This window comes from Lontra canadensis, unplaced genomic scaffold (genome assembly GCF_010015895.1).
Source record: "Lontra canadensis isolate GAN:19392208 unplaced genomic scaffold, GSC_riverotter_1.0 scaffold26, whole genome shotgun sequence".
Taxonomy (NCBI): Eukaryota; Metazoa; Chordata; class Mammalia; order Carnivora; family Mustelidae; genus Lontra; species Lontra canadensis.
Genome location: NW_022631020.1, coordinates 12,262,470 through 12,334,558, shown reverse-complemented (window position 1 = coordinate 12,334,558; position 72,089 = coordinate 12,262,470).

The following is a 72,089-nucleotide window of genomic DNA, read 5'->3' as shown; positions in this document are numbered from 1 at the left end:
AATAATGGAATAAAATTAGCACACATTTTAATACAGATATCAATAAAATGGTTATCACTAGTATCTTTGAGTTGATTAAATTTTAATTAATTATTTTTTTAATTACAAAACATGAAATAAATACTGCAAAATGCTTGGTAACTGTAGACACTATAGAAAATGATGTTTAATTTTTAAAACTAAATTTCAAAGAAAATTATTTTTCCATGCAATGCTTTTTGTTTGTTTCCATGCAATACTTTTTTTTTTTTTTTAAAGATTTTCATTTATTTACTTTAGAGAGAGAAAGAGTACAGATAGGGGGAGCAGCAGGTAGAGGGAGAAGGAGGCTCCCTTCTGAGCAAGGAGCCAGTTGTAGGACTTGATCCCAGGACCCTGGCATCATGACCTGAGCCAAAGTCAGATGCTTAACAGGCTGAGCCACCCAGGTACCCCTCCACGCAATACTTAAAACAGTAGTTCTATATTCAGCACACTTTATAAGTGACAGGCAATAGTGGGATATGCTTTAAAAATTTATGAAAGCATTAGTGATTTTTAAAGTCTTTGAATCTGACGTACCATCAAGATTCCAAAATATTGTCCCCAAAGCTGTGAAACATTGGGAACATTCAGGTGTCCATAATGCTATTATTCTGGGGAGACTACCCTTACTACAAAACAACCTCACTTAACTATCTCTATTCTATATCATACCTGGTCATTCTTCCTCCACCTTAGAAGAAGGCATAAACTTCCATCATCTTAATAAAACTCTCATTGATCCAAACTATGGTTGATCCCTTTGTATTTTGTACATTCCACTTGTGATGTAATCATAACAGGGAATGAGATTATCATTTCTTCTAAAACTATTGTCAGTGCCAATGTCCAAGAGTATAAATAAATGGTCTTAGTAGGTAGACTCAGATTAACATAACTATATATTTTCCTAATATATTATTAAATCAATATGTATTGTTATTCAATGGGAAAGATGGAAATATTTACTTTGATAATTCTTAGGGTAAAGTAAGGAAAGCAGGCAGCTCTTAGTATATTTGTTTTAAATCAAACTCTTCATGTATCCCCACATAACTCTAGATAATTTATGTAACTTTAATAAAGACTATTTGTTCATTTGCAAAGTACTCTTAAAATTTCAATTAGATTCATTTAATATATATTTATTTAGAGCTTTAATGGCTTTTCTGTCCAAATCCTCTCTCCAACTGTATGGATGGTATTTTTTTTTTTCTCAAGGATAGGAGGTCTCTCAAAAATTATAGTTTTCCCCCCATAAGCAAATTTTAATAACCTGTTAATAATTTGTTTTCGTTGTATGGGTGTTTGTTAGTGTGTGTGTATGTGTGTGCATGTGTTAGGACATTCTAAAGATGTGTTTTTCAAAACATAAATATACCCATTTAGAGAAGAACCTCATCGACTATAATAAATGATAGTAGGTAGATGATAGTGATAGATGTTAGATAGTTACAGCAATAGATATAGCTATGGCTGTAAATGTTGATGTAGGTGCAGACATAGATGTATGTGTAGATATTTAAGCTGGGAGTCACCAAAAGAGTGGAAAAAGCTCAGGGTGATTTTATTCTAGAAATATTTTTGTTGCTTAATTTCTTCATTTTTTAATACCTAACTTTTTTGCATGCATTAGGGAAATATTCCACATTTATAACTCTGGTGTAAGAAGTAGTTTACCTTAACAATCTTTGGCGTTAAAAATGAATTTAGGGGTCCCTGGGTGGCTCAGTTGGTTAAGCCTCAGCCTTTGGCTAAGGTCATGATCCCAGGGTCCTGGGATCGAGTCCCACATTGAGCTCCCTGCTCAACAGAAGAGTGTTTTTCCTGCTCCCTCTGTCCTTCAGCCCTGCTTGTTCTTTTTTTCTCTCTCTCAAATAAATAAAAATCTTTAAAAAATGAATATACAGAATGTTATACAGAAAAAATGTTCTGTAAAACATTTAACTCCGAAAAAAACCCATGTTAAGACTAACATAAGACTTTCAGTCAAAAGTTACAAAATGCAACTAAGTATAAGGATTTTATAATAACACTTACTTTTATTTGCCATTAGACATGACCAAAAGCAGAATTAACATGTACTGCCCCATATATTTCAAGGTTTAAACATATACAAAAGACTTTCAAATTAGTTTGAAACAAATCATAGGAAGATAGTTATCTCTATCACCCAAAAACATGGTAAGAAAGTCTTAATCTTTTTCCTATATGTTTCAACTTCATGTAAAATACATTTTTCTGGAATGTGGGGAGAAAAACTTTTCTCACTCAGTGGTAGATTCAGATACCTTCCTTTACTCCAAGGAGGAAGAATTGAAGTGAAGAGAATAGGAAGCTTGACACTGAAACTGAGAGACAGGGATCTCTGAAGTTGAGAAATTTGGGTGGCATAATGTCTCCATGTATTAACTTCAGAATAATCCAGCCTACATAAGGGTAGTTATTCTGTGGAAGCAGAATGTATGCTTCCACAAAGGAAAAAGGTATGCTAGAAAATGAAGACTTCTAAGAGGAATAGTTTTATTTTCTACATTAAATTATGAAGATAGATCATCAAACTAGTTCTTGGTATACACTTAAGCAGCTATGAACTGAATTAATTGAAAATAATATTCTAATATAACCCATCATCTCAACTAAATTTAATCCATCACAAAACTATTTTTCTTACCACACACAAACACTCTCTCTCACACTCACGTAAACATACATATACACAAACACCCATCTCTGGTAAAATTCAATCCATCTGGTGACTGTTCACATCTACAGAGGAACCTATATATAAGCACAAATAGATATAAAATTCTAAGGAATATGGAACATCATTGGGAAATGGAAAAATCTCATATTTGGGAGAATAGACTGTAATTTATTTGTTAGCAAATAAATTATAAATGCTACTATCTAAGGTGTTTAAAAATCTTGTTTGAAAGTATGCCATCACATTCAAAATTTAAGATCTTAAAGATTAATATATTGTTAAATATAGATCTAATTTAGTAAGATGTACTTTGTAATTATTGAATTAAAATTTGTACATAGTGTTAATTCATTTTTCAAAAAAAGGTACTTATGCATGTAAAACACTTTTAAAAGGTATTAATATGATTACGTCTATCTGGGTAGATTTGGTTGGTGATTTTATTTTAAGTTTGCTCATCTGATGTTTTTTATTACACAGAAAATATTATCTTACATTTTCTTGAGGGAAAAGTATGCCTGGTTTTGATTATAGTTAATCAAATCAAATTCAAAATTTAAAAATATTGCCATAAGATACTACTTAGGTGCAATACTTGACAAACCTTTTCTTTATCTTACAGCCTACTGTTCAGATGACTTCATAACCATGTCTAAGAAAGAGTAAGTTTATTATTATTAACACATTTATTTTATGTCAGTATAAGCCTGTTTGTTAGTATGATATTTTTTAATTTGCCAGGTATTAAAGAAATCTTAATAGACATATGTGTAACCCACTGACAATTATGCAGATTTGTATCCAGAATGCTATCTTCAAATACTTTTATTTTTCTATTAAATTTTAAGCTGCCCACAAGAGTCAGTTGAAATGCATTTAGTAATTCAGTATTAACTATATTGTCAATTTCCTATCTTTTCAATTTCATCATTTGCTTAGAATAAACGACTCTTTTACTAACAGCCATAAGAAAAATATTTCTCTTTTAAATAGTATGAGAATACTCATTTTTCTATTAATTTATTTATCTAAATTTAGTTATTAACTTTATAAAGTGTCAGTATATTTTATAAACACTCTAGACTTACAAGTTTGACATTAACTCAATTTTATCCATAAACTGGATGGGGAAATATTTTGTTACAGTCACTCTTCTTGTAACCACTTATTTGATAGAAGGGAAAAAAGTAGCCCTCTTTCTTCTAAGAAAATAAAAAAGGAAATATTAAGTAGTGCTTTTCTGCTTACGTATTGTGTATACCATGGTTTATCAACTTTAGCACTATTGAGATTTTGGGTCAGATAGTTTTTTGTTGTGAGGGTTGCTCTGTTCATTGTTGGATTGAGCAGTATTCCTGGCCTCTACCCACTAGATAAAGTCAAAACCCCTTATGACAATCAGAAATGTCTCCAGACAATTCCTGTGTTCCCTGGGGACAAAATAATTCCTTTAGCTTGGGAACCTCCTCAGTCTACAGTAAATATAAGACTTTGTTAATAAAAATACTGTAATGTAATTATCCCGCTGTTATATATTACTGGATTCTGTACATATTCAATAACCCAGATTCTGAACAAATATAAAATAAAATAAGCAAGAATGGCATAGAGTATAGTCTGGGAACAGTTGTCTGATTCTTTTCTTCCCTTTGAAACTATCAAAGTAAATGAAAAAAAAGTGAAAGGGGGAAATTGAAAGTAGGTTTTATTCCCTGGAGAATTTTTATACTATGCTAAAAAACAGGGAGAAATTGTATACTTCCTAAATTCTGTCATTTTGAGTCTTTAATATTTTCATGGTATATCAATTAGACATAGATTTTTCCCCTGAATTTTGAATAATTTTTATTAATTTTCATTAATTTAGTTTAATAAGCTGGAGTAGTTGATGCTTCCAAATGCATAAGACATCTTTTTGGTTGGAATGTCAAATCCCTTGGAGTATTAAGAAGTTATTAATGCTTTATCATAATGTATTATTCTCAAATTCTTTTTGAAAGTTATTAAACAGATTTAAATGGTGACCATAACTTAAGAGGGAGAATGCCTGGTAAATATATTGCCTATACTTTTAAGAATCCTATTGTTCTGTACTTTGATCAACATGATGGAAGATAGGAATAATGATAAATAGAACATAGGTTCTCCAATGCTGACAAAAGCCTTTGATTACTTCCAGATTCAGACTTTTTATTCTGGGGAATTGACACACATCTTATCCACTATGTTGATTCCTCTAGTCAAAGAAGAGTAAATTTGCAATAAAATGAATCAGGATAAAAATTCTCTCTCTCTCTGGTCCTCTCTCTATATATGTATATCAATATACATATACATATGTTTATATACAAATATACATACAAATATCAATATGTTATATAAGTATATATTTATATACATATATATGAATATACACATATATGAAGATAGTAAATTAGCAATTAGTGATATGATAATTATGAAGTCTCTACTAGAAATGATGTAAGTGCCTAACTGCATACAACTTTTAGGTCCTGGCTCATGATACTGTAGAGTTTCTTCCTTTTGCATCTTTCATTTTAATGCCTAGAATTCTAGCAAGAGATTTTAAACATGGATCACCTTCCAAAATATTTCCCTTGTAATCTATGCTACTCTCCCAAATATTTTCTAGATAAACTTTTTATTATTTGTATATTTTATTGAGCCTTACCTTAGATAATACTCTTTTTTTTTTTAAGATTTTATTTATTTATTTGACAGAGAGAGATCACAGGTAGACAGAGAGAGATCACAGGTAGGCAGAGAGGCAGGCAGAGAGAGAGAGGGAAGCAGGTCCCCCCCTGAGCAGAGAACTCGATGCGGGACTTGATCCCAGGACGCTGAGATCATGACCTGAGCTGAAGGCAGCGGCTTAACCCATTGAGCCACCCAGGCGCCCCACCTTAGATAATATTCTAAGAACATTTATAAGAACAAAACTATTCAAATCCCAACATTCATAAATTAAGCAGCAGGTACCATACTAACCCTTTATAATAGATATAAAAAATGGAGAGTAGAGAACATAAGCAAATTCATCAAGTTCACATGCATAATTAGATTAATTGGTAGAGCCTGCATTTGAAGCTCTGGAATATCCCCCATAGAACTTAACTTCCAGAATTCTCCCAGAAGGCAGTGTGTAGACTTATTCTTCATTGTGAGATACTGAGAATAAAAGGAATTAGTAAAGTAAATTAGTAAAGTAAATTAGTAAAGCTATGTGGATAGGAATGTCTTCCTCTATATCTGATTTATATAGTTTGCTGATTTTTTAAAAAGATTTTATTTATTTATTTGAGAGAGAGAGTTCAGGAAGGGTCAGCAGGCAAGAGAGAAGCATCAATTCCATATACTGAAGGAGTCCCAGTTTTTCAAGAAGATATTAATAATAATATATAATAATATATATGAATATATATAATAAATATGATTACTATCAAAAAGCATTGAAAACGCTGAATAAACTATATCTTTGTTCATTTAGGATGCTATAAAAAATACCACAGGTTGAGTAGGTTATTAATAATGGAAATTTATTTCTCACAGTTCTAGAGGCTGGGATCCTTTCCAGCATGGGTAGATGAGGCCCCTCTGCAGGGTATCACACTTCTATAGTGTAACAGAAGTGTCAAGGAGCTCTCTCTGACCTCTTTTCTAAGGGCAGTGGTCGATTTCTTGAAGGTCCCATTCTTATGACTTAATCACCTCCCAAAGGTCCCACTTCCTAATAGCATCACATTGGGTATTAGGATTTCAATGTAAGAAATTTGGAGGGACATAAACATTCAGTCTATAGCAATGTAGCTTTGTAGGTTCTGCTCTACATGAACAGGAAACCTGTGTTTGCTTTACTGATGAAAGTAATAAAACATTATGGAGAAACTTGTTAGAAGTGGCCAAAAAGATGGTACAAAGGAAATCCCTCAGGAAATGGACCATGACTTGTTATTATACTGGGAAGAAGGGAACTAAGAGAAAAGTTGAGGCTCTGTCATGGTCTCAGAAGAGCAGCCATGGCACAAACCTTTTCATGGTAAGAATTCTAAGTTTCTGTGTAAGATACAGCATTTTCTGATAACTGTAGATATTTGGAGGTGCTCTGAATTCTAGGGAAAAGCCAGAGACAAAAAGAAATTACAAAGCTTTTGTGCAGATGTATGTTTTCAATTATTTTGGGTACACAATTTATAGTAGAATTGTTGGGTCATACGGTAACATCATATATAAACTGTTAGTGAATTTCTAAACTGTTTTCTAAAGGATTGCATTATTCTACAGTTCCACCAATACTGTACAAGTGTTCAAATCCTTTGACAATTCATTTTTTTAAATTTTTATTGTTGAAATGCAGGAGTTCCTTATATATTCTAGATACAATTCCCTTATTAGACATAGGGCTTGTAAATATTTTCTCCCATTCTGTAATTTGTCTTTTAAATTTTTTGATATGTCCTTTAAAACATAAAATATTTTAATTTGTATGAAGTTCAGTTGATCTATTTTATATATTTTCTCACTTACACTTTTGGAGTTATAGTTCTAAAAAATCATGTAACCTAAGATCATGAAGATTCATTTCTATGTTTTCTTCAAGAGTTTTAAAGTTTTAGCTCTTACATTAAGGTCTGTGTTCCACTTAACAATAATTTTAGTGTATGTAATTAGGCAGGAATCAAGTTTCATTCTTTTGCATGTAGATATCAAATTGTTCAAACATATTTGATTACAGGACTATACAGTCACCCTTGAACAATGCAGAAGTTAGAGGTGTTGATCAGCAGTTGAAAATCTGGCTATAACTTTTGACTCCTCCCAAATTTAACTACTAGAAGCCTACTGTTGACTGGAAGTTTTACCAGTAACAATAAATTAATACATGTTTTTTATGTTATATGTATCATATACTGTCTTACAATAAATTATGCTAGAAAAATAAAGGAAACATTATTTAAAAATTCACAAGGAACAAAAAATGCATTTGTAGTACTGTAATATACCTACAGAAAAAAGTTCATATTTTTGCATGTGAGTGGACCCACACAGTTCAAACCTGGGTTGTTCAAGTGTCAACTGTACTTTTCACAATGAGTTATGAAGTCAGCCTTGATAAAGTGAATTTACTAAAAATGTAATAGTTTTCAGACTCTCCATTCTAATCCATTGAACTATATGTTGCTTGGTATGCCAGTAGCACCCTCCTCCTAAATAGTGTAGCTTTGTAACATGTTCTAAAATGACAAAGTGTGGAACCTCCATCTTTTTTGTTTTGGTTTGGTTTGGTTTGTTTTAAGATTGTCTATTTTAGCTTTCTTACATTTACATACAGATTTTAGAATCAGCTTAACAATTTCTGCAAAAAAGGCTACTGGGTTTTGATAGTTATATTGGTTCTCTAAAATCATTTAAGAAATATTATAGTCTGAATAATACTAAGTCTTTTAATCTGTGAACATGACTCTCTTAATTTATTTAGGTCTATAATTACAACAGTGATTTGGAGTTTTCAGTGTAGAAATCATATACATCTTTTGTTAAATTTATTTTTTGTTAAATTTATTCTTAGTATTTTAACATGTTTGCTGCTATTATAAGAGGAAATGTTTTCTTAATTTTATTTTCAAAATGTTCATTGCCAGTATATAGAGAAAGAAATGATATTTATATGTTGATATTGTGACTGATGTTGGCAAACTTGCTTACTAATTCTAAACATTTTTCTGTGGATTCTTTAGAATTTTCCATATACATGATTATATCACTTGAAAACAGATATATTTGCTTCCTCCTTTCCAATTTAGATGGGCTTTATTCCTTTATTTTGCCTAATTGCATTGACTAGTACCTTCAGTACAATGCTGAATGAAAGGGGGAGAGTAGACATTTTTGGCTTATTCTTGATACTAGGGGGAAAGCCTTTAGTACATCACCATTAAGTATGATGTTAACTGAATTTTGAGTAGATATTTTTTTATCAGGTTGATGGAAGTCCCTTATGTTTCTAGTTCTTTAATTTTTTTCATAAAAGTTGGTTTGATATTGTCAAATGTTTTTCCTATATACGTTGAGATGATCATATGGTTATTTTTAATTTATTTATATGGCATATTACATTGATTGCATTTCATGTGTTAAACCAATCTTAAAATCCTGGTATAGATAAAATTGGTCATGGTATATAAACATTTGTATATGTTGCTGGATTTGCTTGCTGATAGTTTATTAAGGATTGTTTTTTTCATCTGGTTACAAGTGGTTTTTTTTGTTTGTTTGTTTGTTTGTTTTCTGTAGTCTCCTTGTAATGTCTTTGTCTGGTTTTAGTATCAGAGTAATGATAGCCTCATAGGGCACATTAGGAAATACACTCTTCTGTTCCATTTTTTGGAAAAATTTTATGATGCATTGATAGTATTTATTTTTAAAACATCTTGTCAAATTTACCAACAAAGCAATATAACCCTAGGCTTTTCTTTTGGGAATTTTAAAATTATTAATTTAATATCTTTATTAGTTATAAGTCTATCCTAATATTGTATTTCTTCTTGAGACAGTTTCAGTAGTGTTTATCTTTCTAGGAATGTGTTTATTAAATCCAAGTGATCTCATTTAGTGTCATAAAATCATTCTTTTCCATTTTAAAATTGAACTAGACCACTTTGAAATCAGATTCCATACAAAGCTTGTTGTTCGTTATTGTTTCTGTTATGGTTGATCCTGCTGCTACTGCTCTTTGCCTGTTTAGTGACTTTCCAAGATTAATTCAGGAAGGTTCATATTCTTTTGCATGTGTAGCTAAAAGAGTCTCTCTTCAACTGGCTAGTTTGAGATTTCCCTTGATTGCTTTGAATCAATAAGACTCCCACCTTTGCCAAGAGGCTCTGGGTGTTTAGGAACACTTCAGTGCTCTGGCAGTTTCCATGTCCACTTCATCCCTTTTATTTCTGCCTGAACACTTCAAGGTCCCTCAGAAATGAGAGAGTGGTGCCTCTTCAAGTCTCTCTGGATATGCACACAACCCAACACATGCATGTGACCTTTTATATTCCCAGAAATCTGTCAGAAGTTTTCAAAGCTCCATGTGGACATATCATTCTCCAGATTTTCTTTTTTTTTTTTTCCCTTTTCTTTTCCCCCTTTTTCCCTTTCCTTTTCCTTTTCTTTCCTTTTCTATTATTTTTCTCTTCTTTTCTTTTTCTCTTCCTTTCCTTTTTCTTTTCCTTTCTCCCTCTCTCTCTTTTTCTTTCTTTCTTTCTTTCTTTCTTTCTTTCTTTCTTTCTTTCTTTCTTTTTCTTCTTCTTCTTCTTCTTCTTCTTCTTCTTCTTCTTCTTCTTTCTTACTTTTGGTTTTTTTTGGGGGGGAATAGTTTCTTGATTACCACAATTAATAACACTGCCTCAGACACCTGTAGTGTTTATTGATAGCTGCTGATTATTCTATAAAAATGTTCTCAGTTGTGATTCTTTTCCACTGAACATATCCTAAGTCAGATTTAGTAAAGAACTAGCCCTATTAATTAAATTATTCCAGGGAATTTTTAGGCAAATACAGAAAACATTACCTGGACAATTCAGGCAACTTCCACACCTTTTTTGGCTTCTCCAGAGATCCTAGATTACTGACTTTAAGGATATCATGGAGCTCATGGTAAAAGTAGGATGGAAAGAGAGATTAAAATATCACAAATCTTTCTGTAATTGCTGAAGATTACTAAGATTGCTCTTATTATTTAGATTCAACCATTTTATTATTTTTTATTGTTATTTATTTATATTATTAACATATGATGTATTATTTGTTTCAGGGGTACAGGTCTGTGATTCATTAGTCTTACACAATGCACAGTGCTCACCACAACACATACCCTCTCCAGTGTCCATCACCCAGACACTCCATCCCTCCCATGCCCCTCCACTCCAGCAACCCTCAGTTTGTTCCCTGAGATTAAGACTCTCTTATGGTTTGTCTCCCTCTCTGGTTTCTTCTTGTTTCATTTTTTTTCCTCTCTTCCCCTATGATCCTCTGCCTTGTTTCTCAAATTCCACAAATCAGTGAGATCATATGTTAATTGTTTCTCTAATTGACTTACTTTGCTTAGCATAATACCCTCTAGTTCCATCCATGTCATTGCAGATGGCAAGATTTCATTTTTTGATGGCTACATCATACACACACACACACACACACACCCCACATCTTCTTTAACCAGTTATCTGTCGATAGACATCTGGACTCTTTCCATAGTTTGGCTATGGTGGACATTGCTGCTATAAACATTGGGGTACAGGTGCCTCTTCGGATTACTACACTTGTATCTTTGGGGTAATAGTGCAATATCTGGGTCATAGGATAGCTCTATTTTTAAATTTTTGAGGAACATCCATACTGTTTTCCAAACTGGATGAACTAGCTTGCATTCCCACCAACAGTTTAGAAGGGTTCCCTTTCTCTGCATTCTTGCCAACATCTGTCATTTCCTGACTTGTTAATTTTGGTCATTTTGACTGGTGTGAGGTGGTATCTCATTGTGGTTTTGATTTGTATTTCCTTGATGCCGAGTGATATTGAGCACTTTTTCATGTTTCTGTTGGTCATTTAGATGTCTTCTTTGCAGAAATGTCTGCTGATGTCTTCTACCCATTTCTTTGATTGGATTATTTGTTCCTTGGGTTTTGAGTTTGATAAGTTCTTTATAGATTTTGGATACTAACCCTTTGTCTGATATGTCATTTGCAGATATCTTCTCCCATTCTGTCAGTTGTCTTTTGGTTTTGCTGACTGTTTCTTTTGCTGTGCAAAATATTTTTATCTATATGAAATCCCAGTAGTTCATTTTTGCCCTTGCTTCCCTTGCTTTTGGCAATGTGTCTAGGAAGTGGCTGCGGCCAAGATCAAAAGGTTGCTGCCTGTGTTCTTTCAAGGATTTTGATGAATTCCCATCTCACATACAGGTCTTTCATCCATTTGGAGTCTATTTTTGTGTATGGTGTAAGGAAAAGGTCCAGTTTCATTTTTCTGCATGTGGCTGTCCAATTTTCCCAACACCATTAGTTGAAGAGACTGTCTTTTTTCCATTGGATAATCTTTCCTGCTTTGTCAAAGGTTAGTTGACTATAGAGTTGAGAGTCGATTTCTGAGTTCTTTATTCTGTTCCATTGGTCTGTATGTCTTTTTTGGTGCCAGTACCATACTGTCTTGATGATTACAGCTTTGTCTGGAATTGTGATACTACCAGCTTTTTAAATTTTTCCCCCAATATTTCTCTATTTGGGATCTTTTATCATTCCATACAAATTTCAGGGTTTTTTATTCCATTTCTGAGAGGAAAAAAAAAAAAAAAACACCTTGATGGTGTTTTGATAGGGATTGCATTGAATATATAGATTGCTCTAGGTAATGTAGACATTTTCACAATATTTGTTCTTCCAATCCATGAGCATGGAACGTTTTTCCTTTTCTTTGTGTCATCCTCAATTTCTTTCATGAGTATTCTAAAATTTTCTGAGTACAGATCCTTTGCTTCTTTAGTTAGATTTATTCCTAGGTATCTTATGGTTTTGGATGCAATCGTAAATGGGATTGACTAATTTCTCTTTCTTCTGTCTCATTGTTGATGTATAGAAATGCAGCTGATTTCTGTGCATTGATTTTATATCCTGCCACTTTACTGAATTCCTGTATGAGTTCTTGCCATTTTGGGGTGGAGTCTTGGGTTTTCCACATAAAGTTTCATATTTGCAAAGAGTGAGAGCTTGACCATTTTCTTGAATGAGTGTTCTTCAGATTGTTGTAAGCATTTGGTGATTCCTAGAATTCTAAAAGAATTGGTTTTGACAATATTTGCCAGAGTTCTTATTGTTTTTTACAAAGGGGATAATTTTTGTGGTCTCTCTGACAATCCAGAAATACTCCCCTTTCTTGAATCTTCTGAATTTATAACAACAAATATGTTATCTATGACCTCCTAATTATCAATAGATAATTAAATTGTAATTGTGCTGGTTAAGCAAGAAAACATTTCACAATGACTGCTTAAGTATTTTATAGATGGTATTAGGTAAACACTCATATTTATATTACTGCAATGAAGGCTATCTAAATTAATATTTATAAAGTGAAATTACATGGCATAAGGGAAAATGAAGGTATAACAAACTTGTTGTCTGTGTGTCATTGAAATATATCAATTTCCAGGTTTGGTCAAGAGAGATTTAATTATAAGTGAAAGAAACAAACTTGTCATATACTGCATTTGGTATGTATTTTTCCCCAGTGACATTCAGACAGAGCTTGAGTGATTGATAATCTAATTAGGCACATGTTTAGGTCAACATAGGGAAAAATAAAGCAATAAATTATTAATCACAATAAGAACTGATAGTTTGTTTTTTTTTGCTATTTCATGCACCTGCTTTATTATTTTTTATTATCTTCTACTGCAATTAGGGAGTTGGTAGAGTAATATAACTTTTTCATTGTGTAGGGCTTTGAATATCTTTTAGGTCTATTCAGATATTGATCATAGCTTAAAAGATATTTATAATTTAGAACTTATTCCTAAAATAATGAGAAAGCCTTGATCCTGCATTCATGAGCAGTTTTCTATACACTTATATTCTCTACCAATGTCACCCGAAAGAGTTTGTTTTAAGATTTATATAAGATTTTGATCAGGGCATTTTTGATTTTAAAAATGTAAAATGTGCATGTAAAAAAAGAACATTATATATCCTTTTTCTCATAAAAAAGAAAGAAAAGTTAAAGCTGAAAAGAAAGAAAGAAAAGACAATGTATTTCAAAAAACAACCCATAACATAATTCTATTTTCAAAAGAAAGTTGCATTTACTTTTAAAATAGAAAATGCCTATAATTAGTAGGTGCTCTGGAAATACAGGTCATATAAATACTTCCCATTATATGAATAAAGTCTTAGAAGCAATATTAAATGTTCTAAAAAAATAAAATTAAAAAAATGCTGTTTTGTTTTATAGCTCTACCAGATTCTCTAAAGCATAAATATACACAAAAAATGTGTTTACAAACATAGGTTTCTTTTAAAACAATGAATGCTCTGGGTGCCTGGCTGACTCAGTCAATAGAGCATATAACTCTTGACTTTAGGGTCCTGAGTTCAATCCCCACAGTGGACTTGGAGCCTATTTTAAAAAGAAAAAAAAAAAAAAAAGAAAATGGTGAATGCTCATGAAACAATTTTTTTTTTTTTTTTAGAGAGTGGAGAGGTAGAAGGAGAGGGAGAGAAAATCTTATACAGTCTCCATGGCCAGCACAGAGCTGAATGCATGTATTGATTTTATAAACCTGAGATCATGACCTGAGCCAAAATCAAGAGTAGGACATTTAATGGACTCAGCCACTCAAGCATCCCACTCATGAGATGTTTTAAACAGGTTAACAATTACCCCAGTGGGTCTTATCTTAATGACAATGAAGAATTAGCAGCTTGTTATTCCATTAATAGTTTGTCAACTTCTTGATGTTTTAAAATAAATGTTCACGGGGCACCTGGGTGCTCAGTGGGTGGGTGGGTGGCTCAGTGGGTTGAGCCTCTGCCTTCGGCTCAGATTATGATCCCAGGGTCCTGGATGGAGCCCCCCATTGGGCTCTCTGCTCAGCAGGGAGCCTGCTTCCCCCTCTCTCTCTGCCTGCTGCTCTGCCTACTTGTGATCTCTCCCTCTCTGCCAAATAAAATCTTTTAAAAAATTAAATAAATAAGATCTTTAATAAAATAAAATAAAATAAATGTTCACATTTTGCATTTTAAAAATAAAAACATTCTAAAAAGCGAATGTAGGGGTGTTTGGGTAGCTTATTCTGTTGTTAAGCCTCCAACTCATGGTTCCGGCTCAGGTCATGATCTCAGGGTTGTGGGAACAAGCCACACATGGAGCCCCTCCTGGGTCTCTGTGCTTCTGTGCTGGGTGGAGTCTGCTTGAGAGTCTCTCTCTCCTTCTCCCACCCCTGCACTCTCTCTCTCTCTCTGTCTCTCTTAAAGAAGAAAGAAAGAAAGAAAGAAAGAAAGAAAGAAAGAAAGAGAAGCAAATATATGAATTTGTTTTGAAAATTAGTTGAAAGTAATACTTACTTATGAGTGAGAAGTTATCTCCTTCTTTTGTCCATATTAAAATATTTTCTGATTTACCTTAAATTTATTTTTTCTTCCTATAAATATATATGCATATATAATTTGTGTTCTATGAACTGATGACACTGTTATTGAAAACAAAATTTCAAATTCTATGATACACATAATTGAATATTGAGTAAATCAGTGTAAAATTAAATTTACATAAATTCAAGCATATAACTACTATTTCAACAAACCTAAATCAATTAGTTGAAAACAAAATTTTAGTAAAAAATGGACAATTTTTGTCTGTCTTTATATGAGAGAAAACATCTGAAATATTGCTATAGTATGGATAAGGGTTCACATTTTCAAGTTTCATCCAGTGTTGGCAACACTAAATGCATAGCCTTTGGGTGTTTAGCAAATCATGGTTATTAGATACAGTTATATAGTGTTAGCCTAGTTATAATTTGCTGGACAAATTTACTCACCTTTTGGTCACTTACCTAGTATTTTAGAATTTGTAAAATTATATAAAAATTATTTTAAGGAAAACTATACACCAGACAAACTTAAGCTCACATCTTGCATAACACGTTAGTTTTTTTTACAGCTGTCAGTTCTTACCAATAGAGACCAACACTCTGAAGTTGTAGTTTTATTGCAAATTTCTCATTCTCAATTAAATTTCAGCATGACAAACTGAGACATAGCCAGTCAGATCCCACTGGGCTCATTATTCATTTTGTTCAACAGCACTGCAGGGCTTATCTGAACATAAAGATCACACTGGCTTTAAATAGAATTCCACAGAAGGCTATATAAAGTGAAAGAAAATAAAAGATCCTTGCACGTTCTATGTATGGTGCTCAAAGGAGAATAATTCGTTTTATTCTACTAAATTATTGTTTTTATTCCAATATCTTAAAAATACCTTTCCAAGGCTTAAATTTCATAGTTGAATTTCCAAAGTTACAAATGCCCCAATTTTATGTAACTTAACATCTCATGGAGGGGGGTTCGTACAATTAGATTTAAAAAAATAGACTTTAATCGATTGTTCTTAGAAGATTAACTACTATGGCATAATTTTAGAATATTAGAAAAGGCTTTAAAAACTTATACAATCCCTACATTTAGAAGAGAACTATGATACCTACATTTTAAATAACTTACTTTTTTAATGGGAAATTTTTCACTAGATATTTCTTCCCTCCAATTAATTCCAAAAATCAGTGCAATAATACAACACTTTTTACAGGGAGAGGGGCAGTGAGAGAGTGAGAAAGACTCTTAAGCAGGCTGCATGCCCAGCACAGTGGCTAATCTCAGGACCCTGAGGTCATGATGACCTGAGCCAATATCAAGAAGCAGACATTTAACCCACTTAGGCACCCAGGTGCCACAGCACAATTTTTACCAAAACTACTACTGACACTTCCATATTATCTATGCTCACCACAAGTGTCGCTACCATCTGATATCATACAACACTATTACAATAACATTAACTATATTCCCTTTGCTGTGTCTCTTGTTCCTGCAACCTACTCATTGTATAACTGTGCCTCCAACTCCCCTTCAGCTGTCATGCCCATACCCCGCCCACTCCCCTCTGGTAACCATCAGTTTGTTTTAAGCATTTATGTCAGATTCTGCTAAAAATCTAGCCTATTTAGAGTTGGTGACTTAAACGATGGCTGAGGGCTTATTTGTTAAGCCAAAACGTGTGACAGTTTACGAGCTCTAAGAATAATCACTTTCCCACCCCAAAATATATTCCTTTTACTTAAAACATCACCTTACCAAAAACAAACAAGCAAAAGCCTCTCATTTAATGTAGACATATTTTTAAGAGTTCTACCAAAACATCAAATGGCCTATAAAGTTATTGAGACTTGAAAAGAAACCACTGATTTCCACAATTAAAAGAAAAAAGCAAAAGTGAAAATAATGATTATCTGAAAAAAAAATTGGCATGCCCTCTAAGTTTTAACACTAAATATAGGTTTAGTATCAGTAAATTTTATATGGGTAATGTAGTATGGACCAGGCCCCTTAAATAGATGATAGGAAAAATATTAAACATTACTAGCTATTTACAAATCAGTGTGGATTAGTCTATTAATATCTATTAATGCTAAATAAAGGACTTTGTGACTAAGAAAGAAAGGATCTGCATTAAGGACACTTAATACCTCAGATGAAGAAAAGGTCAAATAATGACAAAACTACTGAAAAGGAAGCAAGGATGAGAAAAAAAAATCACAGTTTTGCTGAAGTCTAGAGCCAAATGTTATGACCATGCATCTTTTCAAATATTAAATATACTAAATCTATGAAAGGTGTGTCTTTTCTAAACAGTTAATGAGGAAGGTGTAGTTAACTGTATTTTTCAAATGTTCTAGAATAAAATTTAAAGATGAAAAATGCCTTAATAACATAAAAATATGTTATTATTATATATCTTGCCATTATCCAGATGAGTTAGATCTTCGGCTTAGATATTAACAGAACAAATAATATCTTACAAAATATAGGTGATGAAAAGATTATGAAAAATTTCAAAATAGTCCAAGTAATGTCATAAGAAACAAAATGCTATTTGGAATAAATGTATACTTTCTTGTATACTAAACATTGATGGTCTTCAAGAAGGAAAAATGGGGTCCTATTATCAGAACAAATAGCTGTATCATGTTAGAAGTCTTTCCTATTAAACTATTTAAAGAACTCCAAAGTAAACTACTTAAAGAATTCCGCAAATACGATATATATTTGAAATGACTTGCTATTAAATTACTTAATAAAGAGGTTATTTTAGTAGTTTATTTTGTAATTGGTTGTGTGGACAAAATAAATTATCATAACAGTTATTTGAAGTCATAAAGTTGTGTAATAGTTGTGCACAAAGGCATAACCAAAATAATGAGAGCCTTAGGGGCACTTGGGTGGCTCAGTTGTTTAAACCACTGTCTTCCACTTGGGTCATGATCCCAGGGTCCTGGGATCCAGCCCTGCATCAGACTCCCTGCTCTGCAGAGAGCCTGCTTCTCCCTCTCCCTCTGCCTGCTGCTCTGTCTACTTGTGCTCTCCCATCCTCTCTCACTCTCAGTCAAAAAAAAAAAAAAAAAAAAGAAATAATTATTTTGTTCCTATTTCTTTCCTATTTATCTTTGACCAAAAAGATTATGAAGAAGTTAATTTAGTGAATCATTAAATATTATATATACTGATGCCCCAAATATTTAAAAAATAGGATCTTCACCATGGAAAAATGTGTAAATGTTTTAAATAATATCCATGATTTTTTTCATTTGCCTTATTTGTGTCTGCATTTACTTATAATCTTCTACTACCTTGGATCTACTTCTCAGTCTTAAATCTTTTATTTTAATGTGTCAGAATTTTCAAAAAATAATACAAAGATATAGAAAAGAGAAGGTGTTGGAACTTCTTGGAAGGAGGACTTCTTGGAACAGGTGGTCCTTGGAAGACCTAGTGTGAACAAGAAGTGGAAGCAGATTTTATGAAAGAATTGTTTAAAATAAAGTGATTGCAAATATCAAAAAAAAAAAAAAGTTTTTTCTCAAGGTGACTCTCTCTGCCTATGTTCCTTGGATGGTTTCCCAGAAAGGAGGAGCTGAAAATATCCTATACTTCTCCAATAGTGTTGCATTTTCTAATGGTAGAAGGGCTAAATGTAATTTACTAGCCATGAAACAGAATGTTTTCCTAAATATCTATAAAGACCTACGGGAGATAATGAAGTAAAAAAAAAAAATGTTTCATAGTAAAATATCATTGAGGAGTAAGGAAAAGGAAATATCAGTGATTCCAAATGTGGTGAATTTGTTATGCATATTGAAAATATTCAGACTCTACAAGCAGAAGAATCTCCTTATCTATGATTTGGAAAATAAAACTATTATATAGAGGGGTTGAGTACATTGTTCAAGATTATACAAATAAGAGATTGCTAAAAGACGATTTGATCCCAGAAAGTTCATGTTCACAATACAAACTCTTAATAATTTTGTATTGCTTCAATAATCAGACCCATTATTATTATTACTACACTTTAGAAAATGACTGTGGAAAAATAAAGTCATCCGACCATGGAACTGATGCACTGACTGCAGAGATAAGAAAGAAATATTGAATATTTTTTTTTCTTTTATGAAGTATTAAGATAGAATTATCTCTATTTTCAACTCTAAATTGAACAAAAACATGCTGAAATGCCAGGTCATGTCATCTTAGGAACATTATTAGAATTCCATCTCTTTCCTCTTCTAAGTTCTCCAATCTGTCATTTAAAAATGCACATCACACCAAGGGCTGATAACCAAGATCTATAAAGAACTCCTCAAACTCAACACACACAAAAGAGATAATCACATCAAAAAATGGGCAGAAGACATGAACAGACCTTCTCCAAAGAAGACATACAAATGGCTAACAGACACATGTAAAATGTTCATCATCATTAGCAATGGGAGATTCAAATCAAAACCACATTGAGATACCACCTTACACCAGTTAGAATGGCCAAAATCAACAAGACATTAAACAACAAGTGTTGGAGAGGATGTGGAGAGAGGGGAACCCTCTTACACTGTTGGTGGGGATACAAGCTCGTGCAGCCACTTTGGAAAACAGTGTACAGAAATTAAAAATAGAGCTTCCCTATGACCCTGCAATTGCACTACTGGGTATTTACCCCAAAGATACAGATGTAGTGAAAAGAAGGGCCATCTGTATCCCAATGTTTATAGTAGCAATGGCCACAGTTGCCAAACTGTGGAAAGAACCGAGATGCCTTTCAATAGACGAATGGATAAAGAAGATATGGTCCATATATTCAATGGAGTATTATGCCTCCATCAGAAAGGATGAATACCCAACTTTTGTATCAACATGAATGGGACTGGAAGATATTATACTGAATGAAATAAGTCAAGCAGAAAATGTCAATTTTCATATGGTTTCACTTATTTGTGGAGCATAAAGAATAACACGGAGGACATTGAGAGATGGAGAGGAGAAGGGAGTTGGGAAAAATCCAAGGGGGAGACAAATCATGAGAGACTGTGGACCTGAGAAACAAACTGAGGGTTTTGGAGGGAAGGAGTAGGGGGCGGGGACTGGGTGAGCCTGGTGGTGGGTATTGTGGAGGGCATGTATTGTATGGAGCACTGGGTGGGGTACATAAACAATGAATTGAATGCTGAAAAATTAAATTAAATTTTAAAAATGCACATCATAATAAAATACAGAACACCCAAAAAGAAAACTCATGATGGTTTTTTCAAATAGTCTTACACTGATATCTAATAAGTTCCTTCCTTTCCGAATGTAACTAGGTCAAGTTTGGATATGTGATCTACCTTAGCATTAGAAATGAAGATTATCAACTACTAAATCAGGTCAGTGTGCATTCCTAAGCAAGACTGACAGAAGCTAAAATAGTTGCAAAGATCAAGAGATTACAGATTTAGAATTTAGCTTTTCTATGGAAGTGGATGCATACATTGCAGCTATAACTTTTCCATGTTGTTAGACATAATTTTCATATCATAAATTGGTTTGGCAACATTTTTCTTTTAATATTAATTGAGGAAGTCTCAGATCTTCTGCTTCATGTGCTGAATGAGATTAAATAGTAAACACAGTAAATGCCTTGCTTACATACTAGCTGTCAATAAGAAAGAAACTCATTGGATAAGGAAAGAGATCATTTATTAAAACAAAAATATTTGTAAAGAAATATTATTTAGTGTACTTAAAATAACTGAAGCATATATTTTACTGTAGGAAGTTTTACTGTCATTTTTGTACTACCAAAACACTATTCTAAAGAAACCAACTTTATTCAGATGTTGTAAGTGTTAATCCTTATCCTTGCCTAATACTTTAAGCAAGGAAAGCTGATCTGGATTTATGTCATCTGAATAATGCCCTATATCCAAACAAGATGTAATCTTTTACTTTTTCTACTTGAAATCTCTATTTCCCTTTCCCTTTGTTCCCAGCTGTCTTCTCTTCCCTTTTCACAAATTCCATCACTGCAGTTAAATATACAGAAAATCAGGGAAAGAGAGTAAATACCTAACACACAACAAATTAAATCACAGTAGTTTCATCTCTAAACATTTATTGGAAGGCCCTCCTTGGATTTTTAAATACTCATTTCTGAATTTTGTTTAAGAAAATTCTGAAACATAATGCAGTAAATACTTTTTTCTTTTAAATATGATATAAAAATTCAAAAACACTTAATTATCTTAAATAATATTAAGCAATCCTATGTTCTTTAGTCACTATTTTGCATAAATTCTGAATTACGCGTTTTCACTGGGTTTAGCTATTTAACCAGGGATGGGGAAGTTAGATACTTTTTGAGAACTTGTTATTAACATTACTAATTTGGCTTAAACTGAATACAACCATAAAGAGACATCAAAGTATGATCCTTGAAGACTGCTTCTTATTAAGATTTCCCATATTTTCAGATCCTCATTTAAGGCCAGAGGAGGGAGTACTTTGTACTTTCACATAAACAGTATGCAAGTCTTTCATTAAATTTTTAACATTTGAAAATTTTTTGGCTTAAAACTCTAAGTCACTCTTCTTTCTCACCTTCCTATCAACGCTAGTATAGAATAAAACAAATTTAGGACATTTCAAAGATGTGTATGAGGCTTGCTTAAATACATATGATGGAAGTAATAATGTTACTTAAGTGTTCAAATGTGATACTGGTATCTTATGAATATTTTCTTTCAATACCATTTTATTAAATGTATATATTTGCTTATTTTCTGAAAGCTAACATTGGTATATACATTATAAGATATAGTAAATTCAGAATTTTATAAAATTATGGTCTCTACATTTGGTAGATACAGTAAGGTTTTTGTTGATATCATGAGACCAATAATACTACTTTATGATCAAGGCTCCTATGCTATTTCCTCAAAAGATTGCATAGAAGGGTTGGTGTCTGGGTCACAGACTTCATTGGCCTATTACAAAATGTGCTATCAATTTAGATAAAGTCAAAGAGGTCTGTGTTCTATATAGTGAATATGAATTATAATTCCTTTCTTTTGAATAAATATGTTTTATCTTGAATATTTTATATATCCTGATTTTCCAGGCATAGAAAGAGTGTACCACATTAAAAATTAAAGTACTCAAAAAATTAAAATAAACTCAAAGTTTTTTCATATAAGAATTGTCATCTAGTATTCATGCAATGGAAAAATAGTTCCATGATTTCATCACATAATTATTATAATCTACATTTTTTTATGGAAAGGAAGCATTACAAGTCATGGTCTATGAGTTTCCATTATGTGTGAGAACTGCTCACAATAGTACCTTAAGTGTTAGAAGCTACCAATGAAGTGAAGGGAAATAATTAAATTAAAATTAAACAGAACAAAATAAAGCTTCTAGTAAATTGCTTCAACCAATATATATTAAATACATCAATTAGTAACTCATCATGATGGATACATTAAATATATGTAATTTTTATGTATATCAGTTATACCTCAACACAGCTAAAAGTAAAGTAAAATCTAAAATCTGTATTGCAATTTCATATATTTTTTAAAACATTGAATAATAAGTAAATCATCCTTATGTGTATTTTGGTTCATTGAAGCTTATAAGCCCTGTTAGCCAATGAAATTTGAGAGATGTTTATTCTTAGTTTCTGAGAATGATTTCCCTCAGTCTCAAGGGTTGGACCATAAACATAAATTCATTACCTCCAGGGTTGAACAAGGAAGCTCATACCTTAATAGCCTATTATAAACATTGACTTAGAAACATGAAATTAGTGCATTATGGTACAAAACTCAATGAAGGGCAAAGAAAGGAAATCTAAAGAATCTTGTTTTCTGATAAAATTAACATTTTTAATCTTAGAGGGGTGTGTGTGTGTGTGTGTGTGTGTGTGTGTGTGTGTGTAGAGAGAGTGTTTAAAGTTTTTTTCCAGGAGTTTTCATTGTCTATGGAATACATTAGCAATTTACATTCATATTAGCAATTCAATTAGAAACCACAGATGAAGCTGAGTATGGTGGAACTCAGGGATGTAATTAACAAAACAAAACAAAATAAAAAAATATTTTTAAAATCCAGCTTTATGTAACTGGGTGGCCCAGTGGGTTGGGCCTCTTCCTTTGGCTCAGGTCATGATCCCAGTGTCCTGGGATTGAGCCCCCACAATCGCTCTCTGCTTGGCGGGGAGCCTGCTTCCCCCGCTCTCTGCCTGCCTCTCTGCCTACTTGTGATCTCTCTCTCTCTCTCTCAAGTAAATAAATAAATAAAATCTTTAAAAAAATGAAAAGAAAGTGTTTTCTGGATCACTTTTGTCTTATTTTATAATACTTTAATGATATATTAAATTTTTCTCAAAAGTTATTTTGGTTTTAACTGTGGGCCATCTCTAATTAATTCTATTAGTAGATTCCATGTGGCTCAATTAGAAGACATTTGTCTTCTTGTTGGTAAACATATTAGGGAAGAAATAATTTTTATATATATCAGTTTTCCATATTAAAATTTCACTCTCATTTATTATATTTTAAATACAAATTTATGTTCATGGATACTACAGCAGAAAAATATATCTTTGAAAAATATTAAATTGAATTTCTTATACTGTTTGGACATTTAGATAATCAACAATATTGATCCCTTACTTTGCAAAATTTATTACTTTGGATCCCTTCAAAATGCTATTTTATTCATTTTATGTCACCAGCATGAAGTTATAGGTTGTAACAAAGCAAACTCAGTTGCAGTTCTTTACCAAAGTCATAGGTAATGTCTGGAACAGAGGGCTACCTCAGCAAACTGATTCTAAAGTATGCGGCCATAATAAATGCACACTGTGTATTGTCTCTGTTCACATATATATTCCTGTCTCATGAAAGAGGAAGTTAGGCTGAACTGTCTTAGTTCAGTAAGTTGTTTTAATATAATGGAAATAAGGGGATGTAAATATTAACACTGCTATATACAAGTTTATTTATAAAACTCGGTCATCTTCAAAGGTTGACAGACTATGGGTGTGCTGACCAAATCTTATCTGCAACTGATTTTGGTTAAAACAAAAATTGTAGGGAGGGGAGTCACACCCATTCCCTTGCTGTTGTTTATGTCTGCTTTCATGCTTCAATAGGGGTGTTGAGTAGTGGCCAAAAAAGACCATATAGCCCTCAAAACCTAAGATATTTACTTTCTGGGCCTTTATTGGAAAAGTTTATAAACTTCTGTGTTCTAAATTAACTGGCTCTGAATCTTTTTCAATAAACAATGGACTAGATTATTGAGGAAATGTCCATTCCCTTTCCAAACCTAAATGGATTTTGGCTTTTATCTTAAAATCTTTGATTATGTTATTTATCAAGGTTTAATTGCTATAACTTGCCAAAAAATATAAATGTGTGTTCTTTCCTGTTATATTTATTTTTTGTTTTATTCCCAGATGTTTTAAATTATAGCTGCTTAGCATTTTAATAGTCTTTTAAAAAATCATCTTTTTTCTATTTTGCCTATTTTGATAACAGAGATTATTAGTATAGCTAATTTTAATATATGCCTTGAGTTGCTTCAGAGGTTTCTATTTCAAACAATGACAATGATAATGAAATAATTGGATGTCATCTTTATGGATAGAAGTAGGAAAATTTCAGGGGTACCTAGGTAGCTCAGCTGTTAAGTGTCTGTCTTGGGCTCAAGTCATGATCCCAGGGTCCTGGGATTGAGCCCCACATTGGGCTCCCTGTTTGGTGGGAAGCCTGCTTCTCCCTTTCCCACTTCTTCTGCTTGTGTTCCCTCTCTTGCTGTGTCCCTCTTTGTCAAATAATAGTAAATAAAATCTTATTAAAAAAAAGAAATAGGAAGAAGCAACCAGTTTCTTACAGCCGTGGGAAATGTTACCCTCTGCACCATTGAGTATTCAAGAGTGAAATGAATGATACTTGTGAATCTTAACATTTAGTTTCATTTAGTCAAGATGTAAAAGCTAACACAAATATATGGAATTACCAAGTCATGGGTTTTAAAACCATTAGTTACTTCCATGACCACTCTGATTATGATGCTGGGGCCTATAATAATTCATCTACAAATTTAAACTCTCACAAAAGGAAAAAACAATTTTTGAATTTATAAATAAGTGATATAGTATTGAGGATTATTTATATATATATTCTTTTTTAAATAATTTGATTATCATTCAGAAAAATTTCTTTCACATATCTATCATACCTCAATCTATCTTGATGATAAGAATTAATATTTAATAAGATCATTCTATTTATTTGCAAAAGAAAAGGGCATTAACTTTTTTAAAAGTTATTTTGCAACACATTTATGGGCTGAGGAGTACATTGAAATTGTGTGAGCTCATTGCATTTTTCAGAGAATTATGGACTCATTGTGAAATCGCAAGTTTTTCTAGACTGTGGCTTTCTGGCATCTATTTAATGGCATGCTTGAGTGTCTGACCAAACCAAGATTATTTTGTAGCTGTTCCATGCATGCATTCTTCAATAGTTACCTCAATGATTTTGAGAGAGACAGAAAGGCAGAGCTAGAGAAAGAGAGGGAGGAATATGTATTTTTTTTCAAGGACAGGAATAAAGCTACTCTATAAAATAAAAATGACAAAAAAAATTGCATGATAGGGATAGTTTGTTCTTTCAATAGACATGTCCATGGCACTAATAAGAGAAATTGCATAAGAACAACTGGTGCTTTCTTATTTAGATCATTCTACACTTGGAAGTTTTCAGTCCAATTTACTTGTAGCTTCAGTTATTGTAAGGCAGAAGAAATTTAGTTGTTTACTAAGTTTATTAAGAATAATTGCAGATTTATGTTATATGCTGTAAAACAAAATGTGTGTACCCCATCCTACATTTAAATTACTATAGTTCTATTATATTTTCCTCCTTTGTAAGGAAGCTTTAGTTCAGTTCAGGATATGCAATATTTTCCTGAATTCATAAAAATAACATAAAAGGAAAGTATTTTTGAATATCTAAAACCTTAAGATTAATTTGTTTAGTAAATTTAGGTAACAATTAACAATTCTCTCAGTTTAGTTTGTTAATACTCTGAATTCTCTAAGGTATAATTAAATTTAAGTTTAGACTCTTGTAAGGATTACATTAGATCACTAACTTTATGTCTATAGATGTTATATTTCCAGTGTCCAATTTAGTGGCTCATGTGATGCTTTGCTCCTTCTGACAGTTCTTCACTGTATGACTGTATTATCAACATAACTCTTTTCATGGAACAAAATAATTTAAAGTTCTTCAGTTGGCTTTCTGTGATAAATGTGATTGGTTTTGTGTAATGGGAATCAGATTAAATAGGAACACATTATTATAGATGATTATGTGATTTTCCAGAATTCAATGGTTAAAAGCTAATCAATACCAAAAACATGTTAGCTAAAAAACAAATGATGGAAAATCTAATACAATATTATCACACATAAGGGTCTTTAATAATAATTCTGTCCTTATTTGGTAAAAAAGAGAGATAGAGAATAGTATTAAATGTTTCATTTTGAGTAATTAGGTAGTTTTGGTTTGAATGGTTAAACTTGTATCTAAAATGAAACAATGATAAGAAAGGACATTTATTTTACTAAACTTCATACTCTATCACTTAAATAATTTAAACATCATGACATATCATATGAATAAATGATGTACACTGAAATTCCAATAACTAAGTTTTAAAAATTAATATATTGAATTTTAAAGCAATTATAATATAAATTAATATTGCAAAATGAGAATAGTTTATTATGAACAATAGTTACATTATATAACCTTTAAAGCAATTATTTCTTTTAAGTGTTTCTGTTCTTATGACATTTGATCATGAACTGGGTGATGACTTTACAAAATAGTTTAGGACTTCAGGACACCAGCTGGATTGTATGTAAAGTGATGTGATTGTGGGTCTTGCATAGATTATTTAGACAGTATAATAGCTGAAATCATAAGTCAATATGGCATGTAGAGTATATCTTTCAGAAAAACCAACTGTTATTCCTTGAATATGCTTATTAACTACTTCAGTCCACTTAATTTTGTTAAATATATTTTATTATACACATATATAAAGTGTTGCAGCTCAAACAGAATCACGTTATGAAGTAAAGACAAGTCAAAGATCTGAAGAAGTGATGGATCAATTTATCTAAGGAGCCTGGGGACATTTTTGGAATGAGGGTACCTGTAGCATTTCTCTTAGGGTGGCTATAACCAAGGTTCCAAAGCAGGAGAAAATAATAAAGATAGCAAAGGAGAATTCACAGAAAGGACTGAATCAGAGGTAGTGACACAAGATATAGAAAAAGACCATTAGGAATCAGAAAGAGGTCTAAGTTCTGCCATATGTGATGCAACGTATGAGTCTTCATTTTAGGCAGCTTCGGGGAACTGTATTAGTCTGGTCTGACTGGTTCCCTCTCTCCAGGATTTTACAGATCAATGCAGGAGAACAGTGTGCTCATTATTTCTAAACAAGGTAGAATGACATATCTTAAGCAACATGCAGGTAGGAAGGGGCAGCATTAAATGATGAGTAAGGTTTAAACTTATCTAGATGCCATATAAAAATCATAATACTCAAGTTTCTGACTGAAAAGTTTCTAGATATAATAAGATCTGATTACTTTTCAAACACCCCTTTAAATCTGTTAGGACTCTCTGCCTTCACTGCAACTGTTTTCCCATATAATCTTTTATTATATCTATTTTTTACTTCCTTCTAACATCTGCTTTTAGAGCCACGTTATAAATTTTTTTCTTAGAATCTCTCTTGGATTACTCTTTTGGATATTTTTGTCCAGAAATATGAATACAATTTTCTTTATTGAAGTGTACTTTAATATAACTTTCTTATTATCTGACCGATAGAGTAAGATCAATGATGAAGAGTAATTTATTGGCCCCCCCATTATATTACTGTCTGTCCCAAACACTTTATTAGATTTTTCACAATATCTAGAATTAAATACCACAAAAAGGGGGCAGACAGCTCCGAATTTTTAATATCATGCGACAGATGAAATCAGTGAGCTTCAAAAAGTTTAAATACTCTCCTAAATGTTTGAGCCAAACAGGTCTCCCTAATACCAAAATTTATGCATGCCTCCAGCAGATCCAGAAAAACTACACTTAGGGACTATGGCTTTATTTCCCGGCCCTTCCAAAGTGTCTATTTGATGGCATTTTAAAGCTGAAGGTACTTAGAGTATAAATTGAATAAATAGAAGAAGAAATGAATCTACTTTTACATATTACTCTATGAACATCAGAAGATCAATCTGCCAGAATATTGCTTTTAAAGATAACCAATGAGCTAAATTATTTGAATAAACAGTTTTCTCTGGAGAGATCAAAATACTGAAATTGATTACCCAGTGGGCAATTGTTCTTTCTCTTTTTTTCTTTTCCATAGCATTTTGTCTTGTAATATATGTCCTTCAAGAAACGATGTGTTTAATATTTAGTCTATTTAATATTTTAACTCTGAGCCATTGTTCACTGAGGCAGAAATTTGGACATTGAAGTCATGCAGCTAAATCCTATTAGAAGTCTAAAGAATCTACTTAAAATTTCAGAATGTTGATCTGGGCCATTTGCAGTGAATTGCAATGAAGCAGAAAATGCATTTTAGAGATTGTTGTATTAGAGATAATGGAACTACTTTGTTCAAGAATAAAGAGATAATTTAAATATAATTTTTTGTTTCATATACAGTCTCATTATATGTTTTAAAGTGACTTGTATTATATAATGCTTATCTCTGAAGTTTTAATTTGACTATGACATTTCATTAGTTTCAAACGCCTTTTCCCCAGATTTATTATCCACAGTACCCACTCCCCAACCCCTGTTTCTGTAGAACTGCATTTCCTTTCTGTTGTTTTTCTGACTTGTGTCTGGAAGACAGTTCTTGACCTCTCACTGATCTGTCGGTGCTATGCTGCGACAGCTGTCACATATTTACAGCTCTCTTTTAAATGCTTTGTTTGTGTAGTATCTTTTTACTTCACCGTTTTCTATATATTTGATGCCACTCCATCAGATTACTCTGTTGGTCATGTGAATTAAATTAGTTATTCGATACATATGTAAAAAGCAGAAGTGAAGGGAAAAGACAAGATAACCAATCCTTGGGGTGCCTGGGTGGCTCAGTGGGTTAAGCCTCTGCCTATGGCTTACGTCATGATCTTGGGGTCCTAGGATCGAGCCCCACATCAGGCTCTCTGCTTAGTGGGGAGCCTGCTTCCCCCTCTCTCCGCCTGCCTCTCTGCCTACTTGTGATCTCTCTCTCTCTCTGTCAAATAAATAAATAAAATCTAAAAAAAAAATTATAACCAATCCATGAGAGAGATTTGAAGAACTATTGGTTGTGGGTGTCCAAGATAAAAATTAGGGATTTTCTCTGGGTTGATGGGATTTTTGCACACTAATTTTAGCTTCATTTAGCTCTGCCATGCATCCAATGTTAAGGATAGCATAAAGGTTTACATATGCTTTTGAAGATTTTAGAAGCGATAATAAAAACATAATAGCATATGGTAAGGATTTGTTTTTATTTTATATGTAAGAAACCTGAGAAGAGTCCAAAATGTATTTTAAGACAATGTCTGAAAAGGCCATTTGAAGTCGTCTCACAGATTTTATGTCATCTAGTCGACTGGTAAGTTTTTATGGAGTTCCCCTTATGATAAATGAAATTGGACAAGCCACAGTTAATCTCTGCATCTGCAGCTTCTCTATCACCTCCATCCCCATGATGTAAACTAAACTTCACTTATTCAAATGTACTTATAATGTATGTTTCTCTCTTTTTATCATGTGGACTGAAACATATACTCCATTCAGCTTATGTCTACATTAACATGATTTACTCTAGCAGTCTTTATAAATACTGTTCTACTATCTTCATCAACATGTATTGTAAGTCTACTATTCTGGGAAACTCTCATTCAGGTAGATAAAAGTTGATCATTTTATTGCTCATCTCAGGAGTCTTACTAAACTCTATTTAAGTAAATATCAAAAGGCTTAACTTTTCCATAAACAGTATTCACATGATTAACTCTGAAGTTGTTCAAATCTTATCAAGTTGCCTAAGTATTATTTTTGGGAAGCCAGGATTTAACATCTTGCAGGCCCACAGAGAACCAGTCAAGCTCTCTTTGTCAGTACAGCCCAAATCTTTAATACAAAAACACTTTCCTTTGTAAGCCCATGGGCATCTGGCTTGAGTATCTTTCAGAACATTAGGAGTATAGTTAATTTTGCTGGGTCCATGTTTTTATATGTGTATGTATGTATGTATGTATTGAAGTTCCTCAAATACTAAGTTAATTTTGTATTCTTGAGTTTAAAAAAAAATAATAATTTAAATTAAAAAGGGTTGAGGTAAAACAACAACAACAACAACAAAACCTCTATTTAAAAAATCCTTTGATTATCAGATCAAATGTGAAAACTATTTTCTGTTAAGGACACTATTATTTGTTTCTCTCTGTCATTGTCTTTTTTATTATAAGTCTATACAGAGAAAGCACATAGGGGAGAAGAAAGAAATAGACTCCAACAAGCCCACTCTTCAAACCTGGTGAATTAAAAATTCAAAGGTTTCTTATACCAACCTTCCTCAATCAAACTTTATCTAAGTTCATTTAGCAAAATTTATAAAGACTTTTCTTATTTTGTTTTGTCTGTGAATATCAGAATCTAACACAGATCTCTTTAACAATACTTTCTTTCTGAAAGAAAGTTAAAATTGGGTGAACGTTGAAACTGGCCCAGCAATTAAGCCAAGTATACCAAGACATGAAGTCATAAGCACTTGTTTTAGCAACTGTTTGTTTAAATGTGTCTATATCAGTCTAAATTTTAGTCTGTGCCTCTTCCAGAACAAACTACTAGTTCAACTACTAGTTCATAAATGTATTTATATTGTAATGCATATTTGTATACTTACCTTTTAAATGTTTTAATTTTACCATTGATAATTTAAAATTATGATGGTCAATTTGGGAAACTTGATAGATATAAACTTTATTCTTTGGGAGATGACTTAGAATTTAGGGAGCAAAATTTTCAAATATTAAATACAAGTGTTTATTTCATTTGATGTTTTGCATTAAGTAAATGCAAGAAGTAAAACTGTAAAATATAATATTTTTATTAGATTCAGAGATTATAAAATGGTCATCACAGCGTAAGTCTTGAATATTTTTGTTACCGCCTAAAAAACCCCCTCATATAGTGGCTGGTACTGCTCTTCCCACCTAAAACAAAACAAAACAAAACAAAACAACCTGACTCTTCTCTAGCTATTAGAAAAGCACTAACCTACTTTCTATCTCAATAGAATTAAGTTGCCTGTTTTGAAAACTTCATAAAAGTGAAATCATACAATGTGCAGTCCCTTGTTACTGTTTGCTTTTGTGTCGCATATTTTCAAGATTCATCTATGTTGTAGCCTGCAACATTTCTTTTTGCTGAATATTTCAGTGTATGGGTGACCATTCATCAGTTCACATATAATTGTGTTGTTTCCACTTTGGGGCTATTAGTACAGTTTTACTATGAACATTTATGTACAATTGTTTGTGCAAACATGTGTTACATATGTTTTAATTTCTCTGGGGCTTATCCTTAGGAATGGACTTACTGACTCATATGATAACTACCATTTTAAGAAACTGAAAACCTATTTCCCAAAGTGTTTGAAGCCTTTTACATTCCCAAAGTAGTGCGTGAGCATTCCCATTTCTCTACATATTAGGTAACATTCGTTATGGTCTGCCTTTTTTATTATATCCATTCAAATGTGTGTAAAATGTTATTTCATCTTCAATTTGCATCGCCCAAATGTGTAACGGTCATGAGCATTGTTTCATGTCTTTGTCATTTGTATATAACTTTTTGATAAAAATTTCTATTCAAGTCATTGGCCCATTTTTCTAATGAGGTTATATGTCTTATATTATTGAATAGGAAGAGTTCCTTATAAGGGGCCACTTAAGAAAGCCATTTTATTTTATTTCATTTTAAGATTTATTTATATACTTTGAAAGCAAGAGAGAGCATGTATGGGGGAGGCAAGGGGCAGGAAGATAGAGAGAATCTCAAGCAGACTCCCTGCTGATCATGAAGCCTGAATGGCGTTTCTTTCTCATGACCCTGAGACCATGACCCGAGCCAAAATCAAGAACCGGCTGAGCCAACCAGGTGCTCCTTGTTTTATTTTGTTAAGTAAACTCTACCCCCAACATGGAGCTTGAACTCAGAATCCCAAGATTGAGAGTCACATGCTCTACCAACTGAGCCAGCTAGGCAACTCATAAGAAAGCCATCTTAGAATCTATATTTCTTCCTTACAGTTTTGTATTCAAACTACAACTACATAGTTCACAATTGCAGATTTGTTCTCCATAGTGTCCCTTTGGATCAAAATAACCATATTCACTTACTCTTTTCTGAAAAAATAATCAATTTATACAGGCTTTTATGGACCAGGTAGTCTATTGAGATTCCCACTTATTTTCAGAAGTTTTAAACTGTAGCATTAAGGACCTTGAATTTCCATATGATTATCCTCTTACTCAGAAGGTACATAATCTTTGTTATATTCTAATGATGAGGTGAGATCTAAGACTGATTTCATGTTTCTATTTCATGTTTTATCTCCTATGGGACATGTAGTTTCCAAAAGGAAACTGTAATTTTGTCTAAGTAAGTGTGTTACCTAGGATGACATTTATCTTAGGAAGTAAAACCCTGGTCTGAAAAGCCATAAGCTGTTTAAAACTTCCTGAGCTTGCAAATAAGAGACAAGAGAATTCACATATCTTTCTGACAATTGCTGGCAGTGAATCCCAAATACTCTTGAATTACCACACCACTGTATGAATAAACCATGTTCTCAACAGCTCCACCTCTTTTGCAAGAACACCAATAGAAATAGCTCTTTAAGGGTTAAAATCAGCTTTCTGTTTACTTTCCTCTTTCCTCACCATGAACATTATTTAATAACATCAGAAATACATCCACTTGATCCCAGATTTCACCTTATCCATTTTGCCTACCAAATTTATGTACAACAGTTAGTTATTTTTGTCATTTTCAGTATCTTGACCTCACTTGCTCTTCTTTTTATTGTCCTCTGTGATGAAAATCCAAACATCGGTGAAGATACCCTTCTGATTTTCCCTGCTTGCATTTAAACAGCTGGATTCTGGTGGAGTAATGATGAAGTCTGACAAACAGGTACTACCATTACTTTATCATCACCAACACCAAAATGACAAAAGGGAATCCATACTAATGATCTTCATGAATTTTTACTTTCATGCTCCACAATAAAATCATGAATAACCGTAAAATCCCTCATACATCTTTAAGTTGATGACTAAAATTTTTCTACATTTATAAATTATAAAGATGTAATGTCTGGCATATTGTGTATTAAATGATGCATTAAATAAAATTTTATTAAAACTTTAGTGTAGCAGATTTATCTTGTTCAATGTTCAGAAGATGCCTTCCGTAAGAACTAATTGGCAAGGCCAGTTTCCATAATCAAACCAATTAGCAAAATCAGACTCCCTTTCAGTCAGAAAACATCTTAATTCATTTTTCAGTTCAAATAGAAATGTTAATATGTGCTTGAATTAACTTCTGAAAGCTGATTATAATACAGCTATCCACTAGCTAAAGCTGGAGTCTTGCATGGAGTCAGCATGGAGTCTTGCCATGGTTTTGTCATTTTTATGAAATCAATTACTATCCCTTTCCTTACTTCTCAGCTCTAATAGGAATCTTATTTAGACGCAAATTGCTTCTTTGTGTCCTAGAAGGGTCCAGAAATGCATCATGTTAAGTTTGAAAACGTGTATGTGCTATTTCCTGTTTATGATTGTTTTATGTTGTTTTCTGTAGAGAGAAAAAGGTCATTGTGAATGAGGAATTGGGAAAGCAGAACTGAAAAAGGCAACACTTCAGGCATATCTCCTTTAGGAGAGAATACTGAGATTTCTGGAAATTGATTCACTTAAAGTTATCTCTGCTAAACTAGTGCCTTAAAAATACTGGATTTATCTTGATACCTAGGCTTTAAGACGACAGCATTCCTACTACATTCCTTGTTAATAGATTTTTTGATATATCAATAATTGTTTTTGAGTCTCTACTATCCTCAAACCTCTTCCACCAATAGTGACTCTTTCCTATGCATGTTTCATGTTAATTTATTTTTGATATATATTTTAAAAGTATAACTTAATAAGTTCAATGGAATATTTTTGTATAGGAATTATTCTTTTTAAATTATCTTTTTAAAAATTATCTTTGAATATCTCTTCTCTTGTCATACATTATTACATAATTCATACCCAAAATAAATACTTATTTCCATATTTTTAAAGTTTGAGGAGTTTTCCTTCTTTGATTAAAAAATATATTTTCATTACATTTTACACTTTTGAAGTGCCTAGAAGAACATGCCTCCTGCCTCCCTTCAGGAAGTTATACCAAGAAATCCTGGCTTTACATTGTTTTATAAAGAGAAAAGATTGAGATAACCGGATATTAAGTGAGATATTTTGAGTGAAGGTGAAATTAAACCCACATATATCAAGCTGCTTCTCCACCTAGTACAGCACATCTAAGACTTTTATTATACATCAAAAGAGGAGTTATCATAGTACATCTTCTAAAGTTAATTAATACCATTAGAGGATGGGTAGAATTTATTGGCCAGAACTAAAATTTTATGACCTTCTGAATTGAATTGATGGATTAGAAAACCCAAGACTATTAAAACATAAGATATTTAGTAGAGCACATAAAGAAAAAAAAATTCTGAGAAAAGTTTATAGAAGCTAAAGAACAAATAATACACTAGTGATCAATTACAGGTTACTAAAAAGCAAGAAAATAAAGATTTTAGTAAAGCTAAGTTAGTTACTATCTTAATTACTTCAAGGGAAATATTTAATAAAATGTATATGTGCATTTTTACTGCTAACTTGCAAATTACTCAATGGGGAGTGGGTTAAGATATGATCAGGTGAGTGTGATAGTGACCCAAAATAAGAGTAGTTTTAAAAATAGAAAATAATTTATCTGTCACATAAAATTTTGAGCTAGTGAAGCAGTCAATTCACAAAGTTATCTGGCATCCAGCTCCCTCTCTATTGTAACTTCACAATCTCTATGGAATGTCTTGTCATTCACACAGTAAAAGATGGCTGACCACCTACTGCTCATAGCAGCCAGTGGGAAATAAAAAGGGGAACTAAAAGGCAGAATTCTACTTATTAAAGAAACAACCAGGAAATTACACACATTAATCCCACTTATATCTCTTGCCAGAATATAGTCACACCTTGCTGCAAAACAAACAAAAGGATCTGAGGCATATGGTCTGTTTTCTAGACAGGTTATGTGCTGTGTATAAATTCAGTACTATGGAAAAGGGCAGAAATGGATTTTTAGGTACAACTAGCAGATTCTACTATTTGAAGTGTCTGATATTACTATAAGTTGACAAATCTACTAAATTAGAAAAACCATTTTATGTTGAATATTTTAAGTATTATCTCATAGGTATGTGTGTGTGTGTATAGTAAAGATTTATATATGATTTTAGTTATTTAGTTGAGAAAGAAAGAGCACATGCAAGTGGGGTGGAGGGGCAGAGGGAGAGAAAAAATATCTTGCAGACTCCATGCTGAATGCACAGCCAGATGTGAGACTCAACACAAGTCTCCACTGGGCTTGATCTCTTGGCCCTGAGATCATGACCTGAATTGAAATCAAGAGTTAGACACTCAACCAACTGAGCCAACCAGGCACCCCAATGTGGTGATCCTTTAATATTTCTAAAGCATCAGTGTCCTTCACTAAAAGTTTTCTGAACATATTCCAAAGATTGCGAAGCAGGAATGTTTTAAATTTATTGAAAAATTCTTATGAGTATCTTTTTCATTCTCTTTAACTATAGGTAAAATTCTATTTAATAGTATAAGACCTCTAATATGTGCCAGAAGAGAAATAACAAAGACATTTTAATAGAATATCTTTATGGATATCAAAGCATTATATAAATGGTCATAAAACCTTGAGAAAAAATTCAGATAGAGTTTGGACTTGAAACATCACATAAGAAACTTGAAAAATGAAATTAGTGTATTATTTTCTTTTTATTGAATAAGTTGTTATAAGTATATTTGTACTCAAATCTTTTCTATTAATAAACTGTGTATGGTATCAGAAATATGCAATATTTTTTCACTATTATATACACATTGAATGCCTACAATGTGCCAAGTATATTGAGATATATGAATAGGCAAATAAAAACTGCATTCCGTTGAGAGGCCCTTCAATGTAATTATAAATTAATCATGTTAATAAGCACATAACCACAATTTAGATTTGTATTATTGACAAGGAAATTATTTATATAAATGCATAAAAATATATCTTAATTAGAATAAGGATCAGAGCATTTCTTAAAAGGCTATTCTTTGGAAGTGATTTTTCAATCCTACCTTGGAAAGACAGATGAGTAGAAATAATTAATTTAAAAGGGCTTTGATAAGTCAATCAGAGAAAGACAATTTTCATATGACTTCACACATACGTGGTATTTAAGAAACAAAACAGAGGAGCATGGAGGAAGGGAGGGAAAAATAAAACAACATAATCAGAGAGGGAGAAAAACCATAAGAGACTCTTAACCATAAGAAACAAACTGAGGGTTGCTGGTTGAAAGGAGGGTATGGCGTAACAAGATGATGGACATTAAGGAGGGCACGTGATATAATGAGTGTAGGTATTATGTACAACTGAATTCTACCTCTGAAACTAATAATACACTATAAAACACCATATGTTAATTAACTGAATGTAAATTTTAAAAAGGAGGTTTGAAAAGAATGCAGTAGAAGGAAGAGTATATTCATCTCCTCAAGTTGGGAGAGAATATGAGAGGTGTGAGAAACCAAAAAACCCACCAAATTGAGAATTAATGGAGAGTACCATGTAAGATGAAGATAAGGTGATTGATTAACAGAAACAAGATCACTCTGGGCTCTGAAGCCATGTCAGTTTGTTTTGAGAATTCAAAATACTCCTAAAATCACATTTGAAGAAAAATATGATTTAATCTGTAAGGCATCACATACGGGGCTTAAAGTCATGGATTCTAGAATCTCAGCTCTGCTAGCTTCATGTTACCTTCATAACTTCCTTATGATATAGTTTTCTTTTCAGTATAATGAGAATAAAATATTACCTACTTCACAAATGTTTGCAGGCATAATTTGAATTAATATTCTTAAAGTATTTAAACTCTCCCCAGACCATAATAAATGCTATGCAAGGATTTGATAAATGTATATTTTAAAGAAGTAAGGGAGAGACCAAAATGGAAAACTGTTACTTAAATAAGTTAAATTTGCAGTCCACGCAAGAGAAAGTGATAGCTCGGAATAGCTTTTTACCTGACTGTAGAAACTCCTTATTTTTCCAAGTGGTGAGGTAACTTAAGAGGATTCCCCTTTGGAGAGGGGATGACTCCCATTCACTTTGTCTTTATGCTCTACCCACAACTATGTGCTTGAGGTCATCTTTGGCTCTGCTGTACAGCTGTATTTCACAGTGTTGCCACTCTACTAACCACAGAGAATGTTTTCTCTAATTGTCTGGTATGGTTTTCAATGTCTGCAAAATTAAGTTTGAAAAGCAGAGTAAAAGCTGTATGTAGGAGTATAATATTAGGTAGTAATATTGTGATTACCACTTTTAAATAATAATTGGTTGTTTAAAAATTGTATGGCAATATTTTTCTGTATAGGTAATAAAATCTTCCATATGATCCAAAATGCTAAAGTACTCAGGAGATGTTTAATTTTGTTTGTTAAAATGTATTCTAATTTTATACTCTCAATTTTGCTAGTCTGATGTCAATTTATGCTTTCCTATCCATGTAAAATATAGATAAAGTAGTGTTTTGTTTTGTTTCTTTTCACCAAATCAGCCTACTGAAAAATGAGGGTAAGTCAGACTGAATATATTTTCGATGTTTTTTGAAGGTTAGGACAGTGCAGATGATTAAAGATTCAGTCAACATGATAAATATTTTTACCCTATCTTTTCAGGGAAAATTATCTCAAGTTGATTAATATGATTCAATCTAACATTCCCCTACACTTGACTCTCATGTGCAGGGAACATTACAACTTAAATAAAAACAGATACCTGCTCAGACATTGATCATGACAGCATGACTTGCACTGGAATTTTTAAAAGTTATCCTAAAGAATACTTCCTAAGCTGTTGTGAAGAAGGAAGAGGTGTGGTTTTTTGTTTGTTTGTTATGTGCATTACCATGAGATATATTTTGTCTTTCACAATTTTGATTTTCTTTAAACAACCAAAAGGGAAATGACAGTTGATTTTATCAAGAATAAAAAGTCATTGCAGATTCTGAAGTAAATGTGTAAAAGAGTTCATTAAGAATTTTCAAACAATAATTCAAAAAGACTTCTTTATAATGACAATTTTTTCCTTTCCTCACAATTAGCAACAATTTCTTACAAAATTGAAAATAGATTATAAATCAGTAAAACAGTGGGATTTTACTTTTTTCATTGGTGCACTACTGACATTGGGTTGTTAAAAATGAATAACAACTTTGAAGCCAAGATGTAGCATGTCTTGGCATCCTTCCAAATCCCAGACACCCTACTAGGATAAAAGTCACATCTTTTAGATCCTCTCCAAAACTGTCATGGCTACTTTTGTGTTCATACGTTGTTAATTTGTTTAATATAGAGATTTATAATATTCAAGATAGTTTAAAATCATGAGAAAACTTATTTCATTAAAAAAATATAAATTCATAATTTTAGTACATTTAAAGCAAAACTGTTTTTCTGTAAATACACATTTTATTCATACCTGTGTTTACTGATCAAATTATTAAGTTACCTTTTATTTCACATTAAAAGACACTAAACCAATGGTTTCATTTTGGTTCTCAATGCAAATTAGTAGTTTACCATCTACTAATTTTTTTCTTAATGTCTATGTCATGAGAATAAAAGAAATTATATTAGCTGAGCTCTAGATTATTTAGGACATATTTCCTATTTTAGGTAGCAAATAATTGCATGTATATTTGGCCTTTTGGAATCTTGTCTGACCATTTTTACTTGGAATTGCTGACTTTTTCAGAGTATTTGCAAATCATTCCATTTTTAGTTTTTGTTTATAACATGAAAATTTTTCCATTTTGAGGGAAAGTTGATTTTTTCCCCAATAAGATAGGGCAAAAAAGAAAACAGCTTTATTGAAACATTAAGTTTTAACAAATAAAAAAACAATAAGCTGATTTTTTTAAAATTAACATATAATGTATTATTTTTTTCAGGGGTACAGGTCTGTGATTCATCAGTCTTACACAATTCACAGTGTTCACTATAGCACACACCTTCCCCAATGTCCATCATCCAACCACTCCATCCTTCCCACCCCCTCCATTCCAGCAACCCTCAGTTTATTTCCTGAGATTAAGAGTCTCTTATGGTTTGTCTCCCTCTCTGGTTTCATTTTTTTGCTCCCTTCCCGTATGATCCTCTGCCTTGTTTCTCAAGTTCCTATTATCAGTGAGATCATATGATAATTGTCTTTCTCTGATTGACTTATTTCGTTTATCGTAATACCCTCTAATTCCATCCACGCCTGTTGCAAATGGCAAGATTTGGGGGTTTTGATGGCTGCATAATAGTCTATTGCATGTATATATGACATCTTCTTTATCCATTCATCTGTTGATGTGTTGATGGACATCTCAGCTCTTTCTATATTTTGGCTAGTGTGAAAATTAAGCTAATTGTATCTGGGTTAATTAGTGAGGATGAACAATATCTAGAACTTAAATTTGTCAGGTTTGACTACAGTTATCTCTGGTAAAAACATTCATGAGTGAAAGAAATCTCAAAAGGAATTTTATTTGACTAAAATTAAGAAAGTATTTCAGGAACAACTATTATACTGATAAATCAAAAATAGATTTATATTCACTAATTTTTACAAGATGTAGGGTCATATTTCCAGTAGCAATCCCAACATTTTTTCTAGAGGTGCCTTATCAGCACAGATACTCATTTCTCTTTCAGTTCTCAAACTGTCCTCACTGGTCTAGTTATGAGTGGCTCTCTATGTACTGGTTGAGCAACACCTCTTTATCAAGAGTAAAGTTGCTTAGTTTTCCATCTTCTGTCAAAAGAGTGTCTGGAAAATTCAGAACAATTTGGAAAATACACAAATATGGGCAAAAGGGCAATATAAAAGGAAATTTGAAATAACCCATAACAAAAGGAAATAGTATCTTATAGAATGATATATTTTTTTAAAACCTACCTTAATGTACAACACTTTGGAAATCGAGGTTACCATTATTCTGCAACCTTCTTGGGAGATAAACTAATAACTATGGTTAATATGATCAAAACAAATATATACATAATTGAAAAATTATTTTTAAAATAACATTCTGTGCAAGGATAAATGTAGAACTGATGCATTTCAGGAGAATAATATGTAAACATAATTCAAAATAAATGTTAACATATCCATAATATAATGTAATAATATGACTCCTATTAAAATAATAATGTATTAGTACCTGTTGACCCTGAAACCTTGACAGGAGAGTCTGATTTCATAGCAGTGTAGTAGGATCCCCCATGAATGAGAATGTGTATCATGAAAGACACAAGTTATGCTTGTGCTTAGGTTTAAGTATGGAATTTAGAATTATTGTTAATTTGTATATTTAAAATATCTAAAGCAAGCATGAATTATTTATTCAACTTTTTTAAATACTAAGATATACCAGAGGGGAAAATAGAAACATAAGAAATCTTTCACTGAAACTCATGTCCTCTTCAAATATAATTTGAATTCTTTCTCTTCCTTCACAAACTTTAAGCATTGGCTCTTCAAATAAAAATTTATATCTATCATTCCTAGTAAAATTATTCTTATTAATGTTAAACATTGTCTTCCTGGGCCTGTCTGCACTAAATAATATTTCATAAACTATTTTTTTTTTACATTATTCAATTTTCAGTATCACACTGTTCTTTTCTTCCCGGTTTTGTTTGTGTGGAATCATTTTTCTGTCTTTGCTTCCCTCTTAGTGTCTTCCAGCTTTGTCCTTTTAACCATACTTCTGATCCCTCCTTGTCACCCTCTTTTTAACTTTTTGATTTATATATTCTCTTTGGGTGATTTTACATAACTGAATGACATGGAATACCAACTCCATTTAATTACTGGTTGATTTCTTTCTCTCTCTTTCTCTCAAGTTTAGAAGAAATATATCCAATGGCCTCCTACAACTAGTCCCCTCCTTGAAACCCACAGGTACACAGCTGATAACAAAGCCTGGCCAGGTCCTGCATCCTTTGGCACTGGTGGAAGATTCAAAACACAAAAGCCGCTGCCCTTGTCAGAAAGCTTTCACCCTCAACCTTGCCACCTCATCATAACAAAAACCCTGAGGCCATCTCCTTTATGTGTTCTCTCAGGGCATTTTTAATCTGCAGGAGAGGCCTGTCCTGCTCTCCCCAGAGACTTGTTACATTTATAATAAAGTTTTTCATATCCTCTTGGTGTATATATAATATCAACAATCCCAACATCTGAATGAGATTTTGGGTGTGTGGGAGATCCATGCTACTAGCCAGAGTGCTCACATCACTATAATAACAGAATAATGTGCATATTAGAGGAGTTAAAATATGTCACTCAGGACAGTTTCTTGTCCATTTTAAATATTCACTATGTTAGGTTTTAGTCATGCATCACTTCTCCCAGTATCGACATCTGAAATATTATGTTAAGGTACACATGGTATAAGAATTTAAAAAACTATTTCTTGAACACAGAGGCAGCAAATAACTCTAAGACCATATGAAGATATATAGTGGTGACTGCAGTAGCAGCAGGAAAATATATTTTTCATGTAGTGTCCTAGCACCCTTTGAGAAGAGTTAACATGGATCATGAATATATACAGACTTACGCCTCATTCTGAAGAGTCATACTTCTTACTTCCAGTTTGCTATATTTGTGACACAGGTCTGATCTTTAGATGGAGTTTTGAAACAGAGCAATTATCTGTGTAGGATTAAGAAACTTGAAATACAGAACTCCCACCTCTACCAACGGTGAAGATTTCCCTTCCCCCACATTCTTCATTGCCAGTGCTAAGCAGGGCTATAATGACAGAAACACTCACTTTGACATGGTGTTGACAAATCAGGCTAAACCATTTGAAAATCAAACTCAACTTTTTTTGTTTGTTTGTTTCTTCTATTCTATTTTCCTTTTCCTTTTTTAACTGAATGAAGCTGATCATTTAGATTGGTTTGCTCAAAATTCCTTCAGACTTCCATCCAGCATGCCAGGAGTCTGGCTATGATTTGCATTCTACAAAGGAGTTTCACTAGAATGTGATGTGAGTTTCATCACTCTTTTGACAGAAGATGGAAAAACTAAGCAACTTTACTCTTGATAAAGAGGTGTTGCTCAACCAGTACACTGGTTCACTAGAATGTGATGTGAGTTTGTAGCTGAGTCATTGAGGGAGTGAGGGAAAGCTAAAGTCATTAGTTTCACTAATGTGAATCAGGCCACAGAAAACATGATTCGAGCGGCTATAGTGGCATTTTATAATCTCAACAGATGGATTTGCATTCTGCAGCTTCTTACTCAAAACAGGTTCCTCTGACTCTTAGAACCATTCTGCTGTGTGACAATATAAGAATTTTCTGTATATTCAATTTAGGGTTTGTCCCCTCACCTAGATCTCTCAATATTAGATTAACTATTTAAAATATAATAAAACTTACTTGCTCTTTACAATTAGCTAGAGTGGGTTCTCTAATCAGTACCAAACCAGTCTTGACTGACTATCATACAGAGCTGTTAAAAATAACATGCTCAAGAAAATAAAAATCTGGAATTGTTTTTCTGAGCTGAGTGATTTTGAAAATAGTAAGAGTTTTGTTAACATTGGTAGATATCTACTGCTAGTCATTACTGAGTGCTGATATGTTAGGTACTTAAGTACTTACATTATCACTTGTGGTCACCTGAAATAAAGGGCATAATAAAACCAACACTTTGGTAAATTGTGTGGCTTCTGCAATAAACTATTTCCTTCAGAAAGAAAGGAATATGAGGTCTGTAGAGTGAGCTAGTGATATATAACATCCACAGGAGCTTAAAGGAAGAAAATTACAAACTCATGATTTTAAATTTTCAGCTCAAGAATGGACACTTATCAGGAAGTATCTATGGCTTCTTTTGATCATTTATTTGTCAGGCTCACCAGACCCCTCCCCTCAAAAAATAGGTACTGAAGCTATTCCTTCAGATTGCTGAATTAAAGACTTAGATTGATTTTGCAGCTTGACTATAACTATTATGTGAATATCACAGTATTAATTGGGAAATCATGATACATTGAGGATTAGAATGGGGTTGTCAGGGTAAATTAGGAAGACTCAAAATGATGCAAACCCAAAAATGCCTCTGAGCCTTTTTTTGCCAATAGAAGCAGATCTGTTTCTCTTGCCTTATGTACCTGTTCTTGTCTTATTTGAAACCCCTAATGATATCTTCATCCAAAAGAATTACCTTGTAAGACAAATTTTAAACTCTCTACCATAGCTCTATCTCTACTGTCATAGTTAAATTTCAGAGAAAGTAATGGAACCATATTGTGGCCGAGACCAAATGGCAACCCATATTTATAAGAAGCAAAGTGGCCCTAAGTACCTTAATGGGCAGAAGAGCTAGTAGCAATAATTAGAAAAGATGGACTATAAATGCATAAAATACCTTCCAGGAAGTAGAGCGATGGAAGAGAAAATATAAGAAAATTAGAAGATCAATCTAAGACTCAATTAGAGAGTAATATAATAATTCTAGATAAACAGAATAGAGAAAAAAAAGGAAGAAGAGAAAATAAGGGGATAGATGGTACCTTTGAAAAATTTAAGAAAAGCATCTCAATAATAATAAAGTAAAAATTCTTTTTAGCTTGAAAAGGCTCAAAAAAGTTCAAAGCACAAGGAATGAAATGTAACCCAAGCAAAGCATATTACTTTAGAACAGTGTACTTGAAACAAAGATCCAAAAGCATCCCAAAGGCGGGGGGGGAAGTAACATAAGAATACCCTGAATCAAAATGGTTTCAGAACTTTCCACAATAGTGAAAGAAGAAAACAGTGGAGTGATGCTTTCAAACTCTGAGGGAAGAGTGACATCAGCAACATAGCAAAGTAGGAAACTATAGGCCCCTTTTCCCCTACAGAGATAGGGTGTTAACAATATGTGGACCAAAATATTCTTGAGAGAACTCCAGAGACCAGATGAAAACCCACAGTACCAAGGCTATTAAGAAACCAAGAAGGAATTCCAGCAAAAGGGATAGGAAAATTACAGCATTTGGCACAACTATTCATGGCATAGTGCAAAGCAGCTGGGAGATACTCTCCTCCCTATACCAGGGCTCCTTTCTTGGGAAGGAAGGAGTGTACCATGCATCCAATATTCTGGCTTGTCAGGGACTGGTTTCTGTCTCATTTGATTCTGGTCATTAGTGGGATCAGAACCTGAGTGTGGAACTGTCTATACACAGAAGTGAGCATCAGTCCTACAGGCAGACACCAGGGAGAGGAAGAGATCACAGAAAGTCTAAAAGGTCCTAGAACCTCCAGTCCAGTTGATAAGTGAAGGCCAGCCCCTACGTGAAGCCACAATGCAAAGATTGGGAAAGGTGTTTTGTTTTGTTGTGTTTTGTTTTAATGCCTAAATCCCAGCAAAAAATAAATATACAAGGCTTAGGAAGAAACAGGAAACAGCCTAACCAAAGGAACAAATTAAAACTCTATAAACCCACGTTTGTGTGCAACTGAAGATATTATTAGTTTAAAATAAAATGCTATAATTTTAAGATGTTTTATGTAATTGCAATGGAAACCACAGAAAAAATATCTTTAGGATATATGAAAAAGAAAATGAAGACAGTAATGAAGGCATATCAATATTAAATAAAAAAAATAAGAAACAAAAAGAAAGTCATAAGAGAGGCAAAAAGCTGTAAGACATACAGAAAACAATACAATAGCAATAATAAATCTTTCTAAAACGGTAATTATTTTCAATATCACTAGAGTAGACTTTCCAATATGAAGATTGGCTGAATATATAAAAGCAAACAAAACAACAACAAACCAGGATCCAGCTAAGTTCTGTTTATAAAGAACTTATTTATTATTACAGGAAGATGTTTTTATGACAATTTTGAGACTTCAGATTTAAGGGAACACATAGGTTGAAAGAGATAGGATGCAATAAGATATTTCATTTAAATGGTAACAAACAGAATAGTTGTAGCTATACTATTAGTCATGGTAGACCTTAAGTCAAAAACTGGTCAAGAGACAAGAAAGATATTATATAATGATTAAAGTGTCAATTGAGCAAGAAGATATAACAATTATAAATATTCATACACCAATTTTCAGTGTTCCTACATATATAAAGCAACATTTTCCAGAATTGAGAAGAGAAATAGACAGCAATACATGATAGTAGGAAACTGTGATACTTAGATTTTAATAGTAGAAAGAAAAAATAAACAGAAGATTAAAAAGAAAATAGGAGGCTTGAACAACACTATAGATAATTTGTACCTGACAGACATATATGGAACATTCAGCCCCCAAACAGCACAATAGGCATTCTTCTCAAGTGTTCATGGACTATTCTTCATGATAGAGCATGATAGACTATAAAACAAGTCTTAAAAAGTTCCAGATGATTGAAATTATATAATGTACCTCTTGTGATCAAAATGGAATTAAACCAATCATGAGGAAAACTGGAAAATCCATAATACATAGAAATTAAACACATATTTTTAAACAACTACAAGGTGAAAAAGAAATCACAGGGGCAGTTAAAACATAGTTTGAGACAAATGAAAATGAAATGCCATATACCAAAATTTATTAGATGAAGTGAAATAGTGCTAAAAGGAAAGTTTATTGGGGCACCTGGGTGGCTCAGTGGGTTAAAGCCTCTGCCTTCTGCTCAGGTCATGATCCCAGAGTCCTGGGATCAAGCCCCGCATTGGGCTCTCTGCTCAGCAGGGAGCCTGCTTCCTCCTCTCTCTCTCTGTCTCCCTCTCTGCCTACTTGTGATCTCTGTCAAATAAATAAATAAAATCTTAAAAAAAAAGAAAGTTTATTGTTGCTAATAAATATAAAAATAATTTAAAAATATGAAACCAACAGCCTAATTTCACATCTTCAGAACTAGAAAAGGAAGAACAAACTAAACTCCAAGTTAGCAAGAAAAAATAATAATGGTAAGAACAGAGTAAAATAAAACTGAGAATAGAAAAACAATAGAAAGGAATCAATAAAATTGAGAGGTTTTTGGAAATTTCGACAAAACTGACAAACTTTTTGCTAGATTAACAAAGAAAAGCAGAGAAGATTCAAATAACAAAAATCAGAAATAAAAGTAGAAACATCACAACTAATGTCACAGAATGAAAAAGATTACAAGAGAATATTATGAGCAATTGTATGCCAGGGATGCCAGGGTGGCTCAGTCAGTTGAGTGTCTGCCTTCACTCAGGTCATGGTCCCAGGGTACTGGGATCCTGTTCATAGAAACATATAGCTGACATCATACTCAGTGGTGAAAACCTAAAAGTTTTTCTCCAAGATTAGAAATAAAACAAGGTTGTCTGCTTTCTCTACTTTTATTCAACATAATATTGGATGGTGTAGCCAGAATAATTAGGCAACACAAAGAAATAATAAAAACCCAAGTTGGAAAGAAAAGAGTAAAATTATCTCTGTTCACAGATGATACAATCCTATATGTAGAAACTCCTAAAGATTCCACAAAAAAACCTGTTAGAACTAATAAATTCCACAATGTAGCCAGATGTAAAATCAATGCATTGAAAACAATGCATTTTGAAAACTCAGTTGCATTTCTATACATTAAGAAATAACCATTTGAAAATAAAATTAAGAAAAGAGTTCCATCTACAATAACATCAAAAATAGTGAAATACTTAGGAATAAACCTAACCAAGAAGGTGAAAGGCTTGTACACTGAAAACCAAAAAATATTCCTGAAAAAAAAGACAACACAAATACATGCAAAAGGAACAAATATATTCAGGGATCGAAACACTTACCATTGTTAAGATGTCTTTAATACCTAAAGCATTATACATATTCAACATGGCTCTATCAAAATATCAATGGTGGTGGTTTTTTTTTTTTTTAAATACAAAAATTCATCTTAAAATTCATATATCATCTCAAGGGACCCGAAGAGCCAAAATGATTTTTAAAAAGAAAAAATGTTGGGAAACTAACACCTTGTAATTTCAAAATATATTATAAAGCTACAGTCATCCAAACAATGTGTGCTGGCATAAAGACAGATAAATAGGCCAATGGAAAAGAATAGACGTTCCAAAATATACCCTTGCCTATACAGTCAAATGACCTTAGGTGCCATGATCACTCAACAAGGAAAGGATAGTCTTGTCAGTAGATGATGATGGGAAAACTGAATATAGCCATATAAAAGACCTTGAAAGTAGATCCTTATCTTGTCCCATACATAAAAATTAGCACAAGATGGATTAAGGACCTAAACATAAGACCTAAAATTATAAAACTAGAAGAAAACATAGGGAAAAGCTTCATGATATTAGACATGGGAATGGTTTGTTGTATACAACACCAAAAGCACAGACAACAAAGCCAAAAATAAACAAACAAGGTTATATCAAATTTAAACATTTATGTACATTAAAGGACACAATCAACAGAGTGAAACTGCAACCAACAGAATTGGAGAAAATATTATCAATCATATATCTAATAAGAGGTTTACATCTAGAATGTTTATTAAAAAAAAAAAACTACATCTCAACAACAAAGCCCCCATAATCCAATTTAAAAATGAGCAAAGGACTTAAATAGACATTTTTCCTCAAAATATATACAAATAGTCAGCAAGTATATGAAAAGTTGCTTAATATCACTAATCATCAAAGAAGTGCAAATCAAAACCACAGTAGGATAGTACATTATGTCCATTGGGATGTGAACAATGAAAAAAACAAAAGCAAAACAGAAAATAACGAATGTTGCCATGACTGGAGAAATTGGATCTTTTGCTCACTATTGTTGGAATTGCAAAATGTTGCAAACACTATGGAAAACAGTGTGAAATTTTCCCCCAAAAGGAAAAATAAAACTGTCATATGATCCAGTAATACCACTTCTGGGTTTTATCCAAAAGAACTGAAAGAAGGGTTTTGAAGGGATATTTGCACAATCATTTTCATAGCGGCATTAGTCAAGGTAGCCAAGAGGTAAAAACAATCCATTGATGGACAAATGGAAAAACAAAAAGTGGTATTTAAATACATAAAGTGAAATATTAGCCTTAAAAAGAAGGGAAAATTTTTCACATGCTACAGTGTAGATGAGCTGTGTGGACATTATGTTAAGTAAAATAAGCCAGTCACAAAAAGACAGATACTGCATAATTCCACTTATCTGAGGTATCTGAAGTGTCAAAATCATAGAAAGTAGAATGTGGTTGTCAACAACTAGGAGAAAAAGAAAAAGGGGAGTTGTTCATTTTGATTTGCAATGGCCATGTTTAGAATAGAGACCTTTAGAATTAGAATTTAGACTGTTTTAACGTAACTGAAAAACATTATAAACAGAAAAAAATAAATAAATTTTCTAATCAACACAAATGAAGATTTTAAAAATATTTTTTTGATAACACTTTTATTTAAAGGGTACAAAAAAAGCGGGAACTGAAGTAAACACCCCGAGTAACCAATTTATGTTGCACCACAATTTTCTGGGCCTTGTCCAAATAAGACCAGAACACAGTATGTCTATCCTTTTGTGAATTCAATAGTGAAATTATTTTTTTTCAATCACATTAGCATATGACCAACCCATATGCTAATTCCACAAACATCAACAGATACTAAGATTGATAATATTTGCCTATTTCCTTTTTAAATATTCTATCTACAGATTTTTGTTGTGGTTGTTATTATCAAAAATAAATATATTTAGGCCTATATAGAAAAGTAGAATAAAGTGATGGCAAGGTGAGAATTGTGGAAGGGAGAGAGAGGGAGAGAGAGAATCCTGATGGGCACTAAAAGCAGGAATGTAATTTAGAGTCATTATTTTCAGTTTGTTAGGGATTTGCCACAAAAGTATAGCTGATAGTAAATTCAACTGATTGTGTGACACTCATATATTAGCTGCATAATGGCTATTTTGAGACTCAATTCTCTTACATTTTTTCCCTTTCTTGAGCCTATTTTAACAAGATGGATGGCATATTGTGATTTCTTTCCAGTCCTTAAGCTTCAGCAGGAAGCTGGCTTGCAGCTGGAATTTGTCATGTGGTGATGCATCCCAGGACTTTCTTCAGTTACATGTGGCACTTCAAAGACTGTTCAAAGGGACCAATAGAGAGAATCCTGGGACAGCCTCAGAGTGGCAAAGAGATCAACATGTGAGGTGCTGTCTTTGAAGAACCACATGCAGCAGTGAACGTCAGAGCTTTGGTACATGTGGTATATTTTACTTGGAGAGCCAACTTAATGTACAAAGAGGAACCTGGGAAGAATTAAAGCTCCAATAAGCCTGCTTAACTTAGATGGAAAATAACATTCTTTGTTATTTAAACATATACAGAAGAAGTCGTTATGACATTTAAATTTGGGAAATACAGCAAAGGAAAAGAAGGAACAAAAGGAAAATAAATTCTGGAAAAATAGCTTTGTGTATATAATGCTTATTTACTGATATTTTTAGGTTAAAATACAACAGTGCCTATAATTTCAAGGGTGATTTATTATTATTATTTACATAAACGTAAAATATCATAGTGCTTTTTCTCTGTAGGACCTACATTATTTCCTGGTAGTTAATGGGGGAAAATGCATTAACTCTTTCTGGTCACAAATCAGCATCCTATCCTTGAAGTCTAAATATTTACACATTCACACTTCACTGCTTGGTACATGGTAATTATTCTATAACCGAATAACAACCAGTAACAACAGAACACCATATAAAGCAATCCTCTCTAGAAGAGATTTTGTCAAACCAGTGATTTGGCTTCGACAGTAACACAAACCATTGAATGACTGAATATGTTAATTAATTTCTACCAGTAGCTTTGTTTATATTAAATATAGCTTAAAACCTTAGGAGGAATATTCGCTCAATCAGTATGTGAGCTCTTAAACTGTGAAGTTTATTTCAGGATGTATTATATAGCAAATGTTTGAGGAATATTGGAGGAAATGCAATTAAAAAATCATTTGTGTTGACTAGAAAATGACATTTTTTCAATATATAGCTAGTTTTTCAGCGACATTAAAACATAGTCTAAACTGTTCTAAACATGGTCATTACAAGTCAAAATGAAATCACATTGAGAAAATAAACCCTATTAGTCAGTGATCCATGGACTAAATGTTAAATTGTGGTAAGTGGAATGAGCACTAGTTGAAGTGCCAAAATTTAATTTCTGTCACTGGTCTTTGGAAACATATTTGAAATTGTCAGAAAAGTCGATTAATTTAGATAAAAATAAAAGACTTAGAAAAATATGGTTGTTAAGCTGCACAGTAACTTGACAGTAATAATAATGGCACAGATGAAATGCCACCAAAGAAGGAAAAGCCTCAAGACCAAAGAAGTCCCTGGGCTCTCAGAGCCTTAAAAGTTTTGGGTATCATTGGAGAAAGGCCTGTGGCAGTAATTAACATTTGGTACACTGCTTAGTTCAGGCTCAACTCCTTGTAATTGCTTAGCTCATCTCAAACTTAATTTATTTTTTTTTCAGTTTTTAAAGATATGAAATATATGACATAGACATATTACTAACTAAATATATACTGCGTGTGAGCCCTTATACATCTCCATACTGAACTGATTCTCTGTTCTTCAAATCTGATTATGTTATTTTTTACACCCTCAGTTGTTTCTGTATTTTGAATATTTAATAAAATTGCATATATTTAGGTTACACTATTCTATATATAAATATATATATTATATGTAGTAAATATGTAGTCATATGTAGTGAATACAAATATATGTATAGAGTGAAATGATTACTTCAATCAAGCTAATTAGCATAGCCACCTCCTCAGAGTTACCTTTTTTTTTTTAGCCACTCGGGTGTTTACCTTTTTTTTTTTTTTAATAGAACACCTGAAATCTACTTTCTCAGCAAATTTTCTAGTACCCAATACAATATTATTAATTATGGCCATGATGCTGTACATTAGATCTCCAGATTTTTTCATGCTACATGAATTCAACTTTGTATCCTTTATTATGATCTCTCCATTTTCCCATCTCATCTCTAGTAACCATTGTTCTACTCTCTGTTTCTACACTTTTAGACTCCACATGAGTGAAACCATGTAGCTTTTTTTTCCTTTCTTTCTTCCCTCCTCTTTCTTCCCTCCCCTTCCTTCCTTCCTCCTTTACTTTCCTTTTCCTTCCTTCCTTCCTTCCTTCCTTCCTTCCTTCCTTCCTTCCTTCCTTCCTGACTTATTTCATTCAGCATAATGTCCTCCAGGTTACTCCAAATGGCAGGTAGTAATAACAATCTCCTACTTAAGCCTTTGTAGTATATGTAACTTTGTAGTATATGTAAGTATATGTAAGCCTTTGTAGTATATGTAAGTTTGTCTACAGGTATATGTGGGAGAGGGAACTGGAATTCATCATGTGGTGATGCATCCCAGGACTTTCTTCACAACTTTGTAGTGTGTGTACGTGTGTGTGTGTGTACAGGTATATACACACATGTAGTATATGTACATGTGTGTATCTACAAGTATACACACATATACATTTGATTAATTTTAGAAGATATGTGTAAATATAAAATAGCACTAAATCTAGTATTTTTTCATGGAAAAAGTTCTAACTTAACTGAAATGAAATGTCCATTTAGATGGAATTAATGGAAGTATTTACACCAAAGGAAATGAAGAACAAAGTCTTTTCTACTCACTCTACATTCCAGAGAGAAACACACATCAATATATCAGTATGTTACAGAGATCTGTAAATTCTCAGTTTTCTCCACAATGCTTTCTTTTGTAATTATTGTGAAGAATAATTGACATACAATGTCTTATTAATTTCAGGTGTACAGTGGAGCAATTTGATATTTTTATACATTATGAATGATCCCCATGATAAATCCAGTTACCTTTCATCACCAAACGAAGTTATTAGAATACTACTGACTATATTCCCTATGCTGTATGTCACATCACTATTACATATTTTTGACTAGAAGATTGTACCTCTTATTTCCCATCACCTATTTCACCTGTACTCCTCCTCACACTGGAACCAATAGTTTGTTTCCTGTATCTGTGAACCTGTTTCTGTTTCATTTTGTTTGTTCCTTTTTATTTTTAAGTGAAATAAGAAAAAGACAAATACCATATGATTTCACTTAGAATTTATATGTAAGTGAAATCAAATGATATTTTTCCTTCTTTGACTTATTTCACTTAGCATGATACCCTCGAGGTCCATCTATGTAAATGGTAAGATTTCATTCTTCTATGGTTGAGTTATACTCCATTGTATATATACACAACATCTTCTTTATCCGTTCATCTGTTGATGGGCACATAAGTTGTTTATATATATTGGCTATTGTAGATGATGCTGCAATAAACATATGGGTGCATATAGTTTTTCAGATTGGTGTTTTCACATAAATGCTTTTTTACCTTGATTTCCATGGTAGACTTGGGCAAAAGGATAATCTACAAACAGAATAACCTAAAAGGAAAAAAAAAAACTGTAGGGCATGTAAAAATTATTTTATAAAATAATAAAAATATAAACAATTATTAAGAAGTAATAGGTAATATACTTAGGATCTTGAAATTTGAGATAATAGAGGATATCCTCAAAATATACATTACTTTTGGAAGAATACATTATCCAAGAGTTTTTAATAAAAATGCATATTCATTCACATTATGAATGTTCCTGTTTCCAGTTCAGGTCATGACCCCAGGGTGCTAGGATTGAGTCCCAAGTCTGGCTCCCTGGTGGGCAGGAAGCTTACTTCTCTCTCTCCCTCAGCCTGCTGCTCCCCCTGCTTGTGCTCTCTGTGTCAAATAAATAAATAAAATCTAAAAAAAATAAATTAATTAATTAAAAAATAAAATTTTTACTTTTTAATAAGGAAAGGAGCTATTTTCTAGATTTATTTATAGTACTTATCTGCATTGAATCCCTAAATGAAATTTTTAAATTCTACATGTATATGCTGTTGTGTGTGTGTGTGTGTGTGTGTGTGTGTGATCTACTTTCCGTTTCTAATCTTTCTCTGTGTGTATGTGTATGTGTGTGTGTGAAGAAAAATACTGTGGTTATATTCATGCTGCAAACAATCAACTAACAAGCCACAATTCCCTGGGGCAATAGTCTGAAATATTTGAACTCAATTTTTGTATATAAACCAACCACTCTAGGTAGATCTGTATGTACAAAATGGCCAATTTTGCTTACTGCATTGTTTATAAGATGCTTTCTTATTTCAACATTCCTCTGTGGAGTTTCCCAAACATTTACCATGGTTGTATCCCAAACAGTAAGAGGGAGAGAAAAGTTAAGAACAATTCCATATGGTCTAACTCATCTTCCTCCAGTGCAAAGTCAACATATCTAAATCTTCATAAATTATTCTTTAAATTTATGCAAATTGTGCACTCCATGCCATATCTGTCTTTTTTTTTTTTTTTAAGATTTTTATTTATTTGAGAGAAAGAGAACAAAAGAGTGGGGTGTGAGGGGCAGAGGAAGAAGCAGACTCTCCACTGAACAGGGATCCTAATATGAGCTCGATCCCAACACTCCTGGGATCATGACCTAAGCCAAAGGCAGATGCTTAACAGACTGAGCCACTGAGGCACCCCATATCTTTCATTAATATTCAATATCTCTTCTCAAAATCATTGAGTAAACTTACTATTCTGAAAAGCTATGTCTCAGTAAGTTTAATATAACCCTAGTATGATATGATTTACCTTCAGCAACATTTGTAAGTGGCTCGGTAAGCAAATCCAATGAAAGATATTTTAATGAAAATCTGAAATGCTGATAGACTTTGTAATCATTGTTTAAAAGAGATGATTACTTACACTAGATAGTGAAGTAAAAAATATTGCACATTATTGTTAGCAATTCTTTGTTCTCTTTCAAATAAAATAAAGCACATACCTTTATGTACTGTGGTCCTAATGTTTGTGTCTCCCCAGAAATCATGTTGGAATCCTAATCTCTGAAGTTTATAGAATCAAGAGATAGGGCCTTTTTGAAAGTGATAAGCTTGAAGGCAGGGCCCACATGATTGGAATTAATGCCCTTATAAAACAGGTCCCACAGAGCTCCCTAGCCTTTCTGCCATGTGGGGACACAGCAAGAATAAGCAGTCTGCAACCCAGAAAGGGGTCTTCATTGGCACCTAATCTTGAATTCCCAGCTTCCAGGATTGTGAGATATAAATTTATATTGTTTATAAGTCACCCAAGCATGTAGTATTTTGTTATAGCAGCCCAAAGGGACTAAGACTAACAGGTAGCTGCTTCTGTGTTATAATTAATTTTGTCATTAGTAAATTACAAATGTTTTCAGGCAGCTTAAAATAGTACACATATTTTATGTACACACGCTTTTGTTAATCATCATCAGCTTTAATGTAGACCATTTAAATGCACTTCAGTACAAAATGGTGCAAATTGTATAGACAGAGGAATGATCTGGGGACAAGGCAGCACTGGTCACAATGAGTGCTAAAATGAACAGAGAACATCACTTTCTGTATAGCTATTACATGAACTCATCTTTCAACAGATTGGATTTTCAGCCTTCCAAATTTGCTTCGCATTGAAAATACCCACTTTTTAAAAGCACTAAATAAATCACTGAGAATTTCCTCTAATTAAACAAAAACAAAATGAAAAAAGCCAAAGAACCTGAAATATCTTTTTTTTTTTTTTAAATCTTCATTTTCATTCAGCCACAATTACTTAGGATGTAAATTGCTTCCCAATGTACTTTGTCATTGCAAGGACACACTATCGTGCCTTCCAGCAGTAATATATAAAATGCCACTATTATGACCTGAAAATGTTGAGAACCATGCAATTAACACATTCTGACATACCCAAGCTTAAAGAAACTATCCGTAGAGAAGCAGAAAACAATACATGGATAGAGGTTTTGGTATTCATTGCATCTCTTTTCATTCACACACATACACAACCAAACACAGACAAACATACATACATATACTCACACATATACCCACCTCTTAGCAATGATTCTTACTGATATTAAGGCCATAAAAATGTATTCAATGAGAAATAAATAATCCCATACCGTTCCACATTTGTGTAGTCTAACACTATTGATAACTAAAGTAAGCAGAAGGCAGTTGAGTTGAAGAGGAATCTAAGGAAAGCACGCTGACTAATGTACATTTATCTGTAGATTTAAAAGATCATTCTGGATTTAGAAGGTGAAATTGATTGCCAGAGATTAAAAATAAAGAAATGGGGCATTAAGATGCTTATGTAGTAGTTTAAAAAAAACAGGAGGGGCAGTGAGAATGGAGAAAATAAACTTATTGGAGACCATTTTTGAAACAGTTGCGGGTGACTTTTCCCTCCATTTGTTGTGCGCTTCTGATATAGGCCAGATCTCAGGTAATAGAGCAGAGAATTTGGTAGAATGCACAGTTGAATGTGGGGGACACAAATAATTAACTACTTAGATTTGTAAACTACAGACCATGAGATTTCATGGGTTCATGCATTTTGGATATTAAATAAAGTGAGAATCTTTATTTTCACTAACTAATAAGTGAAATTCAGCATTTTATTCATTATATATTTAAGAAATTAATCTTTATTTTAAATAATTAACATTATTTTTGGGGCTATACCTGCGAATTTATCAGCAGTATAAATTACATATATTTTTATATAACACTGCAGGTGTTACAGCTTTATTTAATATTGTTTAAACTTCTAATACTTCTACATCCTCAGAATTACAGTATTTAGAATTTTACAGAATTTACAGAATTACAGTATTAGATGTGCCATTAGATCTTGTTTTTTTGTGTGTGTAACAAAGGACATATACTGCTATATCCTATATCATAAAATTGTTTAATATTCAATAACTTCATTAAAATATAATGAGTTCCTTTGCAATCTTAGGTATTTTATTTTATGTATTAGGAAAAAAGTGTCCATAATTTTCCACTGGGCAATGAAATGTTGTAAAATCCTGTTTACAGTAGTACTACCATGTATATTAGCTTTGTGAGCAGAGGCTAACCATAACAATAGGAAAGACCTGCCTGTTTATTAAATAGTTCACCAAATGCTGATGCTGATGATTGTTTTCTTTCCTCCTATCTTCACAATTTTACCTCATGCTATAGAATATCTAGCTGTAAAAATAGCTAAATTGCATTGTCAGAATCTGAGGTATGACCCTGAATTGAAGGAAGGGCGAACAAAAGAAGTTAGGTAGACAGAAGAACTATAGGGGATGAGGAGAATATCTTTAGAATCTTTAGAGGTTGTTTTCTTACTAAAGGAAGAGGAAAATTTCTGTGGAACAGATCAAGAATCAAGATCCAAAGCTCTTATAATATAGCAGGAGATGCAAGGGAATGTTGCCAAGAATAAAAGTAAAACTCTAATTGCCAGAATACCCCTTGGTAACAATAGATTTCAATATATCACTAAACCTAAAATGAAATTCTCTTTATATGTTTTTCTAGATTTCTTATTTGGGCACACACTATATATCCAAGACAAGAATTACTCTTCTGTTTTTATCTTTCTAGGGGAAAAAGTTGTGGACTCATGATCTTTGACACAGTGTCTGTGTATACTTGAATGACAGAGTTGAGTCAATAAATATTCCATACCATGGCATCAAAACTGTTGCCAGAATTATTCCTAGTTCCAGTAGTGGATGTATGTAGGTGGAATCTCCATCATTTTAATCCTAAGCTTCTGAATTTGTGTAATGTTTAGGAAGGGATATTTCACAGATCAGATCATTAGGGATATCATATCAGTGAAAAATGATGAAGCAGGGACGCCTGGGTGGCTCAGTGGGTTAAGCCTCTGCCTTCGGCTCAGGTCATGATCTCAGGGTCCTGGGATGGAGTCCCACATAGGGCTCTCTGCTTGGTGGGGAGCCTGCTTCCCCTCTCTCTCTGCCTGCCTCTCTGCCTACTTGTGATCTCTCTCATCAAATAAATAAATAAATAAATAAATCTTTATAAAAAAATGATCAAGCATATTTATGGCAGGGAAGGAGATTTAAAATGTATTTGAGTCCAAAAAAAATTCTGATATCACAAATAACAAAAGAAAGAAAGGAAGTCATGAATGAGGCATGAAAATATTACCACTTCTTTTCCTTTAGAACTCTTGACATCCCTTAGGCCATAGGTAAAGGCTAACTATAAAAGTAGATTACCTTTTGTTCAGGGAATTAGAAATTGTATTTAGGGGACTTCAGTAGACACAATAATACTGGAGTTAGTTGCCTTAAGCCTATTTTGACACAATAACCTGGAGTTAGTTGCCTTAAGCCTATTTTGAGTCAACTGGAAGGCCCCAAGCAAGCTGATCAAACAGAGAAATCACATACACTGCTTATTCTTTCTAGTGTCAGCCTCCATTTAACCCTGTGTGAGAGAAGTCTAAAACCTGCTTAAGGTTTATAAAAAATGCTTTCTAATGATAAAGAGATCTTCTCTTTCTCTTTGCCTATCAAGAAATAAAAATACAGGGGTTGATGTCAAGATCCACAGGTTTGTCTCTTTTTCTTTTGTCTTTTTTCTCTTGGCAAAATGTGTTTCTTTCTTATTGCACTTAAAGGACTTCCCTGAAAAATGACTGTCATCCACTAGAAAGAACAGCGATAATGTCTATAATGAATTCTAGTGAAATTATTAGCACATAGCACCATAAAATTAATTGAAACATCTGCATTTAAAGGGGGTGGAGGGACTCCAATGGAAACAGTTAGGCTTCACCACCTGTACTGCTAGTGGTTTGACTAGTGGCCACCATTACTTGCCCCGAAAGTGTGTTCTAGAATCAACTGCTCAAATGACTCTAGTCCAAGATTTTATCACAGTTCATCAAAGCAATACATAGCTGGAAGGGGCTGCACAGACATTGAGATAAATCATCAAACTTGGACAGAGAAAGACAAGACAAAATGCAGACTAGAGTTTTCAAATGGAAAGAGTTCATCTAGGATTTTATTTACTGTTGTTGGAAGACAGTTAGCTTCTTGCCATAAAAACCCTGACAGTAATATTTTGATGGAACCTCAAGAAATGCTACTAGAATGTTTGTTTATAAAAGGAAATAAATAGTTTACTTGGGGTGCCTGGGTGGCTCAGTGGGTTGAAACCTCTGCCTTCGGCTCGAGTCATGATCCCAGGTTCCTGGGATTGAGCCCCGCATTGGGCTCTCTGCTCGGCAAGGAGCCTGCTTCTCTTCCTCTCTCTGCCTGCCTCTCTGCCTAATTGTGATCTCTGTCAAATAAATAAATAAAATCTTAAAAAATAAATAAGTAAATAAAAAATAAACAGTTGACTTAAAAAAAAATGATGCCTCGCTACACCTGAATTTCTATATAACTATAATGTTTTACACACACAGGAAATAATTGCTAAATAGCAAAACATGGACAACTCCTAATAGAACAAAGCTCTGAAAAGTATGTAATTGTGTGCTTAAGAGAGAAAATAACATTATTATGTAGGAGATAAGAAAATGATATAGAACATAAAACAGTGAAACTTGGGAGTTGTGTTTTCTTAATTGGTAATTGGCATGCCTATTGATCATTGAATAATTTTCCTTTCCCTTTGCTCTTTTCTTTTGCCCCATAACTAAAGATGCAAAATATAATATATATAAATTCTTCATCGTATTACAAACAGTTTTAAATCCCATTAAAAGCCACAAAAGGTAATTATTATTATTGGTGTTTTAGAAAGAAACATCAATTGAAGGAATTGAAGCTATTACTCTTTTTATGTACCACAATTAGTTAATAGAACCTAACTTTGAATCCAGGTCAGTATATTTGAGGATTCATTTATTTTCCCTTGAAAAGGAAAAAAGGTGCCAGTTTAATCATCTGCTAACTCATTTATAAATATTTACTGAGCCCCTAGAATAAGCCAGACATAGTTCTAGCCGCTTGGGTGATATATTAATAAACAAAATGATTGGAGATTTTTGCTTTGTAGTTTATATTCTAATATGAGAGACATAAAATAAATAATGAACATAATACCCAAGTAACATGTTTAGCAAAATAGAGTGTCAAGAGTGGAGAAAGGGTGAAAAAAGGAAAGAGAATAAGGGATACACAGAGCATTAAGGAGATAGCAGAGCAGAAACTGTGGGTGTTGGGGGCTTTATGGCATGTTATATAACCTGGGAAACAACATAAATGAGTCCAAGTGACTTCCACTCTCATAGTGGTAGCAAGGCTTTATGTCTTGGGAAGTTGAAAGAGTTGTTTTCTGCGACTCTTTTCATTTGGTGGTTAAGGCAGATCTAGTAGTCTTAACCCACTGTATAACCCCTCTCTTGAACTTGTGATTGTACAAGCCCTATACTCAGGGTGTTCTATGCTCAGAGCAATGATCAGTTATTGACTTTAAGTTGGCTCAATTTTAAAGTTTTGATCGCTTTTAGATTAGAGGAATTTTGCTGAAGGATTATGTTATACCAAGAGTAAAGGTCCACATTCACCTGAGGTCTGATTCTTTCTATGAAGGAAGTGAAAAGTGCCTAGCACTGCTGAGCCATGTAAGTCATTGATAAAACTTCAGAGTGCCCAGAATATGTTCCTTATCAACCATGATGTTTGGGAGTAGGTGGAATACCTTAATTAAACTATAATCTTGATAATCTAAGCTTGACCTAATCATTTGTCTCTATTATAGAACCTAGCAGTTCTATAGGTTCTTTTTGTTTCTTTGAAAACATAGCCCCTAAAGTTGTGCCATATTGTATCAGTTTCCTATGGGTGCTATAACAAGGTACCATGGAGTTTGTAGTTTAAACAATAGAATTTCATTTTCTCACAGATCTGGAGGCCAGACATCTAAAAGCCATGCTTTCACTGGGGCTCTAGGGAAGAATTAGTTTCTCACCTCTTCTAGCTTCTAGTGCCTATTTTGGTGTTTTCAAGTCTTTAGCCTCATCAGCCAATCTCTAACTCCATCTTCACACTGTCTTCTCTGAGTGTGTTTGTGTGAAATGCTCATTTGCTTCTTCTTTTTTTTTTTTTTTTTAAGATTTCATTTATTTATTTGACAGAGATTACAAGTAGACAGAGAGGCAGGCAGAGAGAGAAAGGGAAGAAGACTCCCTGCTGAGCAGAAAACCCAATTCGGGGCTTGATCCCAGGACCCTGGGAGCATGACCTGAGCTGAAGGCAGAAGCTTTAACCCACTGAGCCACCCAGGCACCCCGGCCATCTGTATGTCTTCTTCAGAGAAATGTCTGTTCATGTCTTCAGGCCATTTTATTTATTTATTTATTTATAGATTTAAAGATTTATTTATTTATTTACTTATTTGACAGAGAGAGAGAGAGTGAGAGAGAGAGAATGAGAGATATCACAAGTAGGCGGGGGTGGGGGGAGAGCAGGTTCACTGCTGAGCAGAGAGCCCAATGCTAGGCTCTATCCCAGGACCCTGAGATTATGACCTGAGCCAAAGGCAGTGGCTCTCCCAGGCCATTTTTAATTGGATTATTTGTTGTTGTTGTTGGTGGTGGTGGTGGTGTTGAGTTGTATAAGTTCTTTATATATTTTGGATACTAACCTTTAATTGATATGTCATTTGCAAATATCATCTTCCATTCAATAGGTTGTCTTTTAGTTTTGTTGATTGTTTTATTTGCTTTGCAGAAGCTTTTAATTTTTTAATTTAAAAAAAAATTTTTTTAAAGATTTTATTTATTTTTTTGACAGAGAAATCACAAGTAGGCAGAGAGGCAAGCAGACAGAGAGAGAGGAGGAAGTAGGCTCCCTGCAGAGCAGAGAGCCCAATGCGGGGCTCGATCCCGGGACCCTGAGATCATGACCTGAGCTGAAGGCAGAGGCTTAACCCACTGAGCCACCCAGGTGCCCCGAAGCTTTTAATTTTTAGCTAGTCCCAATAGTTTATTTTTGTTTTTGTTTCCCTTGCCTCAGGAGACATATCTAAGAAGATATTACTATGGCCAATATCAGAGAAATTATTGCCTATGCTCTTTTCTAGTATTTTTGTGATTTCAGGTCTCATATTTAGGTCTTTAATATATTTTGTTTTTATGTATGATGTGAGAAAGTGTTTCAATTTTCATTCTTTTACATGTAGCTGTACCATTTTTCCAACATAATTTTTTGAAGAGTCTTTTTCCCATTACATATTCTAACCTCCTTTGTTGAAGATTAATTGACCATGTATGTGTGGATTTATTTCTGGGTTCTCTATTCCCTGTGTCCATTGATCCCTATGTGTCTTTTTCTCTGCCAGTACCATACTGTTTTGATTATGGTAGCTTTGTAGTATATTTTGATATCTGGGATGGTGATCCCTTTAGTTTTTTCTTCTTTTTCAAGATGGCTTTGGCTCTTTGGAGTCCTTTGTGGTTCCATACAAATTTTAAAATTATTTATTCTAGTTCTGTGAAAAGTGCTGTTGCTATTTTGATAGGGATTGCATTAAATGTATACATTGGTTTGTGTAGTATGGACATTTTAACAATATTATTTTTTTCTAATCCATGAGCATGGAATATCTTTCCATTTCTTTGTGTCATCCTCAATTTCTTTTATCAGTGTTTTATAGTTTTCAGATTACAGATTTTTCACTCTTTGGTTAGTTTATTCTTCAATATTTTACTATTTTTGGTATAATTATAAATGGGATTGTTTTCTTAATTTCTATTTCTGCTACTTCAATATTAGTGTATAGAATGTAACAGATTTCTTTATATTAATTTTGTATCCTGTGACCTTACTGAATTCATTTATCAGTTCTAGTGGCTTTTTGGTGGAGTCTTTAGGGTTTTCTATCCAGAGTATTATGTCATCCGTAAATAGTGAATGTTTTACTTTTTCCTTACCAATTTGGATGCCTTGTATTTCTTTTTCTTGTCTGATTTCTGTGACTAGGTCTTCCAGTACTATGTTGAATAAAAGTGGTGAGAGTGAACATCCTGGTCTTGTTCCTGATCTTAGGAGGAAAGCTCTCAGTTTTTTACCATAGGATGTCATCTATGGGTTTTTCTATATAGACTTTATTATGTTGATGTATGTTCCCTCTAAACCAACTTCATTGGGGATTTTTATCATGAATGGATTTTGTACTTTATTAAATGCTTTTTCTGCATCTATTGAAGTGATCAATTTTTTTTTTTTTTTTAAGATTTACTTATCTGGTAGGGGAGGGGCAGAGGGAGAAGGAGAGAGAATCTCAAGTAGACTCCACACAGAGCATGAAGCCCAATGTAGGGCTTAATATCATAACTCTGAGATCATGACCTGAGCCAGAACCAAGAGCTGTGTGCTCAAATGACTGCACCACCCAGGTGCTCCATGAAATGATCATATGGCTTTTATCCTTTCATTTGTTGATGTGATGTATCACATTGATTGATTCGTGAATATTGAACCACCCTTGCATCTTAGGAATAAATCCCATTTGATCATGGTGAATGATCTTTTTAAGGTATTGTTGGATTCAGTTTGCTAATGTTTTGTTGATATTTTTTGCATCTGTGTTCATTAGAGATATTGGCCTGTAGTTCTCTCTCTTTCACTCTCTCTCTTTTTTTTTCCTTAGTTTCTTTATCTGATGTAAATAACAGATCTTGACACTCAATGTCAAACTGTAAAACCAACAAATGTTTTAAGCACTTATTGTCATATTTATTATCATATTATTTTTTACTGTAGAATAAAATTAATCTTTTTTCACCTTTTAAAGTCTGATATAAATACTTGTGATTTCAATAAAATTAAGCCTGATATAATTATGTACCATTATAGTATTTTAGCAAATACTTTCTTTTTTTAAAGATTTTTATTTATTTATTTGACAGAAAGAGCACAAGTGCAGGGAGGGACAGTGGGAGAAAGAGAAGCAGACTCCCCACTGAGCAGGGAGCCTAATGTGGGGCTTGATCCTGGGACTCTGAGATCATGACCTTAGTAGAAAGCAGACACTTAACTGCTTGAGCCACCCAGGTGCCCCTAGCAAAAATATTCTACTATGTTTTGAGACATCTTATGTGCTAGACACTGTTCTTAGAAGTTTTGTGTGTTATCTCACTAAATACTCAAAAATTCTGTATGAGATACAAAGATGCTGGAAAGTGGGGAGGGCAGCAGTAGCTTCAGTTCAGATTGCCCAAATTTCTATAGGATTTGAACTCAAGCCCTTTGGCTCCTGAGTCTGCCCTATTAACCATTGCTCTAGAAGAAGGGTAATGTTACTGAGGCCAGTAAAAAGAGATATGTTTATTTAACAGAATTATTTTAAGTTATTTATTTAGAAAGAGATGGATACAGTAAGAGCATTATGTTGATTAGTCACTCAAGACTTTTTGCTTCCTTAATCACAAACAGTGAATGAATCTTTTTGTTTTTCTGCTTCCTTAAATATTTTTGTTGGGTCTGTTTCAAATTTAATTATAATGTTAATTATTATAAGTTTATACTTACTGTTTATTAAATTTTTACATGAGTACTTTGCAGAACCCATCAACATCACATACATTCTTTTAAAATTTAGAATGCAATGTATTAACTTTGAAAGCTGAGTTGAGTTTTAATATTACAGAACATTAATATTTTTATACTATACAACATGCATTCACATGCAAATTTGTGATTGAGGAATAATCATATGATATTTGAATTCTATGAGAAAGGGAAGAAAATTAATCTTTAATGGGTTCCTATTATATGCCAGGCACTTCTCACTGCAAGGCACTTTATTATTTATCTATTTGATCTTTACTACAGTACTCCTCCAAGTTGCAGTGGGAAAGAAGGAGATTATTTTTTTAAAGATTTTGTTTATTTATTTGACAGTGAGAGATCACAAGTAGGCCGCGAAGAAGGCAGGGAGAGAGAGGAGGAAGCAGGTTCCCCTATTTTTTAATATTATATATGTACATATAATTAAAGGTACTAGAAATAGATAGGATGTATTTAAGACACAGTAAAATAGATTAGTTAAATTATATTATATATAAACACACATTCTGATTGAGAGTAAATAAAGTGATTTACCTAAGTTACCTGCACTATGAATAATAAAACTAATAAATGATCTAGTCGGGCTCATTTAAATTTCAATATGTAATAAATATCTCTTTTTGTTAGATACATGAATACAAGCCACCCTTAGGATTGTAAATCAAGCTATATTGATAGAAATTCTTTTTCTTAAATTCTGTTTTCTACTAGATATGGTTTTTTATTTCCTTGGAATTTATATTTAACTGTTCTTTAAGTTCTGTGTATTTAAGTTTGAATTAATTCAGAGAAAAATTAAATGAGCCTTATCTAAGAAATGGCATTTGTATGATTTATACAGTAAGCTTGGCAATTGTATAAGCCAGGGTTCTCCAGAGAAGCAGAAGACAATCGGCAGAATAAATACAGAAGTATACATTTATTATTATGTATATATGCATACATGTATAAATGTGTGTGTGTGGGGGGGTATGGAGGGAGGGGGAGAGATATAGAGAGACAAAGAGATGGTGAGATAGATACAAAAAGAGAGAGAGAATCTTTTGAGGATTGGCAGATCCAAAATCTGTAGCACAGTCTGGCAGGCTCTTGGTCAGGAGCTGATGTTGCGGAATTTCTTCTTCTTCAAGAAAACCTCAGGTTTGTTCTTAAGGCCATTTAACTGATTGGATACATACAGCACACATTATCCAAGCAATCTGTTTCGCTTGAAGTCAACTGATTATAGATGAGATCTGTACCTAAAAATACCTCATAGCAACATCTAGGTTGGTGTTTGAATAAATACAGCCTCACCAGTTGTTGCATACAAGTAAACACAACATCCATTTGTCTTAAGTGTAGGAAATAAATTTAGGCACTAAAAATTAAAAATTTTGTGCTTTCTTCTAGCATGGTATCTCCCATCATACTTTTCTGACACACTGAAAAAAAATAGTGTAATATTTGTGTCAATTAGTATCGGTCTTCTTTTTGTATTTCATGCTATACTTTTTTTACTTTTTAACGTTATTTTCTTTTCTTCCCTTTCTAAAGAGCAATGTCTTGCAAATCAAAGCATGCTTGATACTGTTAAAAGAACTAAGCAGCAGTAATCTTTTTGTAATTCTATGAGAAAAATGACAAAGATTTGACAATTTTCAAAACAAGGGCATTCTACCTTGTTCTTGCATCTTTATTTTTCTCTCCTTAGATTAAACATAATCGGGATTTTGTTGTTTTAAAACATGCTTTTCTTTGTCTAACAAAATCCAGGACTTGCCTGCTGTCTTTGTTCAGCAAGCTTCAAACATGCAAAGATATGAGATGTGATCAGGTACCATAGTGACTAATTTTAACAATGAACAGTAGGAGGGTTAAATATAGCGTCAGCATGCCACTATATATAATCAGTAACAGTGGGTACAGTAAGAGCATGGAAAATAGCTGGAGGATAGGTTTATTATAAGCATCATGATTCGAACAAAGTGGAGGAAAGAATGTAATGTTTTGACTAATGGAGTCTCTTTTTAAAATGCATTTGGAGAGAAAAAAGCTAAATTAGTTTCAATCTTGTCTGTATCTTTAGTTATGCATGTACATAGCTTTAGGGCTTGCCACAATAGAAAACAAAAGAGACAACTTTCTAAATGTTATGAATGAACTTGTTTATTTGTAAGACAAATAAATAAGCTATTTATGTTTGAGCATTTTGTCTTTGAAGTAGCCACGTTTGAATAATATTCACAACCAAGTAACAATCATATCCAGATTGTGTTCGTTTAAATTACTTTGAGTTGTCTCTTCATTTGCTTCATAAGGATTGGATTATGATTAAATCCTTCTTGCAAAAATAATTGACCAGGATTTCTGAAATGTTTAAGCAGTGCTACTAAGTTTTACTTCTTTTCTTTCAAATAAAGAAATGGCAAAACTGAGATAACCCACAAAATTAGGGTAATATGACTGAAGAAAAACTTATTTCTCTCACCACCACCACTATTCCCAGAGACAGGTCTGATGCCCAATACACATGCCCTTTTCTTGGTTCATCCCTTCAAAACTCAAAATGTCAGTGGAGAAAGCAGGTTCATTTTCAGGTCACCACTCAGGTTTAAAGAACAGGGTTTTTCTCTGTGAATGGAATTCTGTAGCTAAAATTATGTTTTGGGGAATTTAGATTTGTGACTTAGCCTTGCTTCAAAATCTTTACCTGTGTGACCTTGGGAAGATTATTTAAACATCCTCTGCCTCAATGCCATCATCTATAAAATGAGGGAACTTAAAAACACTATTCACATGGAATTTTTCTGAGGATTATGTTCTTGCCTGAAATTGTTCCATTCTAAATTCCATTAGGATATGAAATATGTTTCTTTTTTTAAGCAATTCTAAATTCCTAGGAAAGTTGGTAAACCTTAAATCATTTAGTAGGTCTAGTGGAATAAAAGACTATTTAAGGTTAGCGCTTTACAAATAGTGGATTAGGTCATTTTTTAAAATTAATATATAATGTATTATTTGCCCCAGGAGTCTGGGAATCTCTAGGCTTACACATTTCACAGTACTCACCATAGCACATACCCTCCCCAATGTCCATAACCCAGTCACCCTATTCTTATGCCCCCAAACCCCAGCAACCCTCAGTTTGTTTCATGGGATTAAGAGTCTCTTATGGTTTGTCTCCCTCCTAATCCCGTCTTGTTTCATTTTTCCCTCCCTTCCCCCCACGACCCTCTGCTCTGCCTCTTAGATTCCTCATATTGGAGAGATCACATGATTATTGTCTTTTTCTGATTGACTTATCTTACTTGGTGTAATACCCTCTAGTTCTATCCATGTTGTTGCAAATGGCAAGATTTCATTTTTTGATGGCTGCATAGTATTCCATTGTGTGTGTGTGTGTGTGTGTGTGTGTGTGTGTGCGTGCACCACATCTTCTTTATCCATTCATCTGCTGATGGACATCTAGGTTCTTTCCATAGTAGTTTGTCTATCGTGGACATTACTGCTATAAACGTTAGGGTGCACGTGCCCCTTCAGATCACTACATTTGTATTTTTAGGGTACATACCCAGTGGTGCAATTGCTGGGTCTTAGGGTAGCTCTATTTTCAACTTTTTGAGGAACCTCCTTACTGTTTTCCAGAGTGGCTGCACCAGCTTGCATTCCCACCAACAGTGTAAGAGAGTTGCCCTTTCTCCACATTCTCGCCAACATCTGTCGTTTCCTGACTTGCTCAACATCACATGGCATCAGGGAAATACAAATCAAAATCACAATGAGATACCACATCACACCAGTCAGGATAAGGTCATTTTTAGCTGGGATCATGTCAGATGTTTTTTCCTGGAGTGAAGATAGCTCTCCTTCTCCACCATATACTGGAGATAGTAGATATTTCTGACACCTATTATGTGGTAAGCTCTATTCTAAGAACTTAGTTGACTCTCATAATAACCTGTGAGGTATCATTATTATCCTTATTTTATGATGAGCAAACTAATGCCTATATGCTACTTGACTGAGGTCATAAAGCTATAAAATGAAAGTAACAATATTTATCCAAACTAATCGAGCTCCACAACATACTGTCTTCACCTCTATGCTGAGAAGACGCTGTAGCAGAATCCTTTGGTTGTTTACCTCAGTACACATTTCCCCTTCCTCAATAATAAAACCTTTGTTTTTTAGTTTATTTGTTTGTTTGTTTTACTTTAATTTGTGCTAATGGCCACCTAAAATAAGAAAGTACTCCCACTTCCACCTTACACATTGTATGGCCTTGTACTAGTTCTGTCCAGTTAGACAAAAAGCAAATGTGTTATTTCATAACTCAAAAATCCCTTTACAGAGAAGTATTAAAATCTTAACTTCTCCTGATTTTCTATATGGAACATGAATGCAATGGCTGGAGTTTCAGTACTCATCTTGGTCCATGAGGTGAGAGCCACTTCTTAGGAATGTCAAATAGAAAAGATTAAAAGAATCAATTATATAGAATCAAGTGTCATTCTTTGATGGTCTATGTGAAGATTTTCTTGTTATGAAAATATTAAAATATTATAAATTAAGTTATTAATACTTTTATTTATCCATTTTATCAATCTAATGAAATCCTAATTGACAGAATATCTTAAAATTGTCTGAATGAAATTAAATCTGATTAATCACATTTGAATTATGTGCTTTGCTTTGTTTGGCCCATACACTGTTTTTAAAATCAGACCATTTCACATAATGTTTCATATTTTAGGTTTTTCTTAGAAAATCACATCTGGTAACACTGAGATAAGCATGCATTCCATTGCTCATCCCTGTGCCTAGTTGCCAGTATCTTTCACTCATTTGTCTTATTCTTATGCACTGACTGTGTTCATTGAACATAGTTGAGTAGGGATATTTTCCTTGGGGTAATTTGCATTAATTCACTATTTTAGATTAGTGAATCTAAAAAAACAATCTCTCAGCTTTATTACTGATTTAAAATGTTGCAATGAGGTGGGTTCATTCTAAAACAGATAAAATATCACTTGAGAATAGAAAGCCATGAATAAAAATTACAGATATAAGATGTTCCATTTTGACAAAAGTAAATAATTAGTCCTAGGTACTGTGCCTATATTTTGTTAATTAACAGACGAGTAGAAGTTTTGACTAACATAGGTTTTCTTCATGCATAAAATGCATAAAACAAGACCTATGGCATAAGACACATCCTACTACCTTTTTTATCATTGCTATAGAAAGACAATTTTTTAATCAAGAAAATAGATTCAAAATGGTTTTATAAATTATACTTACAAGCAGTGTGATACCGTAGTTGTTGAAAGGGCAATGTGTAGCATGACGCCTAAAATAATATTAAATATAATAAACTGCTTAAGGACATATCCATAGTTGTGTCCGTTCTCATGTGTTCCCAGATATTCTTTAAGAAACATGTCAATTACTTCTATCTTGTCATTTAATTGTTCTTTATGTTAGTTGTTACTTATTTGACATTGGAGCTCCAAGTTTGTGCAAAACATTGCCATACATTATTTCAACTAATAGGAAAAAGATTTCTGTAGAATTTTTAAGATATGCAAAGTGCTTTCACAACCATTTTTGTCTTTCGTTATTGTAAAAATAACACATAATTTGAAGGGTGTTTATTTCACATGGTAAAGAAAGATCTCCTTAAATCTATTTCATTTGCAGCTGGCCTTGATTTCCTCATCTACATGTTAGACTAAAACTTATTTTAAATGCCATTATCATATAGTTTCCTACTTAAAGTACTTCAACATAATTGCCTCTCAAGAATGAAGGGCTTTTAGTAACTTCTCTTTTTGAGTTAACTCTGAGGAAATTTTTCTTATTTAAATACATATTAAGGCTAGAAAACATACCCTCTCTTTGTAGTCTGGCAGACTTTCCTGCAACCAATTAATAAGGCACTTAAAAAAAAATAAGGCACTTTTTCAGAGAGACTACATCAGTCTTTACTACAGTTAATCTCGATCTTAGAGGTTAAGATAAAAGGAAATAAAGGACTTTATCCAACTTCTTTATTATAGTCCTAAGTTTAAAAAGTTATGCTGTCATAAATGAGAACAAGGGAAATAACATCATATTAACAAAAGATGTTGAATTCCCCTGAAATAACTCAGGATTAAGATATTAATGACCTATATAAATAGAGATACATTATTCACAATTGAGATATGAAGTTTCTGTATAGTACAAGTTTTTTTTCTGAATGAGACAGAAATATCCCAACACCAGCTATTTTGGAGAATAAACAAAGCCATTATCATCACTTGTCATGAGCAATAAGCATTCAGTTGTGATAAATCCTGCTCATCTGGGGGGGGAAACACACACACACACACACACACACACACAAGAAAATAAATTGAAAAAAAATTAACTGTGAAAATTTAAAGAATAGTACTTATAAAAAAAGAAGGTAGTACAAGAAAAATACTGAAAATATATACAGTTGCTTTACAGAGTCAGCAAACTGATTGAAATAGAGCCACTGAGGATCAGACTATATTGTTAGCTTTAAAAAATTGAAACATTTTGGGGTGCCTGGGTGGCTCAGTGGGTTAAGCCTCTGTGTTCAGCTCAGGTCATGATCTTAGGGTCCTAGGATCAAGCCCCGCATAGGGCTCTCTGCTCAGCAGGGAGCCTGTCTGCCTGCCTCTCTGCCTACTTGTGATCTCTGTTAAATAAATAAATAAAATCTTTAAAAAAAAACTCATTAAAAGAATAAAAAAAATTAAAAAATTGAAACATTTGAATTTTTTTTAAATTTTATTTTTTATAAACATATATTATTTTCCCCAGGGGTACAGGTCTGTGAATCGCCAGGTTTACACACTTCACAGCACTCACCATAGCACATACCTGAATTTTTTATTATTATGTTCAATTAGCCAGCATATAGTACATCATTAGCTTTTGATGTAGTGCTCAACGATTCATTAGTTGCGTATAAAACCCAGTGTTTATTACAACGTGTGCCCTCCTTAATACCCATCACGAGGTTACCCCATCCCCCAACCTCCACCCTTCTGTAACCCTCAGTCTGTTTCCCAGAGTCCAGAGTCTGTCATGGTTTTTCTCCCTCTCTGATTTCTTCCTATTCAGTTTTCCCTCTCTTCCCTTGTGGTCTTCCATGCTATACTTTATGTTCCACATATGGGTAAAGCCATATGATATTTCTCTTTCTCTGTTTGATTATTTCACTTATCATAATCCCTTCCAGTTCCATCCATGTAGGTGCAAATGGTGGGTATTCGTCTTTTCTGTAGGCTGAGTAGTTTTGCATCATATATATGAACCATGTCTTTTTTATCCATTCACAAACTGTGCAAGGAGCTGAGATATCCTTCAACATTTGAACTTTTTTAAGCCACCAAATGTGGAAGATACATGTGTCCAAACAGTGTGAAGTGTAAATAAAACAAAGCATATAAAAATATATTTAAAAACATTGATTATTGTAAGTGGAATAAAATAAATGTGAAATTTTTCTAAAACGGTAGAAACATTTTTTAAATGTTACTTGTGTTTCTAAAATTTCATGAATATAAATATAATGTGATGATAGTGTTCTGCAAAGCAGTCTTGTGGTTTATAGAATTATGTATTTTTTGTTGTTACTGAGATAGTAAACACTGTATTGGTTTTAGGTGTATAAAATAATTATTTGATATGTGTACATTGAGAAACAGTTACTACAATAAGTTTAGTTAACATCCATCACCATGTGTAGTTACAATTTTTTGTATGATGGTGTCTTTTAAGATCTACTGTCATATCTACTTTCAAATATCCAATACAATATTGTAACTACAATTACAATGTAATGCTGTACATTATACCACTAAGACTCATTTATCTTATATGTGGGACTTTGTACCTTTTGACCCTCTTTATCCATTTTGCCTACCTCCTATCTCCCACTTCTAGCAACCATCAGTCTACTTTCTGTATCATTGAGTTCAGTTTTTTTTTTTAATTATTTTAAGTTTTTATTTAAATTCTAGTTAGTTAACATATATGGCTTCAGGTATAGGATTTAATGATTAAATAATTAGTTTCAGTAGTAGAATTTACTGATTCATCCCTTACATATAATGCCCGGCACTCATTA